This window comes from Humulus lupulus, chromosome 4, assembly GCF_963169125.1.
Source record: "Humulus lupulus chromosome 4, drHumLupu1.1, whole genome shotgun sequence".
In the NCBI taxonomy this organism is placed as follows: domain Eukaryota; kingdom Viridiplantae; phylum Streptophyta; class Magnoliopsida; order Rosales; family Cannabaceae; genus Humulus; species Humulus lupulus.
In genome coordinates this window covers 196,590,995-196,663,083 of record NC_084796.1, presented here as the reverse complement: position 1 = coordinate 196,663,083, position 72,089 = coordinate 196,590,995, and the positions used below count along the sequence as shown (strand labels likewise).

Sequence of the window (72,089 nt, the reverse complement as noted above, 5' to 3'; positions counted from 1 at the left end):
ATTCAACACCCCATGCCTGTTCTCTAGAGTGGTTTCCAGCCTTACCCCAAAATTACCTAATAAGTCTTAGGGCCTTGGTTAGGGGTTCAGGATGAAAATATATGGAATTATGTGCTTATTTGTTATATTTAATTGTAATTATGTTGATTATATGATTATATAGTTAGTTGAGCATGTTTAAAAATATTAAATATGCATGTGGGCCTCTTTCTTATTAGAAGGGAAATTCTAATAATTTGGCCCGTTGCGGGCATAATTGTATATTTATGTGATATATGTGAGAGACCACATTATTATGTGGGTTTATTTGAGTTACTCAGCACGAGGCCATCCTAGGGAGCGAGAAAGTCACAACTGGGCTCAATACCTGTCTCGGGGTGAGTCAAGGGGTATTTTCGTTATTAGACATTAATTGGGTTATGGGGTAATACAAATTAATAATTTGAGATATATATGAAGTAAGTGAGTTTAGGAGGAGATATTGGGAAATTTGACCATTTTTCCCTCAGGGATGTTTTTGGTACCCCGAGCCTCGGGGTTAGCTTAAGTCATTTAAGCCTAAGAAAAAAAAAAGGAAACACTTAGAAGCTACAACTAAACCGACTCTCTCTCCTTCTCTTTCACTTTTGTGCTCCCAAAGTTTTCCCAAGCAAACCATTGAGGAACTAAGGAATTTTTGGGCTAGAAATCCGAGAATTGAAGCTTAAACATGGGGGATTAATTATGTTGCTGTTTGCGGGATTAATCATCAGTGGAGGTAAGCTCTAAATAATGTTTTAACCATTGAAATTTTGTGTTTCGATGGCTGTTTCAGTGTGTTCTTGAGGTGTTTTTGAACCATCTAGCTTATGAATTTAATTGGTGATTTAATGATTTTTAGGGCTTAATTTTTATTAGGTTTTGCTGCTGGGAACATGTTAGAACTATTGTGGTAATTGAATTATAGGTTTGGAGTGAATTTGGGTTAGTATGGAGTGGATTTGGCAGATGAAAATGGGTTAATTCTTGGGTTCGAGGGGCCAAGTCGCGGCTATGTTCTTGTGAAGTCGCAACTGAGCTTGAGCCTAGGGCCTTGGGGAAGCCTCTGCCTTGGAAGGGGGGGGGGGGGGGGGGCGCTGTGACTAGTTAGGGCAAGTCGCGGCCCGTGCAACCCATAGGGCCAAGTCACGGCCCGCCTGGGCATTTTTTCCTTGGAGAGTTTTATTTAAAGGGAACCTTTTTCTTAGGGTTCGGGATCGATTCCACTACCCAGTTTAGTGGAACTGAAGGCCACGAAGGCTAGGACTCGGTCTGGAAGCCTTTATTCGATCGTTGTTGATGGAATTCTATTTTATGGTAGTGACTAGGTTACCGCTAGGGGCTCGAAACTGGGATCGTGCTCGAGGGTCATTCTTATTTACGCTTACTCGGACCCGAGGTAAGAAAACTGCACCCAATACGTGTTATATGTGATTAGGGCTTGACCCAATTGTTATCAATTATCATGTTAGGGCTTGGGCCTCAAGAACTTTTGTATTTAAGCAAATTATTCATACGTTGGTCGATACTTGCTTAAGTGTTCCATAATTGTTGTATGCATTCCATGGTTAGGGCATGAGGCCTCGTTAAATAAGTATGACTAGTATTGCGAGAATGGTTATTCGATGGTGTTATGTGATTAACATGTATACGTGCTTATTCTATTGGGATATGCCTATCCATGTATGTTTCTGTATTGAAGTATGTATTCCTGGTTCAAGACCTGACTTAATAGGCAAGGACAGCAATAGTGCGTTGCGCGCTGGTCGAAAGGCTTAGGCCTAAACGAACAACGTATTATTACGTTGGCCGACCCTATAGTCGATGTAACATTAAAGCGTCAGGTACACTGGACTTGCTCTATGGCTAGTTACTCAAGGATAAGGGCAAAGGCCCCAGGTGACTCTATGGTCACGTAGCTTGAGCATATGGCCCCGGGATTGACTCTATGGTCAATTGTTTAGGGAAGTGTCCCCAAAATGGTCCAATGACCACTTGTTTGTAACTGAATGATGTTATTTGTAGGTTATTACTGCTGGACATGCTAGATAAGTATCTGGAAGTTTCTATTGTGTATTTATGCACTTGTTGAGTTTTCTTGCTAAGCCTTGGCTCACGAGTGCTTTGTGGTGAAAGTAAAGGGAAAGGGAAAGCTTGACTAGTCATGAGTTGGAGAGCTTCAGTGGTGGCAAGCTCATATGCGACTACTCAACCGCCACGGCCAGGAATATCTCATAGGAACTAGGGTTAGAGCCCTGTTTTTGCCACTTAGGCTGGCTGAATGTAATTTTCATGAATATTCACTTTTTTTTAAAAGTTGGTTGTAATGTTTTGGGATTCCATGTGTGTATGAAAATTTTTATATAAAAGTCGACAGTTCTTTTGACCAAAATTTTTAACTCTAACCCTTGACATTAACCTTAGTTACACATTTTAAACCAAATGACTTGGTTAGCAAGTCTGACACAATTTTAAAGTACACAGTGTAACGGTTCTAGATTAGGAAGACATTACAACTTGGTATCAGAGCTGCCAAGGTTTAAGGGTTCCTGAAGACTGGTCGGGCATGTACACTCTCCACTAAAGACAAGCTCGACTCAAGGTTTGGTAACTAATATGTGTTTATATGTTTAAATTCTTAAACATGATATGAATGCCTTATCTGCATGCCTGTTTAGGAAGCATGAGATGATTTGATAGTGCCTAGCCCTTGGCTGTTGTATGAAAGATAAAGAACGTGCTTATTAGCACCGTTATTGTTAGTGAGTGCAAAGGAACCGCTTATTAGAGCTATTTTTTGTATATAGGCCAGGAAATGCTTATTAGCACCGTTAACACTAGTAGGGAATAAAAGAACATGCTTATAAGCTATGTTAGACTTGTGAAAATACTTGGATATCTTTATGTGCATTGTTAATTGCTAATGGATATCAGGATGTTCTTATTAGCACCATGAATGAATATATTGTGTGATGGCATGCTTATTGGCATTGAACTTGTTTGTTATCTGATGATCTTGGACCGTCAGGTGGCAAGAGGTATAGTTGTTACTTACCTAATGGCTGATTTAATCTCTGAGGGTGGATTTGGTAACCGTATGAATCCTCAAAGGTTAGAGAGATTGGCTGGCCAAGAGTTACAGGCCAGTTATGGGAGTGACCAGTGCTAGGCCCCACTGCCAGCTCCTAAAAACTGGCAAAAGGTGCTTAGAGAGGCAGGAAGAAGAGATATGCCTCATGAGATAGCAGCAGGTTCCATCAGGGAACCTACAGGCCGCGGTACGGGCAGAGGTACAGCCAGAGGTACTAGTGGTTGTACCGCCCCAAGCAGGGGAGATAGGTGGGAACCCCTTTATGAGAGGTTCAGAAAGCAACACCCTCTAGTCTCTGAGGGTGATTCATACCCACTGAAGGTTGAGCAGTGGATGACTATGATAACCACTATCCTGGATTTTATGAGGGTAAGTGGTAATGAGAGAGTGGACAGCGTCACTTATATGTTTCGGGATGATGCCTGAATATGGTGGGAGATGGTATCCCAGACTAGAGCAGTTACCACCATGGAATGGGAAGAGTTTAGAACCATATTCAACGAGAAATACTACAACAATGCAGTTAAAGATGCAAAGGCTGAAGAGTTCAACATGTTACTTCAGGGTAATATGACAGTGATTGATTACGCCATGAAGTTCGACAGGTTGGTAATGTTTGTCGTGGATCTAGTGCCCACTGATGGGGCCAGAAGACAGATTTCATGAGGGGCTACAGCCTATGTGTAATGCCACAACTAATTCTAAGACCTCGGACCAATAAAAACTACTAAGACATAGCTACTATTTTGAAATACATGCATAAAATAGTAGAACTCTATTATAAATATCCAAAATAAGGGATCCCATTGTTATTTTAAAAAAAACATAATGAAAACACAAACCTTTAATTATTTGTTCAAATACTAAATGCAAAAAATAAATACATAAATTAAAAAGACTCAAAATAACTTCATCCTCAATACTCCAGGAGTCAATCCATTTAGTCCATCCCCAATACACATGTCAAATCTACCAAGAATCCATCCCGCCTTCCAAGCTTATTTTCATGTACCATCTAAAATAAAAGGAATGAGCCTAATGCCCAGCAAGGAAAATCTACTAAAAACATAAATCATAACACCATATTATAAAACATATACTATAAAACATATGACGTAAAACATATATCATATAAAACATAGGACTACAATATTAATGGTCATTTACTCATTACCGTAGTATGTGAAAAAACTATCTAGGTCATCAATCTACTAATCGAGGTATGTTAGATTACAAAATAGTATATGATAACCCATCTAGGTCCTCTGTCTACTAATTGAGATAGGCTAAATCATAACTCTAATCTACGACAATGATAAAAAGTCTTGGGATTTGATTTGCTATCTAAGAACCTATAATACCAAGTGACTATAACATAAAACATGTTCATATACATATATATCATAGCACTATAACATATCATATCATATCATATAAACATGTCATAACACATATAATCTAACCTATTTTCCTTACCAAAAATTGGGATATTGGAGACAAGAACAGGATTGGAAAACTCCTAAACCAACAAGAAGAATCATGAGTTTCTAAAGATTTGGAGATGAAAAGGAGATCTAAAGCATCAAGATAGAAACTTACTGAAAATCCTTAAGTTTCAAGAAACTTAAACACCTAACCAAAAGCCATAAAATCAAGTTAGGATCTAAAAGAAAATAAAAGAACTATAATGAACTAAATTTGAGGATAAGAATACGTTGGATAGTCTAGGACTTTGATCTACACCACAATACTGAAATTTCACTCTATCTTACTTCCCAAGTGTTTAAAAAAGCTTAGATTGGAAAAGATTTAAAATCCCAAAACCCTAGTGTTTTCTCTCTAGAATAAACTTAGCAGCTTGGAGCTTCTGAAGAATGCTTGAATAATGAATGAAATGGCTGAGTACTAGATCCTATATAAAAACTTCAAGGAGTGAAACTAACCCCTTTTAAAAAGAATAAATAAATGAATATTAATTGAATAAAATTTGAATTTTTTTAAAAAGATGCCCAGAACTTGGTATAAAATGTTTAGGAGTAAGTCCAAGTTGTTGACGGCTGTTTTAAGCTCGGATTCCACGGATTTCCAAACTACACTGAAGGAGCTAATATATCGCCTCCCCCTTAGTCCCGAGTCTCCGCGTTTTCGTTCATATGTAGTCGACGTATTTTTCGTATCAATCATAGGCTAAATATCAGTCCCTAATATTGTAAACATGTTTTTGCACACTTTCAGCATATTTTGAATTTTATTAAAACAACTTTGACTACTACTTCTACTACTACTACTACTACTACTACTACAACTACAAGTACTACTACTACTACTACTACTACTACTACTGCTACTACTACTACTGCTACTACTACTCCTGCTACTACTACTGCTACTTCTACTTCTACTTCTACTTCTACTGCTACTACTACTGCTACTGCTACTGCTACTACTACTGCTACTCCTACTCCTACTGCTACTGATGCTACTACTGCTACAACTGCTACTCCTACTACTGCTGCTACTGCTGCTACTCCTACTACTGCTGCTACTGCTGCTACTCCTACTACTGCTAATACTGATGCCACTACTACTGTTACTACTACTACTACTACTACTGCTACTACTGCTACTACTGCTACTACTACTACTACTACTACTACTACTACTACAACTACTACTACTACAACTACTACTACTACTACAACTACTACTACTACTACTACTACTCCTGCTGCTACTGCTCCTGCTGCTATTGTTGCTGCTGCTCCTGCTGTTGCTGCTGCTGCTGCCACAACCACTACAACCACCACCACTCCTACTACTACTGATACTGCTACTGCTACTACTGCCACCACCACTACTACTGGTACTACAACTGCAACTACTACTACTACTACTACAACTACTACTGCCACAACAACTACTACTGCTACTACTACTGCTACTACCACTGCTACTACCACCACCACAACCACCACCACTACCACCACCACTACTACCACCACTACTACTAAGACTACTATACTACTACAAATACTACTACTACTACTACTACTACTACTACTACTACTACTACTACTACTACTACTACAACCACCACTGCAACTACCACCACCACTACCACCACCACTACTACTAAGACTACTACTACTACTACTACTACTACTACTACTACTACTACTACTACTACTACTACTACTACTACTACTACTACTACTACTACTATCACAACCACCACCACCACCACCACCACCACTACTACTACTACTACCACCACTACGACTACTACTACTACTGCTACTGCTACTGCTACTGCTACGGCTTCTGCTACTACTACTGCTACTGCTGCTATTGCTACTACTACTACTACTGCTACTGCCGCTGCTACTCCTACTACTGGTGCTACTACTACTTCTGCTACTGCTATTGCTGCTGCCACTGCCACTTCTACTGCTACTGCTACAGTTACTGCTACTTCTACTACTACTGCTACTCCTACTTCAACTGCTACTGCTACTACTGCCACCACCACTACTACTGCTACTACTACTACTACTACTACTACTACTACTACTACTACTACTACTGCCACCACCACTACTACTGCTACCACTACTGCTACTATTATTGCTACAACCACTACTACTACCACCACCACTACAACCCCCACCACCACCACCACTACTACTAAGACTACAACTACTACTACTACTACTACTACTACTACTACTACTGCTACTACTACTACTACTACTACTACTACCACCACCACTACCACCACCACTACTACCACCACTACTACAAAGACTACTACTACTACTACTATACTACTAAGACTACTACTACTACTACTATACTACTACTACTACTACTACTACTACTGCTACTGCTACTGCTACTGCTACTGCTACTGCTACTGCTACTGCTACTGCTACTGCTACTGCTACTGCTACTGCTACTGCTACTGCTACTGCTACTGCTACTGCTACTGCTACTGCTACTGCTACTGCTACTGCTACTGCTACTGCTACTGCTACAGCTACTGCTACTGCTACTACTGCTACTACTGCTACTGCTACTACTGCTACTGCTACTGCTATTGCTACTGCTACTGCTGCTACTACTACTTCTGCTGTTGCTGCTGCTGCTGCTGCTACTGCTACTTCTACTACTCCTGCTACTACTGCTGTTGCGGCTGCAATTAATACTACTACTGCTACTGCTACTGCTGCTGCTACTGCTACTGCTGCTGCTACTGCTACTGCTGCTGCTGCTACTGCTACTGCTACTACTGCTGCTACTGCTGCTACTGCTCCTGCTACTGCTACTTCTACTACTGCTGCTACTGCTACTACTCCTGCTACTGCTACTGCTACTACTACTGCTACTGCTCCTGCTGCTGCTACTGCTCCTGCTTCTACTCCTGCTACTGCTACTGCTGCTGCAGCTACTACTCCTACTGCAGCTGCTGCTTCTGCTGCTACTACTACTGCTACTGCTACTACAACTGCTACTGCTGCTGCTGCTACTGCTACTTCTACTTCTACTGCTACTACTACTGCTACCACTACTACTGCTACTTCTGCTACTCCTACTACTGCTACTCCTACAGCTACTTCTATTGCTACTACAACCACCACTACTACCACCACTACTACTGAGACTACTACTTCTACTAATATGCTACTGCTTCTACTACTACTACTACCACCACCACTACCACCACCACTACCACTACCACTACCACTACCGCTACTACTATCTAGCGAAGTAAAATTCTGAGACGCTACAATTGTTCCCTACTTAAAATAATTTTGTCCCTGAAATTTACTTACTAAACAATTCCGGATATCGTGCTCGAATGTCTCCCTCCAACTCCCACGTTCCCTCGCGTTTTGAATTATTACTCCATAAGACCTTGACTATCGAAATACCCTTAGGCCATAATTCCTTCATCTCAATCTCTAGGACGCTAACTAGTCGTTCCTCGTAACTCAGGTCTTTCTGGAGTGATAACGTATCGTACTTAATGATGTGAGATGGGTCTGACATATATCTACACAGCATCAAGATGTGAAACACATTGTGGCTATCTATTAGAGCTAGCGATAGGGCTAATCAATATGCTATTGTTCCCACTTTGCCCAATATCTCAAAAGGACCTATAAACCGGGGACTAAGTGTGCCTTTGTTTCCAAACCGCTTCATTCCCTTAATAGGAGTCATATTTAAAAATACTTGATCTTTGACTTTGTATTCCACATCTCGCTACTTGGCATCTGCGTAACTCTTTTGCCAACTCTGAGCATCGAGCATATGCTTTCTAATCAGCGCCACTGCATCCTGAGCCTCTCTAACAACTTCGGGTCCAAGAAGTTGTCTTTTTCCTACTTCATCCCAATGTAACAGCGATCGACATTTCCTTCCATAAAGTAACTAATAGGGTGCCATACCGATCATTACCTGGTAGCTATTATTGTAGGAGAATTCTATAAGTTGAAAATACTTACTCCACGGTCCTTCAAAGTCTAGTACACAAGCCTGCAATATATCTTCTAAAATCTATATGATATGCTCAGACTGACCATCGGTATGAGGATGAAATTTCGTACTGAGACTTAGCTTAGTACCCATGGCTAGTTGTAAGCTTCCCCAAAATCTTGACGTAAACATCGATCCTCTATGAGATGCTATGGTCTTAGGGATTCAATGCAAACATACTATTTCTTGAAAATAAATTTTTGCGCACTGATCTACAATATACGTAGTCTTGACAGGTAGGAAGTGAGCTGACTTGGTGAGTCTATCTACAACAACCCAAGCCAAGTCATGTTGCTTATTTTTTCGTGGTAATCGAGTCACAAAATCCATGGCTATGTCTTCCCACTTCCATTCTAGAAGTCTAAGCGGTTGCAATAAGCCTGCGGGTGGTTGATGTTCCGCCTTCACTTGCTGGCATATATACATATTCAGCTATGTCTTTCTTCATTCTCGGCAACCAATATAGTGCCTTAAGTTCATGAGTCATCTTGGTCGACCCCGGGTGAACCGAATATGGGGTAGTGTGTGCGTCTTCTAAAATCTTCATCTTTATCCCATAGTCATTTGACACGCACACCCGTCCTTCATATCTCAAGAACCTCTGTCCTGAAATAGAGAAATATGTATTCTTGCTTTCTTTGATTGTAGCCATATGCGATACTAATGGACAAGTTAGCCAGTTGACCCCTGACTAGTTCTATTTCGGCATTAATCAGCTCTTACTGAAGAAACTTTTCTACTCCGGATAATGCTGCTAGATTTCCGTAACTCTTCCGTCATAACGCATCTGCAACTACATTTTCCTTTCCTAGATGGTATAGGATTTCGCAGTCATAATCCTTTACTAGTTCTAACCACCTGCGCTACCTCATGTTAAGCTCTTTCTGCGTAAAGAAATATTTTATGCTCTTGTGGTCCGTATAAATCTCACACCATTATCCATAAAGCTAGTGGCGCCATATTTTCAATGCGAAGACAACCACTGCCAACTCCATACCATGTGTTGGATAGCTCTACTCGTATTCCTTTAGCTGCCTTAAGGCGTAGGCTATTACTTTATCATTTTGCATCAACACACAACCCAAACCTTGCCTCGGTGCATCACAATATACTACAAATTTTTCATTGGGTGTTGGTACACAAAGTACTGGAAGCTCTCTTGACATCTATTCATCCAGTTGAACCTTTGTTGTTTCTAGGTCAGGTTGGTAAGTGGAGTGGCTTTCTTAGAAAAACCTTCTACAAATATCCGATAATAGCCTGCTAGCCCGAGAAAACTTCTAACTTCTGACACATTCTTAGGTCTTGGCAAATCCTTCACAGCCTCTACCTTAGCTAGGTCAACTACAACTCTGTCTTCAAAGACTATGTTGTCAAGGAACCCTACTTGCGATAACCAAAATTCACATTTCTTGAACTTGGTGTAAAGTTGATGCTCCTTTAGTCGCAGCATGGCCAATCTTAAATGTTCCTCGCACTTGACTTCGTCCTTGGAGTACACCAAAATATCGTCAATGAACACTACGATGAATTTTTCCAAGTAATCCTTGAAGACTCGATTCATTAAGTCCATAAATGATTTTGGAGCATTTGTAAGACCAAAAGGCATAACTAGAAACTCGTAATGTCCATATCCAGTTCTAAAAGTTGTCTTTGGTATATCCTCTTCCCGTACCTTGAGCTCATGATATCTGGACCGTAGATCAGTCGCTCCTCGGAGTTGATCAAATAAGTCATCAATTCGGGGTAGCGAATACATATTCTTAATTGTCACCTTGTTCAGCTAGCGATAATCGTTACACATCTGCATGCTTCCATCCTTCTTCTTCACAAATAGAATCGGTGCTTCCCATGTCGAATGGCTTGGTCTGATGAAATCCATGTCTAAGAGTTCTTACAACTACGTTTTCAAATCCTTGAGTTCTATAGGTGCCATCCGGTATGGTGCCTTTGAGAAAGGCACGGTTCCTAGTACTAGTTCGATTGTGAAGTCAATTTCCCTAGTAAGTGGTAACCTTGGTAAGTCGTGAGGAAATATTTCTGGAAATTCCTTTATAATGCGAACATTTCCAACCTTTAATGGGGTTTCTTATGCCACATCCGTGATGCTTGCTAAGAATGCGGGACATCCTTTCTATATCATCCTCTGAGCTTTGAGAGATAAGATAAGTGGTATCCGTAATCCTGAAACCTTTCTCCATAAAATATAGTTTCTGCCCATCATGAGTTTTGAACGTCACTTGCTTACATCTACAATCGATGGTTGCACCATGCCTTGCTAGCCAATCCATGCCCAGTATTACATTGAATTCCTTGATCTCTAGCACTATCAGATCTCCTTCTAGTTTCGTGCCCTCAACTTTGATCGGTACTCCTCGTACTATTTGTGATGATATAGTTTCGTGCCCTCAACTTTGATCGGTACTCCTCGTACTATTCGTGATGATAGAACTACTTCGCCCGAAGGCAGTTTCGTAACAAACCTAGTTCTAAATCTATCACAAGGTTTGTCTAATTTTTCTATCATTTCTAACAAGACATATGAATGTGTTGCTCCCGAATCAAACAATACTGAACATATACTATTGAGGAAAGGAAGCTGACCTGTGACCACTTTGTTACTAGCTTCGGCTTCTCCCTGGGTCAAGGAAAAGACTCTAGCTCGAACCATCTTGTTGTCCCTCTTTTCTTCTTGCTTGAGCTATGGACACTCCTTTTCCGATGAACTTCCTGGCCACAATTGTCCCTCTTCTCTTCCCCTGTAGCTTATCAAACAAGTCATCGATCCTAGGTAAGAGCTGATGACCTTCCTGGCCACAACTTTCCCTCTGGTCTCTCTCCTTCTCTTTCACTTTTGTGCTCTATAAGCTTTCCTAATCAAACCATTGATGAACTAAGGAATTTTTGGGCTAGAAATCCAAGAATTGAAGCTTAAACTTGGGGGATTAATTATGTTGCTGTTTGCGAGATTAATCATCAGCGGAGGTAAGCTCTAGACCATGTATTTACCATTGAAATTTTGTGTTTCCATGGCTGTTTCAGTCTGTTCTTGAGGTGTTCTTGAACCATCTAGCTTATGAATTTAATTGGTGATTTAATGAGTTTTAAGGCTTAATTTTTATTAGGTTTTGCTGCTGGGAACATGTTATAACTATTGTGGTAATTGAATTATAGCTTTGGAGTTAATTTAGGTTAGTATGGAGTGGATTTGGCAGATGAAAATGGGTTAATTCTTGGGTTTGAGGGGCCAAGTCACGGCTATGTTCTTGTGAAGTCACGACTGAGCTTGAGCCTAGGGCCTTGGGGAAGCCTCTGCTTGAGGGGGGGTGCGGGGCGTCGTGGCTAGTTAGGGTAAGTCGCGTCCCTTGCCCCTTGACAGAGGGGAGGAGGTTGCTTATAGGAGGGGCGCGCCGTAACCCATAGGGCCAGGTCGTGGCCCGCCTGGGCATTTTGGCCTTGGCGAGTTTATTTTAAAAGGGAACCTTTTTTTTAGGGTTCGGGATCGATTCCAATACCCAGTTTAGTGGAACTAGAGACCCCGGAGGCTAGGACTCGGTCTAGAATCCTTTATTCGATCGTTGTTGATGGAATTCTATTTTATAGTTGTGACTAGGTTACCGCTAGGGGCTCGGAACTGGGATCGTGCTCGAGGGTCGTTGTTATTTACACTTACTCGGACCTGAAGTAAGAAAACTGCACCCAATACATGTTCTATGTGATTAGGGCTTGGCCCAATTGTTATCAATTATCATGATTAGTGCTTGGGCCCCAAGAACATTTATATTTAAGCTACTACTTCATACGTTGGTCGATACATGCTTAAGTGTTCTATAATTTTTTTATGCATTCTGTGGTTAGGGCATGAGGCCCCGTTAAATAAGTATGACTAGTATCGCGAGAATGGTTATTCGATGATGTTATGTGATTAACATGCATACGTGCTTATTCTGTTGGGATATGCCTATCCATGTCTATTTATGTATTGAAGTATGTATTCCTGGATCAAGGCTTGACTTATTAGTCAAGGACGGCAATAGCTCGTTGCGCGCTAGTCGAAAGGTTTAGGCCTAAACCAACAATGTATTATTGTGTTGACCGACCCTATGGTTGATGAAACATTAAAGCACCAGGTACGCTGGACTAGCTCTACAACTAGTTACTCAAGGCTAAGGGAAAAGGCCCCAGGTGACTCTATGGTGATGTAGCTTGGGCATAGGGCCCCGAGATTGACTCCATGGTCAATTTTTTAGGGCAGTGGCCCCAAATTGGTCCAATGACCACTTTTTTGTAACTGAATGACGTTATGTGTAGGTTCTTACTGCTAGACGTGCAAGATAAGTATCTGGAAATTTATATTGTCTTTTTATGCACTTGTTGAGTTTTCTTGCTGAACCTTAGCTCATGGGTGCTTTGTGGTGCAGGTAACAGAAAGGGAATGCTTGACCAGCCATGAGTTGGAGAACTTCGGTGGCGGCGTGTACATATGCGGCTGCTCGACCACCACTGCCGGGAATATCTCAGAGGAACTAGGGTTATAGCCTGGTTTTGCCGCTTAGGCTGGCTGAAGGTAATTTTGATGAATATTCACTTTTTTTAAAACGTTGGTTGTAATGTTTTGGGATCCCATGTTTGTATGAAAATTTTATGTAAAATTCAACGGTTCTTTTGGCCAAAAATTTTAACCATAACCGATGACATTAACCTTAGTTACACATTTTATACCAAATGACTTAATTAGCACATCTGACACAATTTTAAAGTACACAATGTAACGCACCTGGATTAGGTGGACGTCACGAATCTAGTAATGCCACTACTTGTCTATCACGCACACCATATATGTGATTTGTCTTCTTTTAGTTAATACGTATGTTCCATACCCTTACGTGTTCCATGTGCCCCGTAGATGTTTTCACCTTTCCAAGATGTGCCCATGCCTCAAGCCACTTTATATTCTGCAATGTACCAGACGACTTGTGGCCTCCGTGGATATACAAATGGGAGGCGTGAGGGGCACCTCGCGAGAACTTGAGCACAAAGGGTGTGTGTGTTGCACGAGGCATTGGTCAGGCGTGTGCCACGCAGATCCAGGCGGCTAGAGCCTCTGTGCAAGGCATGACATCAAGTCGGAGGGGTACCCCGCGAGTCCTTAGGCACGAGGCAGTCGTGTAAGGTAAGTGGGCCTCATAGAGGTTCGAGGCAAGGTGGCCTCGCAGTGGCACGGGTCGAGATGGTCTCATCCTTAGATGCGAGTTGGGTCTTGCATAGTGAGGCCCTCATCCTTAGATGCTTCTCTTCTTCGGCGCAAGAGACTCGACTCGTAGAAGACTGGACACATGGTTGGCATACAACAGGTTGGGCCTCGCTATGTGAGGCCCTCTTCTTTAGGTGTCATGCGCCTTCAGTGACTTTAGCCCTCTACGTGTCAGGCCTCGCATAGCGAGGCCCTCTTCTCAGGTTCCTTGCATCTTTAAAGATTTTCCTACATTCACAGGTATATAAAATTGATTTTATCTTGTAAGTCTGTCAAAGATGCTTGGGAAATCCTTCAAACTCAGTTAGAAATAACTATTAATGTTAAGAGGTCTAGGCTTGTAATGTTAACCACAAGGTTTGAAAATCTTCGGATGTTTTAAACTGAGATCCTCATTGAATTTTATGAAAAGTTGTGTGATATTGTTAATGATTATATTGCATTGGGAGAAAAGTTGTCTGACTCTGTTTTGGTTAGAAAAATTGTTTGAGTACAATCTGACAAGCTTCAATCCAAGATCACAACCATCGGGGAGATAAAGAACCTGGACACTACAAAGTGGAGAATTGATGGGAACTTATCAAACTTTTGAACTTAATCAAAAACATGCCAATGAGAGAGACTATTATTGTAAAGGAATAGTTGATTGCCTTAAAATCTTTCTAGGAAAAAACGATAAGCTCAGTTGAGGAAGAGACTGATGAATGGGTGTCGTTATCAAATAATTTTAAAATATATATATACATATATATAATGTTGTTAACAAGAAAGCCATGTCTAAATCCAACAAAGGTAACAATATTTCCAAACCCTTTGAAGATAACAATGAAGAAGGTGTCCAATGCAATGAATGTGAAGGTCTTGGACATATTCAATATGAATGTGCCAATACGTCAAAGAAAAATAACAAAGTCATGGCTGCCACTTGGAGTGATCATGACTCTAAGAGCAGTCATGATAAGGAAATAAGCAATGTTGCTTAAACTTCTATATTTTCTTTTTTTTTTACCAATTTTTGTGCATGTAACACCCCAAAATCTTAGACTGTGGAAGCCCCTATGGTTCAAAATACTTTAAATAACAACTTAGTTGTTTTGAGTCAGAAAACTAAACCTTTACATTAAAACGTTGTTCAAAACTTGCATTTATTGAATATATTGAGTATTTTAAAAAAATAATACCTTAATGAACTTTACAGTAAAAAGGTTTGAAACTAAATATAATGATCTAAACATAAGTTACTACTGGTCAAAGTTCAAACTGAAACTTAGGCATTCTTTCTCTCAATCGTCCATTTGTCATAATGTCATCACCACATACATATAACTCCCAGTCCAAGCTAAGCTCATCGCCTTCTCAATTACTAACTATGACACCCTCATTTATTACCTACAGCATTAAGTAACTGTAATGAGCTAACGCTTAGTAAGGAAGGAAACAAACACACTTCAACATACATCCAATCACACAATCATACTATAATTGAAGCTATAACTAATTATTACAACTGAATATTGCAACTAAATACTTTACCTCAACTGAACTTTACCTGCTAACATGCATGTTATAGGGAAAAGGTTAACTTATGTAGGAACAACATCCTCTTTTACCAGTTTGGTCAACCGGAGACCTTATGGTTCTTTTTGCATGTCTGCAACTTACCTTTCCCTCATAATTGTACCAGTGTATTAATATCTTGCATACAACAACACAACCCTAATCTCTACAACTAACAACCTACATTCCCAAAGCATGTATCTCACTAAACACAATCTTAACTCATACAAATATCAAACAAGTATTTTCCACATATCCTAAATTACTCTGAATGCAGAAGAACTTCCTTACTTTAAATCCTTGCAATAAAATAACGTGAATAATCATGACACCACTAAGTCATATAATCATCAAGATAATAATCTTAACCATAACATCACAAAAACAAAATTAGAGTTTCAAAACTGTATAGAAATCCTAGCCTTAATCTTACATGCAAAACCTAGGTTCACCTAAGAACCCACATGGATGCATGGTCATGCACACGTATCCATGGCATGCTCACTCTCCCACGAAGAAGAGTACTAGGGTTTGAATGTGTGGAGAAGCCTAGGCTCATAGTTTTTCCATAGGATCTTGACTAAAGGAATTTTCTTTGTCCTTAATTCCTTGACTCCTCTTCAACTCCAATGGTTCACAACTCAAAATGTGAGAGGAATTGCATACATACTTTCTCAACATAGAGATATGAAAAACATTATGCGTATCCACCAATGCTGGTGGTAAAGTTAAACAACAAGCCACTTGACCAATCCTTTCGAGATTTTGAAGGGACTTATGAATCTTGGACTAAGTTTTCCCATCTTTCCAAATCTCATGATAACTTTCATAGAAGAGAACTTCAAAAATACATGATCACCCACAGCAAATTCTATATCTCCATGCTTGGGCTCTGCATAACTCTTTTGTCTACTTTACGCAGCTAGCATTCTTTTATAATCCTATATATGTTGGGGTTTTATGCCCTAATTAAAATCCAATTTCTTTGTAATCTCATTTATTATAAATAAAAGAATAGAAATCATTCTTTTACGTGGTCCATCACATTGCTCACATGTTTTATTTTCATGATTATTTGTTTAGTAAAAACTGTGGATGCCAAAAATCCACCAAGGAAAAAATCTCTAATCCCTAGTTGAAATACGTGGCTAATGGTCATTTAGTCATGATATCGAGCTTGGGCCTATAGGTCTCACAAGACCATGTTCTAGCCAACACTCCCAGGTGCCCCATAGGTCTCTGCCTTGTTTAAGATTAGAACCCATCTTGCCCAGGTGCAATGAACCCTAACGCCTCGGGCCAGGTCTCGTGGACCCCACCTCGACCGCGCAGCAGCGCCTCTCTCCAAGTCCCACAGACCCAACACCTTGGCCGCGGAGCAGCACCTCTCTCGTGGTCCCACAGACCCAACACCTCGGCCGTGGAGCAGCGCCTCGCGCCAGGTCCCGCGGACCCAACACCTCGGCTGTGCAATTGTGCCTCGTGCCAGGTCCTGTGGACCCACCACCTCGACAGCGCAGCAACGCCCCGTGCTAGGTCTTGCAGACACTACCTCGACCGTGCAGTAGCGCCCTGTGCTAGGTCCCACGAACCCACCACCTCGACCGCGTAACAGCGCCCTGCGCCAGGTCTCGCGTACACCACCTCAGCTGCGCAGCAGCGCTTCACGGTAGGTCCCGTGGATCCACCACCTCGACCACGCAGCAATGCCTCGCACCAGGTCCCACAGACCCACCACCTAACCACGTAGCAACACCAGGTCCCGCGAACCGACCACCTCGGCCTCACACTAGCACTTGAAGAAATCCTGGCGGAGAGGATAGTCACCATTGATCGTAAAAAGCATAAGGAATATCTGGTAAAATGGAAGAGGCTTGAAAATGATGAGATAAGATGGGAGAGGGCGGAAGACTGGAGGAAGCTCATGCAGAAGATTGAAGATCTACAAGCTACTTCGTCGAGGACGTCGAAGAATTGAGTGGGGGAGAGTGTGGTGTGCTACCCCTTTGGCACACTTACATGGGGCCATTTTCTAAGTGAGCATGCCTTGGTGCTTGATCATTAGTCAAGTCTTGCACCAAGTAACCTCATGGGGTAGGGTAGTGGAAATTTTGTAATTATGCATGTCTCCCAGACAAATATCATATATGTTACTGGTAAGACCTTGTATCCCTAGAAGGCTCCTTAGGGGGAGGTGACCTAGTGACATAAGGAAACACCATGGTCAACAACAGATAGGGGCCAAAGCTGTGTACTCCCTTGCCCTATCAAGGCTATATATCAATAAAATGATGTTTATCCATACTTGCCCTTGTATGCTTCCTTATTGCCAATGTGTTACTTGTTTGTCGTCTTCGTTGGGCCATCGTGTGCCACTTGCCTTATTGTGTGCTCTTTTTTGTGTGGACGTTCCAAGGAATAACTTGCTTTGTGCTTGCTCATACTTTGTTATTTCCCGTTGCATGTCCGAGATGTGTTTGTTGCAAACCACTAAGTTTTTTTGCTCGAAGGTGTGTGTTGTAGGCTGACTTGCTAGCTTGGAGTGTCCGCAAGTTCCCCACGTTCCGACTACATGGAGTACCCAAATAGTCGACCTGTGAAACATAGCATTGCCTCACGCCAGGTCTTCTGGACACACCACCTCAGTTGCACAGCAGCGCCTCGCGCTAGGTCCCACGGACCCACCACCTCAGCCGCGCAACAGCGCCTCACACCAGGTCCCATGAACCCACAACCTCGACCTCATAGCAGCGCCTCGTGCCAGGTCCCACGGACCCACCACCTCAGTTGCTCAGTAGATCCTTGTGCCAGGTCCTGCGGACACACCACCTCGGCCGCGCAGCAGCGCCCAGTGCCAAGTGCCACAGACACCACCTCGGACGTGCAGCAGCGCCTCACGCCAAGTCCCGCGAACCAACCACCTTAGCCGCGCAGCAGCGCTCGGCGCCAGGTCTCTAGGATCCACCACCTCGGCCGCGAAGAAGCACCCCGCGCCAGGTTCTGCCGAGACCACCTTGGCCGCACAGTAGCGCCTCGTGCCAGGTCCCATGGACATCTCGCCGCGCAGCAGTGCCTCGCACCAGGTCCCGCGGACCCAACACCTCGGCCGCGCAATAGTGCCTCACGCCAAGTCCTGTGGACCCACCACCTGGGCCGTGCAGCAGTTCCCTGCGCTAGGTCCCGCGGACACCACCTTGGCCGCGCAGCAATGCTTCATGCCAGGTACCTGGGAACCACCACCTCGGCCGCACAGCTGCGCCAGGTCTCGCAGACCCACCACCTCGAACGCACAGCAGGACCTCCCACAAGATCCCATGGATCCACCACCTCGGACGCACAGCAGCGCCTCTGGCCAGTTCCAACGAACCCAATACCTTGGCCGCACAGTATTGCCTCGTGCCAAGTCCTGCGAACCCACCACATCGAATGCGCAGCTGCGCCCCGCACAAAGTCCCACGGGCTCACCTCTTCGACCCCATAACAGTGCCCTGCGCCAGGTTCCGCGGATACCACCTCGGTTGCGCAGCAGCACTTCGCACTAGGTCCCGCGAACCCACCACCTTAACCACGCAGCAATGCCTCACGCCAGGTCCCGCAGACCCACCACTTTAGCTGCGCAGCAGCACCAGGTCCCGTGAACCGACCACCTCGGCCTCGCTGCAGTGCCTCGCGCTAGGTCTAGCGGACCCACCACCTTGCGCCAGGTCTCGCGGACACCACCTCGGTCATGCAGTAGAACCTCACGCTAGGTCCCGCGGACCCACCACCTCGACCGTGCAGCAGTGCCTCACGCTAGGTCCCGCGGACCCACCACCTCAGCCACACAGCAACGCCTCGTACCAGGTTTCGCGGACCCACCACCTCGGCCGCAGAGCAGTGCCTTGAGCCAGGTCCCATGGACCCACCACCTCGGCATCGAAGCAGCGCCTCCCGCTAGGTCCCGCGAAGCCACCACCTCGGCTGCACAACAGTGCCTTGTGCTAGGTCCCACGGACCCACCACCTCGGTCGTGCAGCAGCGCCTTGTGCCAGGTCCCGCGGACATGCCTTGCCATAGGCTCACAAGCCTTGTCATGCGAGATGCCATACCTTGTGCTAAAGGGTCCATGCGTGACCCCACATCTTACCGAGAGAAAGACCCGTGAAAGGCCCCTTTCCTAACCATTTCTTCCATGACAACCCATAAGTTCTACAACACTTAACCAAATGTAAGAAAGCCTGGTGAAAAGGTGTATCTTTGAAATAGGAAAAAGAACCATCAGGTACAAGGCATGCCCACAAGTACGGGAAGTTTGACATTGAGGAGGACAGAGGCGCGACTCTGACATCTATACCCAACAAGTAGTGGAGGTACGACATGGTACCATGGCAAGAGTTGTTTTGTAAACCCCTGACATATAAACTGTGGAGTGCCCTAGAACATTATTAGTGACCGAGATGGGAGATTCACTAGGACCTTTTGGTCTGAACTATTTAGCCGCTTAGGGTCACAATTGAACATATCCTCGAGCTACCATCCACAGACAGATGGGAAAACAAAAAGATTCAACAGGATGTTGGAGGAGTACTTGCACCACTTTTTCAATGCCAATCAGAAGAACTGGCTGCAACTACTCGATGTAGCTCAATTTTTCTTCAACTCTCAAAAGAGTTCTTCATCGAATAAGAGCCATTTTGAAGTTGTTAATGGACACCAACCACTAATGCCACACACAGTGGATGAATACCGCGGTCGGAACCAGCGAGCTTTTCACTGCACAAAAGGCTGGAAGAAAACGACAGAGATTGCCCAAGCATATTTAGAAAAAGCATAAAAAAGATTGAAAAAGTGGGCATATTAGAAGAGCAGACCACTGGAGTTTTAAGCAGGTGACTTAGTGCTAATCAAGTTGAGGCCCGAACAGTTAAGATTCCAAGGGGACAGAGACATCAAACTCATTCGCAACTGCGAGGGTCCAGTCTCAATCATCTCAAAAGTTGGCCTAACTTCCTACAAAGTCGACCTGCCAGCATGGATGAAGATACACCTGGTCATTTACTTTAGCAACTTGAAGTTGTATCATGAAGATCCAACAAATCTACAGCACAACCAGTTAACCAGAGGAGGAATCATCATTCAGCCAAGGAGCAAGCGTCAAACTGAAGAAATCCTGACGGAGAGGATGGTGACCACTGAACGTAAAAAGCATAAGGAAAATCTGGTAAAATGGAAGGGGCGTGCAAATGACGAGATAAGCTGGGAGAGGGCGGAAGACTTCAGGAAGCTCACGCAGAAGATTGAAGATCTTCAAGCTACTTCGTCGAGGAAGTCGAAGAATTGAGTGGGGGAGAGTGTGGCGTGTTGCCCCTTTGGCACACTCACATGGGGCCATTTTTTAAGTGAGCATGCCTTGGTGCTTGATCATTAGTCAAGTCTTGCACCAAGAAACCTCATGGGGAAGGGTAGTGGAAATTTTGTAATTACGCATGTCTCCCAGGAAAAAATCATATATGTTACTGGTAAGACCTTGTATCCCTAGAAGGCTCCTTAGGGGGAGGTGACCTGGTGACTTAGGGAAGCACCATGGCCAACAGCAGATAGGGGCCAAAGCTGTGTACTCCCTTGCCCTATCAAGTCTATATATCAATAAAACGATGTTTATCCATACTTGCCCTTGTATGCTTCCTTATTGCCAATGTGTTACTTGTTACTTCCTGTGGACACACCACCTCAATCGCACAGCAGCGCCTCACACTGGGTCCCACGGACCCATCACCTCGGCCACGTGGCAGCGCCTCGCACCAGATCCCACGAACCCACCACCTCAACCTCACAGTAGCGCCTCGTGGCAGGCATTACGGACCCACCACCTCGGTCGCGCAGTAGCTCCTCGTGCCAGTTCTTATGGACCCACCACCTTAGTCGCGCAGCAGCACCCCGCGCCGGGTCCCGCAGACACTGCCTCGGCCGTGCAACAGCGCCTCGCGCTAGGTCCCGCGGACCCACCTCCTCAGCCGCACAGCAGCGCCTTGCGCCAAGTCCCGCAAACCAACCACCTTAGTCGTGCAGCAATGCCCCGCGCCAAGTTCCACGGAAACCACCTGGGCCCTGCAGTAGCGCCTCGCGCTAGGTCCCACGGACACCACCTCGGTCGTACAGCAGCGCCTCATGCCTCGTGGACATGCCTCACCATAGACCTGCAAGCCTTGTCACATGAGACGCCATGCCTTGTGTTCAAGGGTCCATGCGAGACCCCACATGTATCCGGGATAAAGACCCGCGAAAGGCGCCTTGCCTCGCCATATCTTCCATGACCACCCATAAGTTATACAACACTTAACAAAATGTACGAAAGCCTGGTGAAAAGGTGTATCTTTGAAATAGGAAAAAGAACCATCAGGTATAATGCATGTCCACGAGTATGGGATGTACGACATTGAGGAGGACATAGGTACGACTTTGACATCTGTACCCAACAAGCAGTGGAGGTACGATACGGTACCATGGCAGGAGTACTTTTGCAGACCCCTGACATATACTACAGCCCCATCACCACTCCTCCAACACCACTACCACCTACAACCTGAATATGCAGCTCCTTGCCTCTTCGAGACCATAATGTACCAAGAGCCATTAGAGCTCACCTATAAATACAGCCTCATTTCATCATTGAAGGGGGTTGGAAAATTCATTGTATACAGAGGTTATTAAACAATATACGGGTTTTTACTCCATTGTTGATCTGCATCTATCCTTCCTCAAGTCTATTATAAAATCTCATTTAGTTATTATCTTACTAAACTTTGTGTTTTCTAACCTAACATCGTTGATGAAATCTTATCGTCAACAGTTTGGTGTCTTCTGTGGGAAGGATGACTATAAAACTGTTGTTCTTCCATCAATTTTGACAAGAAAAAATGTGAAGGCATTCAAAACGCCTACGGGGATCTCAGGATGCTGAGATCAACCTTGACGGAGGCCAACCGAAAGCCTCCAGAAGAGACCTTCCACCACCTAAGAATGGAGAGATGCCAGCGGAACATTCAACCCCTAGAGAGGAGGAGGCAACACTCCTAACAGTCCAACCTAGGGGAGGTCATCGTGAACCATCTACAACCTGTGTGTGTGGCCTGAGTACGCTCCCTCCTCCTCAACCACCGATTGCACCATGCTCTAGCCAGCGGGACCCATGCCTCTCTTTGCACAGGCCTGGCAATAGTTTGCGGGTGCACTATGTGAGTCCGAGCTCCAGAACTCGCTTTTATGAGGATGAGATACGCAAATTGGACATAAAAAATAAAAGATTGGAAGCTGCAATAAAGAACATTCAGGAGGTGTTGAATGACCTGCTATAAGAAAGGTCGAGCATACCCCTTCCCGAGCATAGGAGGGAAATCATGCACGAGGAGAAACAACCATACCCGTGGATGGTGACAAAATTCAGCTCTCCACTTGTTATACCCCTTGCCCTAGAACGCAAGAAATATTATACACCAGTGGCGAAACATGGCGCGAACCCCACCTACGGGAGGTGCAGACCCAAGATTACCCCCAGAAAAGCCTCACCTGACTTAAGGGGGAAATTTAACCAGAGAGGGTCTGGGATAAAAACCACATCCCCCGCGGCTCCTCCGAGGGACACAATCAAAGCAAGGGTTCAATCTGAGAACCCACAAGATTCCTTAACCAAAAAGAAGAATGAACTAGACCCCGAAATTCAAAGCCCTCAAGGCAAGACTATCACTGCACTTGGGGGGCACAGAGATGACGAAGAATTTGACCGTGATTCGCCCTTCACAAGGGAGATCCAGTTTGAGCAACTCCTCACCAGCTTCAAAGAGCCTCGCATGGCTCCATATGAGGGCACGATGGATCCTAAGTATCACTTAGACTCCTTCAATAACTTGATGAGGTTAAGAGGGGTCGACAGCAGAGCAATGTGCCATTGCTTTGTCGTTACACTTAATTGAGTTGGTTCAAGAGGTTAAGGCCAGGAACCATCAAGTCGTGGCAGGAATTCTCTGGCAAATTTCTTCAGCAACACCATGCAGTCTGTGATTATGTTATGCTAATTACCAGCCTCACTAACATAAAATAAGGTGAGAATGAAGTCTATGGAGCTATATCCATAGGTTTAATATGGAAGCAAAAAAGTTGGGAAGTTCAACTAGAGAGGAGCTCAAGATGGCTATTACAGCTGAAGTTCATCCAGGAAGCAGGTTATGGGGTAACATGCTCAAGAGAGAGGTTACAAACTTAGATGACTTCTTCGAAAAAGCACAGAAGTATATACGTGTGGAAGAGGGCAATAGGAACTTGCATGTTGAAGAAAGCGAATTTTCCTCCGATCACCCTTCTACCAATATGTCTGAAGATTCTGTGTAGAAGAGAACATAGTGATAGAGGAGTCGCTGATCAAGTTGAAAATTGGAGGAGGATTACAAAAAGGCTTCAAAGAAGAAGCTAGTAGGATTCATAAAATCATCGCAATCGACCCCAATAAAGATCCAAAGGAGTCGCCTAGCTGATTCCAGAGATCTGGAATCGTTAAAGCATATCAGAGAGAATGAAAAACAAACTACTTGGCAAGAAAGATCCAATAAACCACTTACAAGGTATTGAACCCGACCTCAACATGCACCTAGCCGTGTGCAAAATAGGTTCCTAGCCTCGCAATCCTCAACAGGCATCTCGCCTTGCGCAAATTAGGTGTCCAACCTCGCAAACCTCCATAGGCACTTGTGTAACGCCCTACTACCTTAGAGTCGTTACTTAGTGAGTTTAAAATAGAAATCAAGCTTTTGACTGACTCTAAGTGGTTTCTAAAACCAAAAGTGTGAATAAACCAGAGTTTAAGGCTGTACTCTTTGAAAATGTTTAGTTTCATTGAAAACGTTAAGTATAAAACATCTGGGATCCCAAAATAAGGTTTACAAAATATTTACAACTCAAAAATAGATTTACACTTGATCAACTATCAAAAGAATGGTTTAATATAGCCATATACAAAATGCCCCCAACCAAAGCAGTCGGGCAGGCCGAACATGTACGCGCCGCCCCCACGCTCTCCATACTCATGGCCGGTTGACTGACTCCTTGCTTTTACCTGCCACACGGAGCACCCGTGAGCCGAAGCCCAGCAAGAAAACCCAAATAGTACATAACATATGCAGATAATATAGCTGGCATAATTCACTGATAAATAGGAAAACCATCAGATTAAACAAGCACGGCCATGCCGCCCCAGAGGCCTTACCAAAGCTTAGGATCTCGGTCCTCACTGTAGGATAACTCATGTATCCCTTGGGGTCCCACCCTGGCTATAGCATCCCATGTGCTGAGCGTTACTTCCGGCCCCAAGGCCGTACCCGGCCTTCGCCGCTCTCGGCCTTAGTCGTTCATTTCATTATAATCACACATATAATACATTCAGAAATAACCATTCAAACATATAATAGTTCATCTAAGATTACACATTTGCACATAATACAATCTAGGGCCATGCCCTGCAATCACACAGTGGGCCCATGCCCTATTCTCGGGTGTTACGGTCTTCTTACCTTTAGATTCGGTAGCCTTGATCACCTGACTCCTTGAGCACAATCCTATTCGAGCCCTAGCGCTTACCTAAGCAAAATCCATAAGTCAAAGTCATTACCAAACCTCGAGTTCAAAACCTAGCCTCGGGACCAATCCCGAGCCCCCATGGAGTCCAAGATCCCCAAAACAAAGTGGTGGAATCGAGCCCCGAACCCTAGGTCAAAATCCCTTCACAAAAGCCCAAAAATCCCCTCTGTGAACAGTGCAACGCTATAGCGCTCTAAAGAGGGCGCTGTAGCGCTACAAGCAGAACCACCCCACCATAACAGGGGCTAGCGCTACAGTGCTCCCTGACTAGCGCTGTAGCGCTAGTTGTAGCCAGACCAAAACCAAAAATAGCTTCTTGCGATTTTCTTCTCCCATTTCAACCCCAAACTTGGCCAAACCTTTTCCAAACCCAAAAACACACATAACCACACCACACACTCATCCCAAGCATCCCAAGAACTCAATCCCAAGCTCAAGCAACCCAAAACTCAAAATCTAACACAATGAACCCAAAAACCAGAAATTCATTCAAACAACAAAGATAGGGTCTTAGAAATCATACCGTGGGTGGAATTTCGACCTTGAATTGAACCCTAGACCTCCTTAGCTTGCACCTTCACAACCTTGACCTGTTTTCCCAAAAACCCCATCCATTAGCTCAAAAACACAATCCAAACCAGTCAAGCCCTAAAGCAGAAATCCCCAAGAACTTACCTCAAATTTCTGGTGTGATCTTGCTAACCCCTTGCCAATCCTTAGGTCTAGCTTAGGATCCTTGATGCTCAGCCTATCCTAGCTCTCCACTGAGCTTGACACCAAGAAAAATGAAGGAATTTGGTTGGGAGAGCCACAAACCGATCTTGGACAAACCCTTTCAACTTTTCTCTTTCTTTTTCCCTTTCTCTTCGTTCTTCTTTCTTTTCAGCCTATAACTCCTTTTTCTACAAAATCCACTAAGTAAAAAGCCCTCCTTTAATTCATCTCTTACAAGCCTAAAGACCAAAATGCCCCCCCTTACTAATTCTAAACCTTTATGTCCATAAAGGGGCATTTTAGTCATATTACCCAAATTCCCACTAATTCCTCAAGTGTTCCTAATAATTCCCGCTCGCTACCCAATACCTGATTAATCATCAAATAAACATTCCTCATCATTAAGATTAACCTCAATATATTTCCAAATTCTCAATTAAACTCCCCAGGCTTAACCCAAGCCGGGTACAAATTCCCGCTTTGACTTTTCCGCTAACCTGCTCATTCTAGGATCGTCTCGAGTCATAGATCACAGATATCAACACAGTCATGCCCAAAATGGCCAAATTACAAATATGCTCAATCAGGTCTACATGCGTACTAATTCACATAGTCATGCATCACAAATAATCAAATAGTCATATAACGTGCATTAAATCATAATCATGCATTAAACTCATTAAAGTCTCACACACAGAATCCCATTATGCCCTCCAGGCACACTACTCAAGGCCCTTAAGCCTTAACAGCTAATTTGGGTCGTTACAACTTAGCCATGTGCAAAGCAAGCGCCTAGCCTCACGAGCCCCAATAGGTGCTTGGCCAAGTTTGAAACAGGCATTTATCCTTGCAAAATACATATATATAAAAGTATTTATAATACATATATGTGAGAGCAGTGAACCATATGAGACAAAATTTGAATCTATAAGGACTAGCTACCCATATAGAATCTAAAAAGGTCAAAAGATCCCTCAAAAGTGACCTCGTCACGGAAAAACTCATCCTGTAAAAGGACAACGTCGCAGAAGATGAAAGAGGAACCCAAAGAGATCCCCAAGTCTAGATCGACTGAGTCGCCTTGCCAAGGGAAAAAAGCCCTTGAAAATAGGTGTTCGCAAGATTTTTTTAACGACAATCTCCCTACAAGGGTCCCGACTCAAGGAAAGATCACCTTAAAATCCAAAAAAGGGTCTCAAAGAAGAAGCTTATGAAAAGGGTTTCAAAGAAGATGCTTGTGAAAAGGGTCTCAAAGAAGATGCTTGTGAAAAGGGTCTCAAAGAAGACGCTTGCAAAAATAGTACTATGCATAATGACGAGAAGGACGCTTCTTGCACAAAAAAAAAACTCACACAAAAATATATAAAAGGATAGCAAGAACCCAAAGGGTCAACATATCCTTACGAGTAATCAAGGAGCACCAACAGACACGAATCACACGCAGTAGAGGGGTCCCAAAGGGAACCCTTTCAAAATAAAGCTATTGACCATGAGAACTTGCGAAAGTCCCTCACAAAAAAAAAAAAAAAGAGAATGGCTTGTCAGACTCCTAGACTAAGGAAAATAAGGCGACGAGACACCTCACACCTTGCAAGAGGATCTCGCATAGCAAGGGCACCCTCCCTCAGCAAGACTACCCTCAACTTTATAGCTCAATCGAGCTCCATTCCTTCATTGGACATCTTTATAAATGCCACCTTCAGACATAAATGAAGAATGAAGTCACGGAAACACAAAAGATGGTTAAAAGGACTCGCACAATGAGAGGGCCCTCGCAAAGCAATACAACCTATAGCCTAGTGCTTCCAAACACTCTTGTCTAAATGTTTAACGTACCCCTAAGCCTCGTATAAGACTTATGCATGGAAGGAAGGTCGATGAAGGCCCCAAGATGTCAACGGATGAAGCATGAAGAAAATTAGTCAAGCCTCACCATGTGAGAGGATCTCGATGTGCAAGACTATCTTGCATAGCAAGGTCCTCATCACCCAATAGTGTTGAATGACATCCTTCACTGCTTTATATGCCTCCAAGAATAATGCAAGTATCGCACTCATGAAAAATAAGTATAACATCATAATAAGTCTACAAGGAAGTCTAAAGACATCCGCGTAGACTGGGGGGAAAGTGTGGTTGCCAAAAATCAACCAAGGAAAAAATCTCTAATCCCTGGTTGAAATACATGGCTAATGGTCACTTAGTCATGCTATCGGACTCGGGCCTATAGGTCTCATGAGACCATGTTCTAACCAACACTCCCAAGTGCCTCGCAGGTCTCTACCTTGCTGAAGATTAGAACCCCTCGCGCCAGGTCCCGTGGACTCCACCTCGGCCGCGCAGCAGTGCCTCGCACCAGGTCCCGCGGACCCACCACCTCAGACACCTCCCACCGAGTCTCGCGAACACACCACCTCGAACGCGCAGCAGTACCTCACGCCAGGTCCTGTCAACCCACCACCTCGGCCGCACAGCAGCGTCACGTGCCAGGTGTCGCGAACCCACCACCTCGGTCGCACATTGTGGCATGCTGCCCCTTTGGCACACTCACATGGGGCCATTTTGTAAGTGAGCATGCCTTAATGCTTGATCATTAGTTAAATCTTGCACTAAGCAACCTCATGGAGTAGGGTAGTGGAAATTTTTTAATTATGCATATGTCTCCTAGACAAAAATCATATATGTTACTAGGAAGACCTTGTATCCCTATAAGGCTCCTTATGGGGAGGTGACCAGGTGACTTAGGGAAGAACCCTGGCCACCAGCAGATACAGGCCAAATTTGTGTACTCCCTTGCCCTATCAAGGCTATTGATCGCAAAAATGTAACATGCAAGTATACGTGGTCTAATCAAGTAATATGTGATAAGTTAAGTGTCGATCCCACGAAGACTGATATTAATCACCAACAATTAATTCCTAATTCTAATTGATTTGCTTAATAATTTCAGATTACAATTAAAATACTTACTACTAAAAATTAGGAAACTACTAACACTTAAATAAATGCAGTAATAAGAGTTGATTTAATTTAATAGATGCAAGAGTTAGGGCTTTAGTTTCATCAACTTTCCACTTATGATTTCTACTCAATTCTCAAGATTTCTTAATTCTATTGTAGTAGCAGATTATAATTATATATTATAGTCTTGTTAGGATCTATAATTCTCTACAATATACTATTCCCTACATCTCTGTGGCAAATCAATATATTGCAGGCTTTAAACACATAATCCCTAAACTACACAACTCATAAAAGTACTTTCGTCTAACATGAAATTGTGATTATTTATCTCTAGCATAATTATCCTTTTCTTTTCAGAGTTTAGGTTAAAATCATATGGACATGTAAATGACGATCAAACATTCACAAGCATTAAGTGTACGATAAATAATCCACAGCAGAAGAAAGAAATTCAGAAAAATTTCATTAAGAAATCATAGTTTCAAGAAGAATCCACTAAAACCCTAATAACAAGATTAGTTCAAAGCAGACATAATGACATCAACCAAATTAAATATAAACAATAACATCAGTAAAGAGATTACAGAAGAGAAGAAGAATTCAAACTTTTAGATCCTCCATGTTTTTCTTCTGCCTCCAAAGATTTATCTCTTTCTAATTCTGCCTTCTCCCTAAAATTAACTCTAAAAACATATTTAAACCAAAACCCTAAAAAAAACTAACAAATTCGAAAATTCACGTGCAGCCACACGCGCCGCGGCGCGTGTCAATGCTTCAGCAAGCGCTGCGGCGCGTCCCCCAGGCGTCGCGGCCCTTCAAAATTCCAGAATTTAGGCAACTTTCTGTTTCTCCCTTGCGCCGCAGCTCTCCATTCAAGCGTCGCAGCCCCTAAAATTCTTCCAAAATCTCGATTCCAAACTGCAAATCTACCAATTATCTCCGCGAATGAGTCTTCAGCTTCCTTCTTATTAACTTTTAGCACGAATTGCTCAATTTCAACTGATGTTCCAGTCATTTGCCAAACTTCACGATTTCCTCTCCTATTTCCTGAAAACATACCAAAACAAGCATAATACCGCAACACACTCCACCAAAAATGACTCAAACTGATCCTAAACACATGTTAAAACTATGCTAAAAACAGACTCATCAAATTCCCCCAAACTTGACTTTTACTCGTCCTCGAGTAAACCAAAACAAACACAACACAAACAAACAAATACTCACACATTTTTGAATCAAGCCAACAACAATACTAAGCCTTAAGCTATGACAAATAACTTACTTATATAATCTTCAAAGAACTCAACTCAAAATCCAGAATTTCAGTTGAAACAATTATTCCATTCAATCAAACAACAAAAATAATAGCTCTCAAAATCATGATTAACAAATAATATGTAATGTAATTCCTTTATGCTCACTGAGTTTCCATTCCAATCCACAACCAAATAAAATCCCATAAGCTTGCTATACTTGCTAATCTCCACTAATGTAGACAAAACATGCTCAGAAATCAGTAGGTCTTTTTAAGTTTATAACTGAATGACTTAGGCAAAGGTGGATGAGAAAGTCATTTAAGCTCAACATATACCATGAACACTAACCAACCAACGCTACATTAAATACAAATCACAAATCCAATCCCACTGTTCCCAATATCTTATCATTTTGAGAGAACTTACATAAACAAAGATTTTCTTCTTTTTTTTTTCTTATATTTAACACTACACTCCCCCAAACTTATTCCTTGATAATACTATTTGGAGTGTAATGTTATCTCATCATTGAAATATATCTTTTTTTTTTTTCTCCTTTTTTTTTTTTTTTTCTTAAATTCTCTCAAAATGTATTTATTTATTTATTTTTCATTGTTAACAACCCTCGCCATACATAACCCCCCATTACAAATCAATCCCAATTATCATTCATATGTTCATGGTATACACAAGGGAAAGACAAAATAATAGTTTGGTTTTCAATTAATTAGCTCAAAGCAAATGTCAATCAATAAAAGGTCACTTCAGGCTCAAAAATGGGTAACTAAGGATTAAACATATCAGGGTTGGCTAGAACGGCTCAAACGGTCCAAAAAATTTCCTAAATCATTTTTCCAAGCATGCATGACCTAAGATTTTGCCTCAAAAAATAAGCAAACAAGTTCTAGGATAAACCAATCCAATCTTCCTTTCCTATTTCAAACTTAGCAAGCATAAATTTTATTCCGTCACATACAATTTATTAAAATCATGATTAAGCTCTCAATTATTTAAGTGTTTGATAAAACTAGAACAAAATATTCAACCAAGCACACGGATTTGTTTAGCTTTATTCTCATTCAATTTACACAGTTCATCATTCAATCATAGTATCATTGGCTAATCATTGGTAACTTGTTTCAACTCACACCCTAAACAAAACATGACTAACACGATTAAAACCAAAACAAAACTACACAAAAACCAAAACAACACAAACACGACTCAGACAACAATAAATCTCTTCCCCCAAACTTAACCTAAACATTGTCCCCAATGATTGCAAACAAAATAAAATAAAACAAAAGTGTAAGGAACAGAGACTTACCATAAACATTTAAAATGGTGGAGGCGACGGTGGCGGTGGATACGGTAAAAACGGAGATGGAACAGGAAATGGAGCCACATCTTCCTCGCTTCGGATAGACCACCGATTGACCAAAGCATTTAACTGGTCCACGTGAGCAATTTGATACTCACTGTGCTGCGCCATGTATTGCTGCATATGTTGCTGCTGTGCAATCTGATAGTTGTTCTGCTGAACCAAATACTATAACTGATTCTGTATCAGATGCATGTAAGGATCAAAATTACCCGCCCCCGGTTGAATAGGCGGCTTTTCAACCGGTACTTCTTGCGCAAACTCCTCCGGAATTGTACCCTCCATACCCGCTTCATTATCCTCTTCGTCAACTTCATCTACTCGGGGCCGTTTATCAATAGCACGCTGCCGAGGTGGTGGTGCTTCTAAGGTCGGTAGTTCATACCCCATCACCCTATTCGCAGAAATTGCCGACATGGGTTTCCGAACTACATCACTTCCAAACATAACCACTCCATAAGTTCGGCATAAATCGGTGATTAAGGAAGCATGACCTAATCCTCCCGTAGTGGTCAACATACTGATATCCTTCATACTCTTCCGAATCACTCGGCCTACATCAATTTTCATACCAGTCATAATGGCATAAACCAACAACAGCCTCTCCTTGTTGATATCTGACATGTGAGTTGTCGGCATTAGCCTTGCACTCACAAAGTGCACATGATTTAATTGATGGCGCCACATGATTTAATTGATAGCGCCACAGGTATTTTGGCACACCACCAACAACAGTAAACTGAGCTCCCGGTAAACTCAACGTTTACGCCACATGGACCCAATCAATATCATCTCCATGAGCCCATTGATGATATTCATCATCCTCCCGTTCATATGTCGGCATATCATATAATTCAGTAATAGTATCTATACCAACCGGAACTTGAACACCTCTAACAAATACGTCTACATTCTTCATCTCCAAATAGTTTGCATAAAATTCCAAAACCACTGACAAATTGGCATGGCTAACATCCTCTGAAGCAAACATAGCCCAACCCCTTCTTTGAATTTCCCCTCTAATTTCTGCATAAGTTGAGAGTTCATTTGGTGATTCCGTATACTCAAAACCCCGATCACTGATGACCTTCCTCTTACGAATCCTTGTATAACGCTCAAAAGCGGCTTTACTTACGAATTTGGTAACATCATAATCTGGGGCTGGTTCGGGTTCCTTAGTAGTGGATGGCCTAGACGAAGATGGTCTATTGGTGTTCCTAGAAGAGGATGCCCTAGAGGGGTTTCTCTTAGGTCCCATAATATGCTATGAAAATTTGGACAGCACCTCCCCTGTTTTTGCAATATTCCTCAATTCCAAATAACTTTCAAACAGATTCAAATCAATGCACTACCAAACTACACAATCCTCACTATACTCTTCAATCAAAAATCCCTTCTTTCCCTTCTTTATAAAGAAATTACCAACAAAAATCTGAATATTGGGAGAAACACTTACTTGATAGTGATAATCTCCTCTTGAACTCTCCAATTGCACCAAATAAGCATGAAATCACCACTCCAATTGATAGAAATTGAAAAATTAGGGCTTGAAGAAAATTTGGGGGTTTAGGGATTTCAGATTATGAAGTGAGAAGGAGAAGACATATGTGGATTCAAGAGATAATAAGGGGAAATGGGAAAAATTTCTGGGTAGAATGAAGAAATTTAGAGAGAAAATGAGTAGAAAGGAGTTGTGGAATTTTTTCAAAATGGGAAGAATGGAAAAAAGAATAAGAGGGAAACCTCTTTTAATTTTCGGAAGCGCGTGCGCGCCGCGGCGCGCACCTCCAAGCGCTGCGGCGCGTATGCCTTCTGGACTCTCTGGAATTCGCCAAGCGCCGCGACACTTCCTATAGGCGCCGCGGCGCTCTTCTCAGAACCGAGCCCCCTTTCTCTGACTTCGTCAAGGGCCGCGGCTCTTATTGCAGGCGCCGTGGCCCTCTCTCCAAAATCCCAAATCTTAAAAAAAAATTATTTTTATTATTTTTCTAAATTATTATTTTTTTTTTATATATAGTTTCACGATTTCCACAGTTCTATTACATTAAAAGGAAAACTAAAAACTAAACAAAATAATAAGTACAACCACAACTAAACTAAAAATTGTTCATGATTTTTACATACTAACTGAACTAAAAATTAAAAACAAACATAGGAATGCCTCCTATGAGCGCTGTCGTTAACGTCATTTAGCCGGACGCTGCTTTAGTCTTCAGATCAAATCAATTCCAACTCGACCACGGTCCTACATGTCTCCACCAGTCCCTCCAAGTAATGCTTCAATCTCTGTCCGTTCACCTTAAAATCTCCTGTCTTTTCACTATGATCTTGTACTGCTCCATAAGGAAGTGAAAATACTACCGTATATGGTCCAGACCATCTTGACTTCAGTTTTCCAGGAAAAAGTTTAAGCCTAGAATTAAAAAGCAAAACTTTATCCCCTGGTTGAAAATCTTTCCTCAATATTTTCTTATCATGAAAAGCCTTCGATTTCTCCTTATATATCTTCGCATTCTCATAGGCTTCATTTCGGAATTCCTCCAGTTCATTTAACTCCATAAGCCTATTCTGCCCCGCCATGAAGAGATCAACATTCAACTTTTTCACAGCCCAAAAGGCTCTATGCTCCAATTCCACCGGTAGATGACAAGCCTTACCAAACACCAATCGATATGGTGACATTCCAATCGGAGTTTTAAATGCCGTGCGATAAGCCCAAAGTGAATCATCGAGCTTCTTCGACCAATCCTTCCTCGAAGTATTTACTGTCTTTTCCAAGATACATTTTATTTCTCTATTCGATACTTCAGCTTGGCCATTTGCAATTGGGTGATAAAATAATGCCTTGCGATGATGAACACCATAACGCGCACAAAGAGCGGTGAACCACTTATTGCAAAAATGACTTCCCCGATCACTAATAATAGCTCTTGGAGTACCAAATCGAGTGAAGATATTTTTATGAAGGAATTTAATAACTTCCTTCCCCTCACAAGTAGGAGTTGCTGCAGCTTCTACCCATTTAGAAACATAATCTACCGCAAGCAAAATATACTTGTTATTATACGATGATGGGAAGGGACCCATAAAGTCGATCCCCCATACGTCAAATAGCTCGACTTCCAAAATACCGGTCATCGACATTTGATCTCTTCTCGATATGTTCCCAGTTCGTTGACAACGGTCACAACTTTTGACAAAATCATTAGCATCCTTAAATAATGTAGGCCAGTAAAACCCACTTTGCAAAACTTTCGCAGCTGTTCTTGTTCCGCCAAAATGACCACCGCAATGCAAACTATGACAGTGAGTTAAGATTGACAACATCTCCTCCTCAGGAACACATCTACGATTAACTTGATCCAGGCAATGCTTGTACAGAATAGGCTCCTCCCAATAATAATGCTTCACCTCCGAATAAAACTTCTTTAATTGTTGCCTTGTCATTTCAGGGGGTATAACCTTGGCAGCCAAATAATTTACATAGTCCGCAAACCATGGAACCTCCTTACCAACATTCAATTCGAACAACTGCTCATCAGGGAAAGCATCATTAATCTGAACTCCTTTATTAAGACAATTTACCCCAACTTCTAAATGAGACAGATGATCAGCTACCAAGTTCTCAGTACCCTTCTTATCCTTAATTTCCACATCAAATTCTTGTAATAGCAAAATCCACCGAATAAGACGAGGCTTGGAATCTTTCTTAGTCATGAGATACTTTATTGCCGAATGATCCGTATAGACTACCACCTTGTTTCCAATCAAATATGGACGGAACTTGTCGAAGGCATAAACTATGGCTAGAAGTTCTTTTTCCGTTGTTGCATAATTCAGTTGAGCATCATTTAAAGTCCGACTAGCATAATATATAGTTCGAAATACCTTATCCACTCACTGCCCAAGAACCGCTCCAACCTCATAATCACTAGCATCGCACATAAGCTCAAATGGAAGTTCCCAATTAGGAGTACATACTATCGGCGCTGAAATGAGCTTCTCCTTGAGAGTCTTGAAAGCATCCAAACAATCATCATTAAAATCAAACGGAACCCCATTCATCAACAAGTTAGGCAGCGGCTTTGAGATCTTAGAGAAGTCTTTGATAAATCTTCGATAAAATCCTGCATGGCCCAAAAAACTCCTCACTCCTTTAACTGAAATTGGCGGTGGCAAATTCTCTATGGTAGAAATCTTAGCACGATCCACTTCAATTCCTTTCTTAGAAATTTTGTGCCCCAATACAATGCCTTCACTAACCATAAAGTGGCACTTTTCCCAATTAAGCACCAAATGCGACTCCTCACACCTTCTCAACACCATCTCCAAATTCATCAAACACATGTCAAAAGAGGACCCATAAACTGAAAAATCATCCATAAAAATTTCAATCCCTTTTTCAACCAAGTCAGAGAATATTGCCATCATGCACTGTTGAAACGTGGCTGGTGCATTACACAACCCGAATGGCATCCTCCAAAAAGAAAAAGTCCCATAAGGACACGTAAAAGTTGTCTTTTCTTGGTCCTCCGGTGCAATTACGATCTGATGATAGCCCGAGTACCCATCTAAAAAACAATAGTAATTATGCCCCGCCAATCTATCCAACATTTGATCAATGAAAGGCAAAGGAAAATGATCTTTCCTCGTTGCCTTATTCAACTTCCGATAATCAATACATATCCTCCACCCCGTCACTGTCCTAGTTGGAATCAATTCATTGCTTGCATTCTTTATCACCGTCATACCCCCTTTTTTCGGTACCACTTGCACTGGGCTTACCCAAGCACTATCAGAAATTGGGTAAATCACCCCAGCATCCAACCACTTCAAAATCTCTTTCCTCACCACTTCTTTCATTGTTGGATTAAGCCTTCTTTGAGCGTCGATATTCGGTTTCGCCTCATCTTCCATCAGAATTCTATGCATGACTGTTGATGGACTAATTCCTCTTATATCAGCCAAAGTCCACCCTATAGCAGTTTTATGCGCCCGTAACACCCTCAACAATTTCTCCTCCTCTACCTCCGAAAGAAATGATGAGACTATAACTGGAAGAGTCTCTTTCTCCCCAAGATAAGCATAACGAAGGTGGTCTGGTAAAACCTTTAACTCTAAAACAGGTGGCTTCTGAATCGATTGTAATGGTATGTCTGGTCCTGTCCCCAACTCTTCAAATTTCTTATGTTTCCAAGGCTCAGCTGATTTTATCCAATTTAAGTAACTCATCACCTCTTCATTCTCCTCACCATCTACATCATCAACTATAAGACTCAACTCAAGAGGATCCTCCCTTAATGTTCTCCTTTCCACTACTTCTTCGACCACATCAACAGAGAAACAACTATCACTTGTTTTAGGATAAGTCATAGCCTTAAACACATTAAATACTACTTCCTCCCCTTGAACTCTCAGCTTCAACTCTCCCTTTTTCACATCAATCAATGCTTGCCCAGTTGCTAAAAATGGTCTCCCCAAAATAATTGGAACATTCTCATCCTCCTCCATATCAAGTACTATAAAATCAGCCGGAAAAATAAACTTATCCACCTTTACCAACACATCTTCTATAATACCACGAGGATACTTCACAGATCTATCAGCCAGCTGTAATGTTACTGTAGTTGGCCTAGCTTCCCCCAAACCAAGCCTTCGGAATAAAGGCAAAGGCATTATATTAATACTCGCCCCCAAATCACATAAAGCATGCTTACATTCGAACTCCCCAATAGTGCATGGAATGGTAAAACTCCCAGGATCTCTCAACTTTTGAGGAAGCTTCCGTTGCAAAATTGCGCTGCATTCTTCTGTTAATGCCACTGTTTCATAATCACCCATTTTTCTCTTATTTGAGAGAATCTCCTTCATGAACTTTACATAGCTTGTCATTTGTTCTAATGCTTCCGCAAATGGTATATTTATGTGTAACTTCTTGAACACCTCTAAAAACTTTGCAAACTGCTTATCCAAATTATGCTTGCGAAGTCTTTGTGGATATGGAACTCTAACATGATGCTCAATAGTTACAGGTGGGGTCTCCTCTTCTTCCTTAAGGTCTTCAGTAACCTTCTTATCATCCAACTTCTTCTCTCCTTCAACTGACTGACTCTTCTTTGGCCCTTCATATTTCTCTCCACTCCTCAAGGTAATAGCTTGCACTGCTCTTTAGGATTAACTTCTGTAGTGCTAGGCAAATTTCCTTGAGCTCTATTAGTCATTAAAGTAGCCAATTGCCCTATTTGAGTCTCCAAACTTCTTATGGATGCCCTAGTCTCAGTCATGAATTGGTTAAGCACATCAGATTGGGATTCAGCTGGTTTCATTGGCATGGGTGGGGGTGGTCTATTTTGTGGTTGATAGTAGCCCGGTGGAGGATTTTGGTGTGCATATTGTTGTGGATAGGGTGGCCTATTTTGGGTAGGTATATAAGGTGGCTGAGGTTGAGGATAAGGTTGGAGAGTGTTTTGGTTGTTAGACCAGGAAAAATTGGGATGGTTCTTCCAAGCTGGGTTGTAAGCCATGGAATTGGGATTGTTTGGCTGTCTTGGGTAATTTCCTATGGCTTGAACTTCTTCCATGGGCATATTATTCATGTCTGTAGCAGGGCATTGGTTTGGTTGATGGGCTGTACCACACACTTCACATGAGTTTTGAACTTGCATAGCTTGAGAGGGTAGGGTAGTCTTTTGCAATTGCTTCGTCAAAGCTGCTACTTGAGCGGTAAGCATGGTTATGGCATCCACTTCCATCATTCCAGCCACCTTCTTTGGCTGCCCCCTTTCATTTGGCCATTGGTAATTGTTCATCGCCATCTCCTCTAATAGCTCATATGCCTCATTAGCACTTTTGCTCATAAAAGCACCTCCCACCGCAGCTTCTATAATTGTTCTTGTCGTCCCATTCAAACCATTATAAAAATTATGCACCAACATCCACTTTTCTATTCCATGGTGCGGACACTTCCTTAGAAACTCCTTAAAGCGCTCCCAAGAATCATACAATGACTCTCCATCCAACTGATAAAAATTATTAATCTCACCCCTTAACTTTGCAGCCTTCGCTGGAGGAATGAACTTGGCAAGGAATTTCTGAGCTAACTCCTCCCATGTAGTGATTGAATTCTCTTGTAAGGAAATCAGCCAACTTTTCGCCCTATCCCTCAATGAAAATGGGAATAGCCTCAGTCTTATAACATCATCACTCACCCCATTCATCCTGAACGTAGCACATAACTCCAGGAATTTAGCTATGTGTAAATTAGGGTCCTCCGTCGGCATACCTCCAAACTGAACAGTTGTTTGAACCATCTGAAGAATGGCTGGCTTAATCTCAAAGTAGTTTGCAGCAATGGTTGGAGGTCTGAAATGCACTCCTGTAACAGTAGAAAGTACATAATCTCTCAGTGTTCGTTCTCCTTGCTCCCTTGGACCCTCCGTAGCCCCTTGACCATTATTAGCGCCATTTCCTAGATTATCAGCCATGGTGAATTCCAATTTCCTTTTTATTTTCCGGTTCTGCCTGCACGTTCTTTCAATTTCCCGGTCTATTGGTATAACCTGTTTTTTTCTATTACTTCGCATATACCAACTAGTCCTGAAATACAAGAGAACCTTGATCCGGATTAAATGTAAAAAAAAATTCAATTTAGAAAAAAAATTAACTTATTGGTATTAACAAAAACAGTCCCCGGCAACGGCGCCAAAAACTTGATCGCAAAAATGTAACACACAAGTATACGTGGTCTAATCAAGTAATATATGATAAGTTAAGTGTCGATCCCACGAAGACTGATATTAATCACCAACAATTAATTCCTAATTCTAATTGATTTGCTTAATAATTTCAGATTACAATTAAAATACTTACTACTAAAAATTAGGAAACTACTAACACTTAAATAAATGCAGTAATAAGAGTTGATTTAATTTAATAGATGCAAGAGTTAGGGCTTTAGTTTCATCAACTTTCCACTTATGATTTCTACTCAATTCTCAAGATTTCTTAATTCTGTTGTAGTAGTCTTGTTAGGATCTATAATTCTCTACAATATACTATTCCCTACATCTCTGTGGTAAATCAATATATTGCAGGCTTTAAACACACAATCCCTAAACTACACAACTCATAAAAGTACTTTCGTCTAACATGAAATTGTGATTATTTATCTTTAGCATAATTATCCTTTTCTTTTCAGAGTTTAGGTTAAAATCATATGGACATGTAAATGACGATCAAACATTCACAAGCATTAAGTGTACGATAAATAATCCACAGCAGAAGAAAGAAATTCAGAAAAATTTCATTAAGAAATCATAGTTTCAAGAAGAATCCACTAAAACCCTAATAATAAGATTAGTTCAAAGCAGACATAATGACATCAACCAAATTAAATATAAACAATAACATCAGTAGAGAGATTACAGAAGAGAAGAAGAATTCAAACTTTTAGATCCTCCATGTTTTTCTTCTGCCTCCAAAGACTTATCTCTTTCTAATTCTGCCTTCTCCCTAAAATTAACTCTAAAAACGTATTTAAACCAAAATCCTAAAAAAAACTAACAAATTCGAAAATTCACGTGCAGCCACACGCGCCGTGGCGCGTGTCAATGCTTCAGCAAGCGCCCTCTCTGACTTCAGCAAGCGTCGCGGTGCGTCCCCCAGGCGCCGCAGCCCTTCAAAATTCCAGAATTTAGGCAACTTTCTGTTTCTCCCTTGGGCCGCAGCTCTCCATTCAAGCGTCGCGGCCCCTAAAATTCTTCCAAAATCTCGATTCCAAACTGCAAATCTACCAATTATCTCCGCGAATGAGTCTTCAGCTTCCTTCTTATCAACTTTTAGCACAAATTGCTCAATTTCAACTGATTTTCCAGTCATTTGCCAAACTTCACGATTTCCTCTCCTATTTCCTGAAAACATACCAAAACAAGCATAATACCGCAACACACTCCACCAAAAATGACTCAAACTGATCCTAAACACATGTTAAAACTATGCTAAAAACGGACTCATCAGCTATATATTAATAAAATGATGTTTATCCATACTTGCCCTTGTATGCCTCCTTATTGCCTATTTGTTACTTGTTTGTTGTCTTCGTTGGGCCATCGCGTGCCACTTGCCTTGTTGTGTGCTTTGTGTTGTGTGGATGTTCCAAGGAATGACTTGCTTTGTGCTTGCTCATACTTCGTTATTGCATGTTGCATGTTCGAGATGTGTTTGTGGCTAACCACTGAGTTTGTTTACCCGCAGGTGTGTGTTGTAGGCTGACTTGCTAGCTTGGAGTGTCCTTTAGTGTCGCACGTTCTGTCTCCTTGGAGTACCCAAATAGCCGACCCATGACAGTTGGTATCAAAGACAGGTTAGAGAAAGCTTGGCATAACACACAAATGGTGAGCAACACTCAGAGGATCGAAGCGCTTGAGAAGCCCGTGGAGGAACTAGATGGCTTGGATGAGAGGGTCAGGGATCTTTCCTCTACAAGCCGTAACTCTGGATCGTCAGATGGAAGCAACGCATAGCTGTGCTAGTGAAGGAAAATGATGTTCTGCTATCCAGAATAATTGCGTTGGAGTAAAGAAACACTCCAACAAGTACTTCTGTTAACCCTCGATGGGAAGAGTGCATTGCAATAGTGGAGCGCATGTTGAAGGAACAACAAGTATCCAAAAATGACATCACAGAAGACTGCAGGGAGTCAGTTGGCGCGCTCAGAGAAGAAACGACTGAGCTAACGGTGAAGGTGAACCTAACCATGCGAGTTGTTGGGATTGCTCCTGCAACAGGACTGATAGGTATGGAATATGGCCGAGTTAAAGTGCCTGAGCCGAGGCCCTATAATGGGACTAGAGATGTAAAAGACTTGGAAAATTTTCTCTTCAACATGGAACACTATTTTAGAGTCGTACGAGCCGATTCTGAAGAAGGAAAGATTTTTATGGCTAACATGTACTTGTCCAGGGATGCCAAGGTGTGGTGGAAGACAAAGTATGATGACATTGAGAATGGTAGTTGCACCATCACATCATGGGGAGACTTGAAGAGAGAAATGAAGACACGATTTCTACCAGATTATGTCGCCTACATGGCTCGATGCCAGTTGAGAGAGCTTAAACAAGTCGGGACAGTTCGAGAATATGTGAAGAAGTTTTTGGGACTAATGCTCGATATAAAGGCCATGTCTGAAGTAGAAAGGCTCTTCTTCTTCCTCGAGGGATTGAAACCGTGGGCCAAACAAGAACTTCAGAGACAGCGTGTCTGACCTATCCACCGCTCAAGCTGCTGCTAAATGCTTGACAGACTACACTCTGGAGATCAGCCTGCTGAAGAGGGCTACCCCTCCAACCAGCTCAAGTAGCACTGGGAGTAAGAAGTCTAGGAAGTCATGGCAGGGTAAGAGTGGGGGAGAGAAGAGGACAGTAGAGTCCAGTTCTTCCAGCGGTACAGATGCTGCTGCAGGGAAGAAGCCGCTAGCTTGTTGGCTCTGAAAGGGACATCATAAGTCGGTAGTTTTCCCTTACAGGGGCAAGTTGAATGCCCTCATTGGTCAAGAAGAACAGAGTGAAGAAGATGAGGAGGATGAAGAGTATGCGCACATGGGCGCTGTCCGCCTGTTGAATGCTTTCAAGAAGCATGGTGAAAAAGGGAAGAAGACCCTAGGGAAAGGGCTAATGTTTGTGGATGCCACCATCAATGACAAGTCGGCCAAGAGCGTGATGATTGATACTGGCACCACCCACAACTTCATCTCAGAACTCGAAGCCAAGCGACTGGGACTAAAACTAGAGAAAGATGCAGATCGCATGAAAGCGATCAACTCAAAGGCCTTAGCCACAACTGGAGTGGTTAAAGGCGTAAAAGATAAGATCGACATGTGGGAGGGGCAGACTGGCTTAGTGGTGGTCTATGTGGATGAATTTCATGTAGTTTTGGGAATGGACTTCCTAATCAAGAAAGGTGCCATCCCGATTCCTTCTACTGGGAGTTTGCTCAAAATGGGAGAGACTCCTACAATGGTGCTTACAAAGGTGATACCACCCCCTGGTGTGAAGCTGCTATCAGCTTTACAGTTTAAGAAGGGTGTGAAGAAACAGGAGCCCACTTATGTATTGGTACCCACCGTGTTCGAAGAAACAGTGGAAGAGATTGTTCCACTTGAAATTACGAGGGTCTCGAAGATGTATGGGGACATGATGCTAGATAAACTCCCCAAAGCCGTTAGCCAGGAAGTCACAACGGGGTTGAATATCCGACTCGGGGCAAGTCGAGGGGTATTTTGGGTATTAGATGTTTCATGGGGTTATCGGGTTATGGAAATAAATATTTGGAGATATATTTGAGGTTAGAATGTTTAAGAGGGAATATTGGGGAAATTTACCATTTTACCCTCGGGGATGTTTTTGGCACCCCGGGCCTTGAGGTAACCTTAAAGACCTAAGTTAAATAAAACAAAATTCAAGAAAAACTCAGACACTTGTAGAAATCGACCCAAGCATTTTCTCTTTATCTCTTTCTTGAAGTTTTCTCTCCATTGGAAGTTTGGAGAACTCTTGATGAAATTTGATCAAAGACTAAGGAACTTCAGTTGGGATTTTGGGAGCTAGAGGCTTGGACCTTAGTGAACTGATTTGAGGACTCACTTCTGCTTAAGGTAAGCTTTGATCTCAGTGAATTGCTTTGAGTAGCTGCTGGTTTTCTTAGAGTTTGCATGTGTGATGGATGATGGATCATTCTTGAGTTTGATGAGGTTTTGAGCAAGAATTATTGTTAGGCTTTGCTGCTTTGTTCATGGTATAAATTCTGTGATGATTAGCTTAAGTTTTTGGGTTGATTTTGGGGTTAATTGGATGGGTTTTCGTGACAAAAATGGAGGATTTTTCTGGGTTCGAAGGGTCAGGCCGCGACATTGGTCTTGCTGAGCCGCGGCCCTCCAAAGCATTTTGGTGGCCTGGAAGAAGGGCGGGCCGCGACATGCCCTGGCTAGGGCCGCGGTGCGCCTACCCTAATTTGGGGTTGCTCTCTGTTTTGGGGGCGGGCCGTGGCATGGCCTTATGGGGTCGCGGCTCTTAGTGCATTTTAAGACTTTAAAGTGTGTTTAGGCTTGGGGACTCAATGGTTAAGGCTCGGGATGGATTTTATCACCTGGATTGATAGAATTCAAGGTCTCAGATCAGATCCACTGCGGGCAGAGCAGTGGATGAATATGATTTCCTCAATTCTGGATTTTATGAGGGTTGAGGGGAATGAGGGGGTAGCTTGTGCTAGCTACATGTTTAGAGAGGATGCCCGCATCTAGTGGGATGTGGTAGTTCAGAGAAGGAATGTGGCTGCTATGACTTGGGAAGAGTTCAGAAATATCTTTAATGAGAAGTATCACAATGTTGTAGTTCGAGCTGCGAAGGTTGACGAGTTCATCAACCTAACTCAGAACCGGTTGACAATTACTAAGTATGCTCTGAGATTTGATCGGTTGGCGATGTTTGCACCAGATTTAGTGCCAACTGATACGGCAAGAAGAGACAGATTTGTACTGGGATTGAACGTTATGATCACCCGTGATGCTCAGGTTGTAGACAAGGCCATTACAGCTGAGGGGGTCGAGGACCAGATTTGGAGAGAAAGCGCAGTTAGGTGCGATGCCAGGAGGATGGTGCCTCTTTTTATTGGATCCAGTGAAGGTAGTGGCTCTAATGAGCAGAAGAGAAAGGCCCCAGATTCTTTTGTTCGTCCTAGCTCAGATTGGAGGGCACGGGGTGCTTTTGGTGGCCGTCAAGGCAGAGGTGACAACTGGAGGAGCTTTCCAGTGTGTCCATGGTGCAGACGATGACACCAGGGTGAGTGCAGGATTAACGCCTGCTTTGTCTGTGGGAGTGCCAATCATCTAAAGAGGGACTGCCCATAAGTCAGGAAAGAGGAGTCGTAGCAGAGCGACAGTCTCGCTCCTACCAAAGTATTTAGTTTGACTCAGACTGAGGTGGAGGCTAGCCCCTCGGTTGTGACAGGTCAGATTTCTAGTGCTAGTTCTCCTTATACTGCATTGTTTGATTCGGGAGCTACTTATTTGTTTATGTCTGCTAGAGTGATAGATCAGCTGTGTAGACCTAGTGTTTTGTATGCTAGGGGTTTTCAGACTTTGTTGCTGACTGGAGAACTAGTAGTCTCTAGGAGGTGGATTAGAGCTTTAGCAGTAAAGGTAGATGGTAAGGAATTGTTTGCTGATCTAATTGAGCTTGTGATGGATGACTTCGATATGATCCTGGGGATGGATTGGCTATCAAAGTATGGGGCGACAATTGACTGTAAGCGAGGATGGTGACCTTTGAACCAGAAGGGGAGGTAACCTTTGTATTTGTGGGAGCATTTGGTGGACCGCGGATACCTATGATTTCAGCACTGAAGGCAAGAGACCTGATGCAGGGAGGTTGCATAGGATTCCTAACGAATGTTGTGGATACCTCTAGGGTTATGTCGGTTGGACCGGATGAGACTAGATTAGTGTGTGAGTTTCCAGATTTATTTCCAGAAGATCCGCTAGGGTTTCCACCGCAACGGGAGATTAATTTTGTTTTAGAGTTGGCGCCAGGGGTAGAGCCAGTAGGATACCTTACAGAATGGCTCCAGCAGAATTAAAAGAGTTGAAGATTCAGGTGCAGGAGTTACTTGATTTGGGGTTCATTAGACCGAGTTTCTCCCCATGGGGTGCTCCTGTGTTGTTCGTCAAGAAGAAGGATGGATCTCTTAGGATGTGTATTGACTACAGGGAGCTGAATAAGTTAACCATTAAGAACAAGTATCCACTACCTAGGATCGACGATTTATTTGATCAGTTACAGGGAAGAACAATGTTTTCCAAGATAGACCTCTGATCAGGTTACCATCAGTTAAGGATTAAAGGGGAGGACATACCAAAGACCACTTTTCCGAACGAGGTATGGACACCATGAATTCCTAGTTATGTCCTTTGGATTAACCAATGCCCCAGCAGATTTTTTGGATATGATGAATAGAGTTTTCAAGGATTATTTGGATATTTTTGTGATTGTGTTCATCAACGACATTTTGGTGTACTCTCGGTCAGATTCAGAGCATGAGAAGCATCTATGATTGGTATTGCAGCAGTTAAGAGAGCATAGCTTATATGCTAAGTTCAGCAAGTGCGAGTTCTGGTTATCGTAAGTTACATTTCTGGGCCATATCATCAGTAAGGAGGGGATTCTGGGTGACCCAAGTAAGATTGAGGCAGTGAGATTGGCCTGGACCGAGCAATGTTCCTGAAGTGAGGAGTTTTCTGGGATTGGCAGGATATTATCGGCGGTTCGTGGAGGGATTCTCCAGGATAGCTACGCCATTGACAGAATTGACAAAGAAGAAGACAAAGTATGTTTGGACAGATAAATGTGAGAACAGTTTTAAAGAGTTGAAGCGGCGACTGATCACCGCTCCAGTGTTGAGTCTGCCGACAGATAATGAGAAGTTTGTTGTTTATTGTGATGCTTCCTGACAGGGTTTAGGGTGTGTGTTGATGCAAGCTAATAAGGTGATAGCATATGCATCGAGACAGTTAAAGGAGTATGAGCAGAGATATCCCATGCATGATCTGGAGTTGGCAGTGATGGTATTCGCACTTAAGATTTGGAGACATTATCTATATGGTGAGAAGTGTGAGATATACACTGATCATAAGAGCTTGAAGTGCTTCTTTACTCAGAAGGATCTGAATATGTGCCAGAGACGGTGGTTAGAGTTCGTTAAGGATTATGATTGTGATATCCTATACCATCCTAGGAAGGCTAATGTAGTGGCTGATGCATTGAGTCGGAAAGGCCCAGGACAGTTGTTTAGTTCGAGATAGATATCTGATAAGCTAGCTGAGGAGATGACTAAAGCGGGTATAGAGTTGGTGGTTGGTCGGTTAGCCAACATCACTCTTCAGTCTACACTCCTTAAGAGGATCAAGGAGGCACAGGGGAAAGATTTCCAGTTGAGAGGTCACAGAGAGAACGTCTTAGTCGGAGCGGCTCAGGACTTTTCTATTTCAAAGATAGGGTTACTAAAGTACAAGGGTCGAATCTGTGTTCTGATGGATTCTGATATCCGGCGAGAGATCTTAGATGAATCGCATACCACTCCCTATTCCTTGCATCCGTATACGACGAAGATGTACCGGGATTTGAGAGTTTTGTATTGGTGGTCGGGCATGAAGAGGGATGTGGTGGATTATGTGACCAAGTGCTTAACTTGTCAGCAGGTCAAGGCTGAACATCAGAGGCTAGCAGGGTTGCTGCAACCTCTGGGGATTCCAGAATGGAAGTGGGATGATATCACCATGGACTTCATGGTTGGTTTGTTGAGGACCGTGGGACAGCATGACTCGGTGTGGGTGATTGTGGATAAGTATACCAAGTCTGCCCGCTTTTTACCTGTAAAGACGACTTATATTGTGGAGCAGTATGCTGAGTTATATATGAAGGAAATTGTTTGACTTCATGGGGCTCCGAGGTCGATAGTATCCGACAGGGACCCCACCTTCACTTCCAAGTTTTGGGAGAGTCTGCAGAAGGCTATGGGCATGTAGTTACGATTTAATACCGCTTATCATCCTCAGATAGATGGACAGTCTGAGAGGACGATTCAGATATTGGAGGATATATTGCGATCCTGCGTGCTAGATTTTGGGGGATCTTGGAGTAAGCATCTCCCTTTGATCGAGTTCTTGTACAATAACAGTTATCAGGCGACTATCGGAGTGGCTCCATATGAGATGCTTTATGGAAGGAAGTGTAGATCACCTATCCATTGGGATGAGACAGGTGAGAAGAGTTATTAGGGTCCTGAGATGGTTCAGAGGACCAATGAAGAGATTGAGAAGATTAGAGCGTGAATGCTCGCCTCCCAGAGTCGCCAGAAGAGTTATGCAGACCTGAAAAACAGGAGTGTGAAATTTCAGGTTGGTGACCATGTGTTTCTTAGGGTTTCACCTTTGAGGGGAATGAAACGGTTTGGTGTTCGGGGCAAGCTGAGCCCTAGGTTTTTTGGCCCCTTCGAGATTCTGAAACTCGTTGGAGAGGTAGCTTATAGACTGGCGATGCCTCCAGCTTTGTCAGGGGATCATGATGTTTTTCGTGTATCCATGCTCTAAAAGTATGTATCAGATTCGACGTACGCTTTGAGTTATGAGAATTTGGAGCTGGACCAGGATTTGTCTTATGAGGAGAAGTCGGTTCAGATTCTTGACCGGAAGGATAAAGTCTTGCGAAGCAAGACCATCGCCTTGGTGAAAGTGTTGTGGAAGAACAGGAAGATTGAGGAGGCAACATGGGAACTTGATTCAGAAATGCGGGAGCGGTATTTCGAGTTGTTCAGGTAATTTTGAGGATGAAATTTCTGTGTGGGGATAGTTGTAGTAACCCAAATTTGCTAATAAGGCTTAGGGCCTTGATTAGCGTGCCTGGAAGGCAATAACTGAATTATGGTTATAATATGTGAATTTATGTGAATATGTGATTAGAGATGCATGTTTAGTTGAATTAAATATGCATGTGGGCCCCGTTTGGATATTAAGGGCATGTTTTTAATTTTAGCCCGTTGAGGGCATAAATTTGATAAATGAGATAAATGTGACATGCTTGTGATATATCTATGTAGCACGATCTGGGACAGTCTTAGGGAGTCGTTAGCCAGGAAGTCACAATGGGGTTGAATATCCGACTCGAGGCGAGTCGAGGGGTATTTTGGGTATTAGATATTTCATGGGGTTATCGGGTTACGGAAATAAATATTTGGAGATATATTTGAGGTTAGAATGTTTAAGAGGGAATATTGGGGAAATTTACCATTTTACCCTCGGGGACGTTTTTGGCACCCCGAACCTTGAGGTAACCTTAAAGACCTAAGTTAAATATAACAGAATTCAAGAAACACTCAGAAACGTGTAGAAACCGACCCAAGCATTTTCTCTCTATCTCTCTCTCGAAGTTTTCTCTCCTTTTGAAGTTTGGAGAACTCTTGGCGAAATTTGATCAAAGACTAAGGAACTTCAGCTGGGATTTTGGGAGCTAGAGGCTTGGAGCTTAGGGAACTGATTTGGGGACTCACTTCAGCTTAAGGTAAGCTTTAATCTTAGTGAATTGCTTTGAGTAGCTGCTGGTTTTCTTAGAGTTTGCATGTGTGATGGGTGATGGATCATTCTTGAGTTTGATGAGGTTTTGAGTTAGAATTATTGTTAGGCTTTCCTGCTGAGTTCATGGTATAACTTCTGTGATGATTAGCTTGAGTTGTTGGGTTGATTTTGGGGTTAATGGGATGCGTTTTCGTGACAAAAATGAAGGATTTTTCTGGGTTCGAAGGGTCGGGCCACTACATTGTTCTTGCTGAGCTGTGGCCCTCCGAAGCATTTTGGTGACCTGGAAGAAGGGCGGGTCGTGGCGCGCTTGCCCTGATTTGGGGTTGCTCTATGTTTTGGGGACGGGCAGCAGCATGGCCTTATGGGGTCGCGGCTCTTAGTGCATTTTAAGGCTTTAAAGTGTGTTTAGGCTTGGGAACTCAAAGGTTAAGGCTCGGGATGGATTTTTATCACCCCGATTGATAGAATTCAAGGTCCCAAAGATTAGAGTTATGGCTCGAAGTTATTTAATGGATTAGAACTTGATGGATGAATCTTGTTAATGCGTTGTGACTAGGGTTTCAGCGAGGCTCAGACTAGGGGACTATGCTCAGGACATCGGTGCTTGAAAAGCTTGGGACACAGGTAAGAAAACTGTTGTTCCCGTAGAGCTTGTATGCAGGGCAGGGCCCTATATGATTGTGTTGTAGGGCGTAGCCCTTTGATTGAGTTTGTTCATGTTAGTATTTGCTTTATTATGCTATGCATGCATATGTGTAAATGTTCGACAAGAGCCGGGAACGGCGCAGGCCGAGATCGGCAAGGCTGGGAACGGTGTTAATCACGTGGAGTGTAAGGTCGAGTGCGGCAAGGGGCCGAGAGCAGCGTTTAGCACGCAGAGTGCGAGTTGCCAAGGCGAGACCCTAAAGGATACCTGGGATATCCTCACAGTGTGGACTGCGAACCCAGGGCCTGGTAAAGCACCTAGGACGGGATGGCCGTATGTGTATAGCCTATTGATGGCCTGTTTATATGCTAAGTGTTTGATATACATATGTTATCTACTTGTGAGGGTTTTCTTGCTGGGATTTCGCTCACGGGTGCTCTATGGTGCAGGTAAGGGCAAGGGAAAGGTCAACCAACCATGAGTATGGAGAGCGCGAAGCGGCTCGTACATGTTTGGCCTGCCTCGCTGCCACGTCCAGGGGTATTTGGGAGATGATTGTACTAAACTTAGATTTTTTCGTCTAGTCGACTCTGCTTGTATTCATGTGTTGTAAACATTTCTAAATAGTGTTTTGGGATCCCAAATGTTAAACACTTTATGATTTTCAGTAAATGGAATTATTTTCAAAGTTTATGACCTTGTTTATGGTTTAATTACACGTTTGTCTTAAAACCTCGATTAGCGAGTTAAATGCACATTTTAAAATCACTTAGTAATGGCTCTAAGGAAGTAAGGCGTAACGACAAGGCAGGATGCTTGAACCAGGCAGCTGATGCCTTGAGTCGCAAAGCAGAATTAGCAACTCTATAGATCTTGGCTAGTTTTTCGACTAGCGTGGTGAACACTCCACTCAAGGAGCGCATCAAGGAAAACCTGGAGAAAGACCCAGTTGTCAAAACCATCCTGAAGCTCGTGAGAGAAGGCAAGAATCGACAGTTCTGGGTGAAGAATGATCTTCTGTGGGCCAAAGGGGATCGCTTGTATGTTCAGAAAGCTAGAGATTTGTGGAAGACATTACTAAGCGAGTGTCATGACACCCTGTGGGCATGTCATCCAGGGTGGCAGAGAACGCATGCTCTTTTGAAGCAGGGATACTACTGGCCACAGATGCGAGATGATGTAGTGGAGTACACCAAGACCTGCCTCGTTTATCAGCAAGACAAGGTCGAGAGGAACAAGACACCTGGGTTCTTGGAGCTATTGTGAGTCCCAAGCCAACCATGGGAGAGTGTGTCGCTTGACTTTATAACTAGCCTACCGAAGACAGAGGATTTAAGTGCGATCTTGGTGGTCATGGATAGATTCTCGAAGTATGAAACATTCATCCCGGTGTCGAAGTACTTTTCGGTAGAGGAGACAGCACGACAATTCTTCAAGCTTATTGTCAAATATTTGGGAGTGCCCCAGAACATTGTTAGTGATCGAGATGGGAGATTCACTGGGACCTTTTGGTCCAAACTATTCAGCCTCTTGGGTTCACAATTGAACATATCCTCGAGCTACCATCCATAGACAGATGGGCAAACATAAGGATTCAACGAGATGTTGGAGGAGTACTTGCGCCACTTTTTCAATGCCAATCATAAGAACTGGCTGTAACTACTCGATGTAGCTCAATTTTTCTTCAACTCTCAAAAGAGTTCTTCATCGAATAAGAGCCCTTTTGAAGTTGTTAATGGACAGCAGCCACTGTTGCCCCACATAGTGGACGAACATCATGGTCGAAACCAGCGAGCCTTTCACTTCACAAAAGACTGGAAGAAAACGACAGAGATTGCCCAAGCTTATTTAGAAAAAACATAAAAAAGAATGAAGAAGTGGGCAGTTCAGAAACGCAGACCACTGGAGTTTAAAGAAGGTGACTTAGTGTTAATCAAGTTGAGGCCTGGACAATTGAGATTCCAAGGGGACAAAGACATCAGACTCGTTCGCAAGTACGAGGGTCCAGTCTCAATCATCTCAAAACTTGGCCTAACTTCCAACAAGTCAACCTACCAGCATGGATGAAGATACACCCGGTCCTTCGCATTAGCAACTTGAAGTCATATCATGAAGATCAAACAAATCCAGAGCGCAACAAGTCAATCAGAGGAGGAATCATCATTCAGCCAAGGAGCAGGCGTCAACCTGAAGAAATCTTGGTAGAGAGGATGGTCACCACCGATCGTAAAAATCATAAGGAATATCTGGTAAAATGGAAGGGGCTCGCAGATAACGAGATAAGCTGGGAGAGGGCGGAAGACTTGAAGAAGATCACATAGACGATTGAAGATCTACAAGCAACTTCGTCGAGGATGTCGAAGAATTGAGTGGGGGAGAGTGTGGCGATCTGCCCCTTTGGCACACTCACGTGGGGCCATTTTGTAAGTGAGCATTCCTTGGTGCTTGATCATTAGTCAAGTCTTGCACCAAGCAACCTCATGGGGTAGGGTAGTGGAAATTTTGTAATTATGCATATGTCTCCCACACAAAAATCATATATGTTACTGGGAAGACCTTGTATCCCTAGACGGCTCCTTAGGGGGAGGTGACCTGGTGACTTAGGGAAGCACCATGGCCACCAGCAGGTGGGGGCCAAAGCTGTGTACTCCCTTGCCCTAACAAGGCTATATATTAATAAAATGATGTTTACCCATACTTGCCCTTGTATGCTTCCTTATTGCCTATGTGTTACTTGTTTGTCGTCTTCGTTGGGCCATCGCGTGCCACTTGCCTTTTTGTGTGCTTTGTGTTGTGTGGATGTTCCAAGGAATGACTTGCTTTGTGCTTGCTCATACTTCCTTATTGCCCGTTGCATGTCTGAGATGTGTTTGTGACTAACCACTGAGTTTGTTTGCCCGCAGGTGTGTGTTGTAGGCTGACTTGCTAGCTTGGAGTGTCTGCAAGTGTCGCACGTTCTGTCTACTTGGAGTACCCAAATAGTTAGCCCGTGACACATAGCAGCGCCAAGTCCTGCGGACCCACCACCTCAACTGCGCAGCAGCGCCCTGCGCCAGGTCCCGCGAACACCACCTCGGCCGCGCAGCAGCGCCCTGCGCCAGGTCCCGCGGACACCACCTTGGCTGCGCAGTAGTGCCTCACGCTAGGTCCCGCAGACACCACCTTGGCTGCGCAGCAGCGCCTCGCGCCAGGTCCCGTGGACCCACCACCTCAACCACGCAGCAGGGCCTTGCACCAGGTCCCACGGACCCACCACCTTGGCCTAACAGTAGCACCTAGCGCCAGGTCCCATGGACCCACCACCTCGGCCACGCAGTAGCGCCTCGTGCCAGGTCCCGTAAACCCACCACCTCGGCTGCACAGCAGCACCCTGCGCCAGGTCTTGCGGACACTACCTCGGTTGTAAAGTAGCGCCTCATGCCAAGTCCCACGGACCCACCACCTCGGTCGTGCAACAGCGCCCTGTTCCAGGTCCTGCGGACCAACCACCTCGGCCACACAGCAGTGCCCCGTGCCAAGTCTCGAGGGCCCACCACCTCGATTGCGCAGCAGCGCCCCACACCAGGCCCGTGAAGACCACCTCAGCCGTGCAGTAGCACCAGGTCCCGTGGACACCACCTCGGTCGTGCAGCAACGCCTCGCGCCAGGTCCCACGGACATGCCTCGCCATTTGCCTGCTAGCCTTGTCATGCGAGATGCCATGGCTTGTGCTCAAGGGTCCATGCGAGTCCCAACATCTTGCCGGGATAAAGACCCGCGAAAGGCATCTTGCCTCGCCATATCTTCCATGACAACCCATAAGTTCTACATCACTTAACCAAATGTAAGAAAGCTTGGTGAAAAGGTGTATCTTTGAAATAGGAAAAAGAACCATCAGGTACAAGGCATGCCCACGAGTATGGGATGTAAGTAATTGAGGAGGACAGAGGCGCGACTCTGACATCTGTACCCAACAAGTAGTGGAGGTACGACACGGTACCATGGCAGGAGTACTTTTGCAGACCTCTGACATATACCGGAGCTGACTACCACTCCTCCTACACCACTACCACCTACAGCCTGAATATACAGCTCCTTTTCTCTTCGGGACCACAATGTACCAAGAGCCATTAGAGCTCACATATAAATAGGGCCTCACTTCATCATTGAAGGGGGTTGGAAAATTCATTGTATATAGAGGTTATTAAACAATATACAGGTTTTTACTCCATTATTGATATGCATTTATCATTCCTTAAGTCTATTCTATATTCTCATTTAGTTATTATCTTACTAAACTTTGTGTTTTCCGATCTAACATCGTTGACGAGTTCTCACTGCCAACATAAACTTCTATTAAATCCTGAGCATATAGCTAATCGTATTTATAGTGACGTAATCAAAGTGGAATATAAATAAGATTATATGTTCAAATATAAGTTAGTCCTAAGATTAGTCAATGCACAGGATTTACACTGACTTGCCAATCTACTATATGATCTACTTACACATCGCAATGTTATGTTCTTTCTTGAACACTAGCAAAGTAGATAAGATCGGATGTGTTTGTTACATCGGATTGGACCGATATTGACAGTAGATAGGATGAGTAAACATACTATTATTATCTATTCTAGTCATATCATATAGTTGACCATAGCTGAATTAAATCTTAATTCTGAGTGGTTAGTATTCTAACTGATTTTATTATTTGAGTTCTTTGACTTGTTCGTTACCAGCTTACCCTACGGACTAGCTCATACTTACATCTTGGGAACTCGATAGTATAATTGACTGGGAGTGTTAATCATAGATATGAACATCTATGGCTTTTGATGAAGAAGTTAAATGATGGTTTTGTTTTAGTTTGGTTCAAGGTGCTAAATTATAGAGATCTCATTTCAGTAATTAATATTAGTTTACTGAAATATCATTTACAAGGAACTAAGTGTTTTAAGGATAAAATACAATGAGGGGTAAAACTATATTTTAGTCTCATCTCATTGTAGATTGTCTATAGAGAATTGAGTGATAATTATGGTTATAACAATTGATAATTAATAACGTATCTATATTGCTTATAGAGCATTCTATAAATTCAAGAGTGCAATTCTAAGTCTTTACTGGAGTCACGAGGAATTAACAAGTTAGTAAATTTAATTGTTAAATTTATGATAACTTATTAGAGCTTGATTTCATATGCCCATGGTCCCCACTATACCTTGGATAAAATCATCTAGATAGTCTCAATTAATTGATTAATTTATCAATTATAATATCAAAGTTGACCAGGTCAATTTTGGATAGTTTCACAGAGTTATGTAATTTAGAGAAGAAAAAAGAAATTATGGCAGATTAAACACACATGACATATGGTTTTTGAGAAGATCTGAAGATCTAGTCTTGATGCTCTAGGTTTTAGATTCTCTCTACAGCATAAGTCATTTTCTAAGCCTCAATTTTTCTCTTCTATTCTTCTTCTTTTTGTATTTATCTCATGTGTTGTGAATTTCCCACTCTAGTCTAGGTGATTCTAAGGATACTTTGGAAGGCTATGAAAAAAATTGAAGATCTATTAAGTTTCTTGGTGATACCCTGCAACAAAAAGGATACAAGGGTTAGAGAAACTGAAGGAAGGACTCATTCATTCCGATGTATATGATGTAAGTGTTCTTATCATTATCTCTATATGAATTCAATTTTAGAAACATGTTCTAGGTTGTCTTATACTTATATGTTAATATGAGATTTACATGAAAATAAACAAGAACCTGAATAAGTTTTCCCAACAATATATTGATTGGCTAGCTACCTAGAATATTTATGGGCCTAAGAACTTCCTTTCACCTACCTCATCCCAATGCACAGGCACTCTACACTTTCATCCATACAACATTTCATAGGGAGTCATCCCAATATTTGATTGGTAAATATTGTGTACGAAAATTCTATTAATGGTAAGTGTCGACTCCATGACCCTGAGAAGTTGAACACGCACTTAATAGATCTTTCGGGGTCTGAAATGTCCATTCTGACTGCCCATCTGTTTGATGGTGAAACACAATGCTGAACTTCAATTACATCCTAATTTCCTTGTCAAAACTAGCCCAAAACTTTGATGTAAACCATGGGTCTCTATCTAACAATATCATCACAGGTACACCACGCAATCTAACAATTTCTTGCCCGTATAACTCAACTAATTGGTCCATATAATAAGTCATACATCTCGCCAAGAAATGAGTTGACTTAGTACAACAATCCACAATTACCCAAATTGTGGAAGGTTGTTTAGGTATTCGAGGTAGCCCTATCATAAAATTCATAACAATGTCTTGAGATTGGTAAAAGGTTGTAGGCATCCTCTAAGTTTTTAGTGCTATGATTTAATCTGCTAACGTGTTAGACACTTAGTATGGCAGAGAAAAACTATCGTGTTATCATAATTAGAAAGACAAGAGATTTTTTTTTCAAGGGGGGGGGGGGGGGGGGGGGGGGGGTCAAGTATCATCTATGCAATTAAATGTTAGGTACCCTATTTCATTGTAGGTGGGTGCACTTTGGTAATTGATGTATATACATAAAAACTAGGGGTGTGAAAATATTATCCAATCCAATTGGAACCGACAGATCCAATTACAACCAATCGCAAAAATTTGGATATTCAATTATGATTGGGTTTGATTAAATAAGACTTTATTGATCCAAATTAGATTGATTTGGTTGTTGGATGATATATGTAAATGTACAATACAACCAAATCGATCCAATTGTATATATATTTCAAAAATATATTTATTTAAAAGAATATATATTTATTTAGGATTTTGCTTATAATTTATGTTGTATTTGTATGGAGTTGTATCATTTTTAAAAAATTAGTCTTTCTATTTATAATACTATGAATTATTTGAGCAAATTTAGCTAAACAAAGGCAAAAAATCATCGGATGGATCCAATCCAACCAAATACATAAGCAGGGGGACACATCCAATGGATAAAACCTATCCAATCCAATGAATAATTGGATCAGATCAGATCGGTTGAGATAAGTTAATTGGACTGGATAGGTTGTAAAAATCAAACATCCAATGAATAATTTGATCGGATCAGATAAGCCTAAAAACATTGGATGAGATCCAACGAACACCCATAATAAAAACCTTTTATAAGGATAGCAAATGGCTAAAGTTTTTTTCTTTTAAAAATTTACTTCAAGCCTTAAAATGTATCATAGATTCGATGGTCATGTAGTTTGATTACCAATTTTGAGTGGAATAATTTCCTATTTTAAATTCCATACAATACCATTCTACAATATGCTTGCATTAGTTGCCTATTTCAAGTCGAATCACTAATTCTTTTTCAGTTCAAAATAATTTGTTCTGTTCAAACTACATGTTCAACATCTATGAAAATGGTTTGTGTATTTCTTTATGATGAAGTGATAGCGTTTTCTTTTCTGTTGCAGCATTGATGAATTTATAGTTGATGTAGTAGATTAGTTGCTTTATTGGATATATATAAAGAATAGTCTTCTGCACATACAAAGTTTGATTGCATTAATATGTTAGAAGTTTCTGTTAGAAATAATATAGTGGAGAAGAACAAAATATATATTAATATATTTAATTGAAGAACAAAAATGAAAAACAATACAATAGAAAGAATAAACCAAAGCCGAGGCACGCAAAAAACACTTTCCTTAAAGCAGATTTGCCCCCTCTACCTGAACGGTGCTAGAGGATTCGTGAGCAACCACTTCCCATGATACAACAGCTATCAAGCAAGACGAATGCACCACTGCATCTGCTTAGGCGAACTCAAAATAAACCTTCCCTCTATCACCATAAATTACTATACTGACTGAAGAGAAAAAGAAAAAAAAACTAAGTGTGTGATGCTCTGTATCTGTGTGCCTAGAATGAAAGGAGAAGCCTCTTTTTATAGGTTTCATGGAGAGTTGAAAAATGTGTGAATCAAATGCATTAATGCCCAAATATCCAACAAATCTTGTATCTTAATATCTGAAAATCAATCAGAATTAAATACCCTTATACTGGTAATATCAGCAATTACCCAAAGTGATTTTATGATAATCAATTAGAATTAATCACACAATATTTTGATATCTTAAATTTGACTAAAGTGATTTGCTAAAATCAATCAAAATAAATCACATAATATTCATATAATATCATCTTTAATCATGGTGATTTGCTGAATCATTTCCATTTTAGGCATCAATTTCTCATTCACTCAATTTTTTCCAACAATCCCCCACATGAATGAAATTGATCAACATTAAGAAACAAAGACTCGACACGACTCGACACAACAAGGTGATAGAGTTCTCTAATTGATACCTGCATAGGATAGGTGGGTGTTAGCCTTTGAACCTTCCCTTGTGAGAATATATTTACTTTATTAACTGATCAGTAGACGCAATATCTTTGAACTGTTCTGTCATTTGTGTAAATGATGATATATCTCACACAGATATCTTTTCGGCATAGTTTCGGTTCTCATGGTTATGTTCATTTTGGCCGTGAACATCTGCCTGGTTCTGTGAGAGGTTTTAGAGAATTGAGCCCCCAAAATTCTCCTTCGAAGCGGTCCCACTTCTCTCTCACATAGGTGACCTCTTATCTAAGAGAAATCTCGCATTACTCTACTTGGACTACCAATGTGTAAGGGTCATTAAAAGCTTGAGCTTAACCTTTTTTACAATGGGCATCATTGTTTCAGCTTTGGGATGGGTAGGGGTAATCCCCCACAGTGATCCTACTCGGTCTCAATAACTAGGTTGTCCCATTGAACCTAGATCTTGGGATCTCCAGTCAACTAGGTTGGGTTTCCTTTATATCAACCTTAATTTCCTTTGGGCTTAAGCCTCATTCCTTCTCATGTCTTTTCAACTTGATCTCTGTTTAACCCTTTGGTTAGTGGATCCGCAATGTTATCTTTTGATTTCAGATAATCAATTGAGATAACTCCAGTTGAGATTAGTTGTCTAACAGTATTATGTCTTCGACGTATGTGTTTAGACTTACCGTTATACAAAACATTTTGTGCCCAACCAATTGTTGCTTGGTTATCACAATATATACATATTGCAGGCACAGGTTTAGGCCATTCTGGAATATCCTCCAAGAAATTACGCAGCCATTCTGCTTCTTCACTACATTTATCTAGAGCTACAAACTCAGATTCCATCGTGGATCTAGTGATTACAGTTTGTTTCGATGATTTCCATGAAACAGCTACGCCACCCAGAGTGAACACATATCCACTAGTACCTTTCGAATCTTGGATGTTAGATATCCAGCTTGCATCAGTATATCCTTCAAGAACAACTGGTTCTCTGGCATAGTTCAATCCATAGTTTTGAGTATACCGCAGGTACCTTAGTACTCTTGTAATTGCCTTCTAGTGTTCAATACCGTGATTACTCGTGAATTGACTTAAAGTACTTACAGTGTAAGCAATATCTAGTCTTGTACAACTCATCAATTACATTAGACTACCTATCACTCTAGCATACTCTACTTGAGAGACACTGTCGCCTTTATTCTTGGATAGATGATGACTTATGTCAATCGGTGTTCTGGACACACCAGAATCATTTTTACCAAATTTGTCAAGAATCTTGTCCACATAGTGTGACTGACTCAAACTAAGTCCAACTGGCGTCCTTGTAATCTTTATTCCTAGAATTACATCAGCCAGTCCCATATCCTTCATGTCAAACCTTAAGTTCAACATATCTTTGGTAGATTTTACCAATCGTTGGTTGCTTTCGACAATGAGTATATCATCTACATACAAACAAAGAATAATATATCCATCATTTGTATTTTTGACATAAACACATTTGTCACACTCATTGATTTTGAAGCTACTGGTCATCATGACACTGTCAAATTTTTTATGCCATTTTTTTGGAGCTTGCTTAAGTCCATATAAGGATTTTACCAATTTGCACACTTTCCTTTCTTTTCCTGAAACTACAAAACCCTCGGGTTGTTCCATGTAGATTTCTTCATCAAGATCCCCATTTAGAAAGGCAGTTTTTACGTCCATTTGGTGGACTTCAAGATTTCTCAATGCACCAATTGTCAAAATCATCTTAATGGAATTTATTCTCGTCACAGGAGAATACGTGTCAAAGTAGTCATGGCCTTCTTTTTGTTTGTAACCTTTTATTACAAGTCTAGCCTTATACTTATCAATTGTTCCATCTGTTTTCATTTTCCGTTTGAAAATCCACTTGGACCCTAGAGGTTTACATCCGGGAGGGAGGTCAACAAGTTCCCAAGTATGATTTTGCATGATGGAATCAATTTCGCTTCTTATGGCTTCCTTCCATAAAGGACCCTCAGTAGAGCTCACAACTTCTTCATATGTACGAGGTTCTGCCTCTACCATATAAGTTAGAAAATTTGGTCCAAAAGAATTTTCTATCCTTGCCTTTTTACTCTGTCTTGGCTCTACTTGGACTTCTTCACTCTCCTCTTCTATTTCTTTCTCATGGATATTCTCATCCATGATCTCAAATGTTCGTTTAGACGAGCTTGGTTCATCCCCATTAGGTTTACAAGGAAATATATGTTCAAAGAACGATGCATTTTTTGATTCCATTATCGTATTCTTGTGGATGTCAGGGTTTTTAGACTCGTGTACAAAGAATCGATATGCATTGCTATTTTGCGCATAGCCAATGAAAATACAGTCAACTGTTTTAGGGCCTATTTTCATCTTCTTTGGCAATGGTACTACAACCTTTGCAAGACACCCCCACACTTTTAAGTACTTGTAAGAAGGTAGCCTACCTTTCCAAAGTTCATCGGGCGTCTTTTGTTCTTTCCTTTTGGGAATCTTATTTAAAAGATAGTTAGCCGACAAAATGGCTTCACCCCACATGTTTTGTGGCAATCCCGAACTTATTAACATAGGATTCATCATGTCCTTTAGAGTGCTATATTTTCATTCTGCCACTCCATTGGATTGAGGAGAATAAGGTGGTGTGACCTCGTGAATAATTCCGTGTTGTGCAGAGAATTCACCAAAAGGCTGTATGTATTCACCACCATGGTCACTTCTTATCATCTTAATTTTCTTATTAAGTTGATTTTCAACCTCTTGCTTATAGAGAGTAAATTTCTCTATAGTTTCACCCTTGCTTTTTAGCAAGTATACATAACAATACTTTGTACTATCATCAATGAAAGTAATAAAGTACTTGTTACCTCCTCTTGTTTGAGCAAACTTTAAATCACAAATGTCACTATGAATTAAATCAAGGGGTTCAGTGTTTCTTTCAACCGTTTGGAATGATGATCTGATTAGTTTTGCCTCTACACAAGTTTCACACTTAAGTTTGGAATTAATATTAAACGTGGGTATGTGATTCAAGTTAATCAACCTACGCAAAGTATCATAATTAACATGACCTAGTCTACCATGCCATAAATTTGAAGACTCAAGCAAGTAAACAGAAGAAGTAATAGTGTTATTATTACTAATAGTCTTTGGCTTAACAACCATTACATTCATCTTCCACATTCCCTCTTTCACATAACCCTTCCCAATAGGAACACCAGCTTTAGTCAGTACAATTTTATGGGACTCAAAAAACCATCTTGAACCCATGTACACTCAGCAGTGCTCCAGAGATCAGATTCCTGCGAATGTCAGACACATATAACACATTCTATAGCTTGACACTCTTTCCAGACGTCATCTTCAAGTACACAGTACCCTGCCCCTTTATCTCAGAGGTTGCCGAGTTTCCCATGTAGATCTTATCCCCATTTTCCACCAAAGTAAGGTCGGAGAAGGCAGACTTGTTTGCACAGACATGACAAGTAGCTCCAGTATCGAGCCACCATTCCTTTGGATTAGCATCCACCAGGTTTATTTCAGAGACCACAACACATAGGTCTAGGTCAGCGATCTCTTGGGACATTGCTTCCACAGCATTAGCCTCATTTCCTTTCTTTTTCAGAAGTCTACAATCTGATGATTTATGTCCCGACTTGTTGTAGTTAAAGCACTTCCCTTGGAATTTCGACCCTTGGAATTTCAGCTTCTTTGAAACTCCACCTTTTGGTCCTAGTTTGGACCATGGCTTGGCCTTATTAGCCTTCTTCCCCTTGGATCCTTTGTCATGCTCCACCATATTAGCCTTGGCAGCATTTGGGATTTGAGGATCGCCTCTCAGCACTTGTGTTATCCTCTTTAATGCAAAGTCAGGGAATGAGATCCTCAACACTCATTTCCTTTCGCTTGTGCTTGAGATAATTTTTGAAGTCTATCCATGCAGGGGTAGCTTCTCTATAATTGCAGCTACTTGGAAAGACTCACTCAAGACTATCCCTTCAGCATGTATTCCATGGATAATCAATTGAAGATCTTGCACTTGGCTTATCACATTTTTGGAATCCACCATCTTGAAGTTCAAGAATTGGCCAACCAAGAATTTCTTAGCTCTAGCATCTTCGGCTTTGTACTTGTGGTCCAAAGACTCCCACAGTTCCTTAGCCGTTTTCTTCACACTGTACACACTATACAGCGAGTCAAACAAGCCATTCAGAATGTAATTCCTACAAAGGAATTCAGCATGCTTCCATGCCTCAACTACATGTTGAGTTTGCACATCTACTTCATCCTCTCCAACAGTGGGAGGATCATCTTTCAAGAATCTCACAAGATTCAATGTTGTTAAGTAGAATAACATTTTCTGCTGTCAGGTCTTAAAATTCACACCAGTGAATTTTTCTGGTTTCTCATTATGGTTCACAGGAACCGTTGGAACCGAAACTTGCACAGGCTGGTCCTTTGAGGATTGGTTCTTTGTGGTCGAAGCCGGAGTTCGGGGAGATCCACCAGTGCTTTCAGTAGGAATAACATCCATATTTTCAGTCATATCTGAACGGTTACATAATACGTAAATAATTAGGCAATAATGCAACTTTAGAAAGATAATATATGTGAACCAAAAAATTATATAATTACCTACTGATATGTGGCGTTAAATTATATATATAAATAAATAAATAGTTGTAATGACAATACCAATTAAGGTAAGTAAATATGCATATACATTTCCCTATTTATTATAAGAATGTGTGGAACATTTCATCAATGTGCATATACATAGTTAAATTAGACAATATGCCCAAACTATAAATATATGATATATTTAAAATTCTAGAATATACATTAAACATATATGACATATATATACGTGTTTCATGCATATAAACACAAAGAATATATTTCATATGGAAAGATAGCAGAATATGAAAGTACTGGAAAAAAAAATCAGTGCATATAACTATGCACATATATATAAATATATTGCTACCACCGAAATGATATAGGAAGAAAAATAGATATATGCCCATATGTGCTTGAATATAATAGCTCAATATAAAAAAAAAAAAATTGGAATAGCAACACGTGATTTTCCCTAGAAATAATCCAACTAGTCACATGTAGACTATTTTATGTGATAACTTGATAAAACATGCATTAAAAGGAATCACGTGTATATGTAAAATATGACTAACATATATATGTTAATAATTGAGACAAGAAAATTATGCATATAAAATATATGCAAAACTTTCATATTAATACATATATATATATATATATCTTAAAGAAAATTAAGAGCATAGAAAGATAATAAAATTATTATCAGCAGTGATTAAACACAAAAAATTCAGAAATGGTTTTCGCCCTTCAATCTGATAGACTTCTCTGAAGGAGTCTAAAATCTGCTTTAACATTATTAGAAATTATAAAGTGGAGAAGAACAAAATATATATTAATATATTTAATTGAAGAACAGAAATGAAAAACAATACAAGAGAAAGAATAAATCAAAGCCGAGGCACGCGAAACACGTTTTCCTTAAAGCAGATTTGCCCCCTCTACCTGAACGGTGCTAGAGGATTCGTGAGCAACCACTTCCCAGGATACAACAGCTATCAAGCAGGACGAATGCACCTCTGCGTCTGCTTAGGCGAACTCGAAATAAACCTTCCATCTATCACCAGAAATTACTATACAGACTGAAGAGAAAAAGAAAAAAAAAACTAAGTGTGTGATGCTCTGTATCTGTGTGCCTAGAATGAAAGGAGAAGCCTCTTTTTATAAGCTTCATAGAGAGTTGAAAAATGTGTGAATCAAATGCATTAATGCCCAAATATCCAACAAATCTGGTATCTTAATATCTGAAAATCAATCAGAATTAAATACCTTTATACTGGTAATATCAGCAATTACCCAAAGTGATTTTCTGATAATCAATTAGAATTAATCACACAATATTTTGATATCTTAAATTTGACCAAAGTGATTTGCCAAAATCAATCAGAATAAATCACATAATATTCATATAATATCACCTTTAATCAATGTTATTTGCTGGATCATTTTCATTTTAGGCATTAATTTCTCATTCACTCAATTTTTTCCAACAATTTCTAACCCTAGTTATAAATAATTGTCATCTCCCCTACTATTCATTTATGTATATTTCTCTTATGCTTTCAGGCTTACCCACACATGTCTTAGCCATTCATAATTTATTCTGAATTATTTTCGGGCAACGAGTTTGATTTTCTCTGTGGGTTTTTTCGTTGTTATTCTTTTTGATAAGTGGAATATAAATAATTGTTATTAATTTATTTATATACATATATTGAATCGTATATAATAACTCATTTATCCTTTTATTTCATTGAGAATCTAAACCAAAAACCATGATAAGATTTATTTCTTTGCTTTGAGAATTGGAGAATTTAAGCATTGTATCTCATACTTGCTACTAATATTTTTGTTGGTGCTATGTTTTAACTTTTTACTGGGATGAACTCTTACATATTAATTGTGTGTTTAGGCATATTAGATTTCAGGAACTCATTCTCTCTGTTAATTGGAGATTGGAGATTTGGAGATTCTGAATGAATTTGAAGCTTTTCAGGCTTATCAATTGGAGATTTTTTTTTTTAGAATAATTTGGAGATTCTTTTATATATTATGTTTTTGGTCATTTTTGTGCCACTACCACATCACGTTGGTGGAAACAGTGTAGTTGTGAGAAACTTAAAAAAAATTTCTGAAATTCTCATTTTTAATGTATTACCAAGTATTCAAGTAGTTAACTTTTTTTGTCAGATTCCAATCTGTCAGATGTCTTATGTGCTACATTTGATTGCTGATTGAATGTTAAATACACAAAACTTAAATGATTGAAATAATTAAATGACATACATAAATTTTATACCGTTTCCCTAGTCTATGAGCCACACCCTGAGATTACTGGTACAAAATACAATTATCTTATGCAAGATAAGCTTGAGTACTGCCTTCCAAGTTTGTTTAACACTTGAATTTCTTTCAATGTTCTGGTGATTGATCTTCTCCTAAAGATGTAGCTTTCTTCCTTCCAAAGAAAAGCTTGTAAGAGTCTTCTCTTAAAGACACAATTACTAGATTAAGAAAATCACCTCACATAAAAAAAAACACTCCTCTAGAAATAAAATAAGATATAGAGACAAGGAACTGGAGGGGTAAATATTTCTGGTCCTTGAAGTTTTATTTATAACAAAATGGTTGATCAATGACTGATTCATGAAATCTTCAAACCCTTGTTAAGAAATATGCAACATTCCTTAAATAGGCTCGAAACGTCTGACTAATGGGTCAATTCTAAGAATTAACCTGGACTGAAATCCATCTACGTTTCTTAGCTAGATATAATTATGACCAAAGCTACAATTAATGTCAATGGGTGGTCCACATAAATATATCAATAAATAAAAATATTCCAATCAATCACATGTATTCAAATGAAAATATAATTTACAATAAAGAATATAATTCTTTATAATACAATATTCTTTGACAAAAATATATTTATGATTGGAACCATCTAGGTGCCTGGTTGGTAATACTTCAAAAATTAATTTTTTATTTAATTAATTAAAAATATGACAATTAAACATAAAATATGTTTGGTAATTTTATTTTTATTTATTAATTTTTTAAATTTTAATTAAAATTCATTAAATTTTGAAGATAGAATTTTTTCACTTTAAAAATTTTTTAAATTGTTTTTGACTTCTTCTTTCTTTTTTTTCTTCTCTTCTTCAAATCAACACCTCATATTGTTAAACAAAAAATAAAAATAAAAATTATCAAAAACATTTATTATTTTTTCTTTTTTTAAAAAAAAAAAAATAGTTATCAAACATATTTTTATTTTTTAAAAATAAAGAAATAAAAATAAAATTACACTTCCATTTTTATGTTTAAAAAATTCAAAACGAAAATTTTATCAAACATAACTTTAATATCAAAATATACAGTACTATAAATAAGGTAAAAAAAAAATTACTTGGTGTGAAAACAAGAATTTCTAATAACTCATATAAGACAACAAAGATATTTACATAATAAAGAATAAAATTCTTTAGTTAAAAAATATATTTTTCTAAAACAAGTCTGCATAAGAGACAGATACATAAGAAAAACCTTCAATTTCAGAATTGATTTGGTCAGGTTGAGAAAAACGATCGGCTCGGCCAGATCAGCTTGAGCAGCTCACTAAGCAGATTATGCATGAACCTTGTACAAAAGTCCATCCAGGTTTGTTTTTTATCTACAAATAAGTTTATTAGTGCGCAGAATAAATCACTGAATAGAATCTCAAAATTGTCCCAAATAATACACAATATGCTAAAATTAAAGGAAACAAAATATCACAAAATAATTAAAGGAATCATCATATAATATGGAGGTGTAACAATATGTGCATAGAGTTTTTACACCAAAACATTACAGACCTATGTAGCAAGTTATTTAGTTTAGTGGAATCCATCTAAACTAAACATAATTGGTTAACAAGTTTGGAAACTGGTATATATGTATATCGTACCAAATTATATATATATATTTTTTTTAGTTTTACCTATATTTCATTATAACCCTAAATAAAGATCAAACCCACATGGGCTATTATTCAATTTATTATTCAAATTTAAAAATAAAAATTAAAAAGGGATTTAGACTTTGAATAAAAAATAACATACAACATTTAACAAAACAATTATACTTATAATACAGATTTAAAAAAACAATTTTAGAATTGTTCTTCACCATTAAATATTATTCAAGCATATTTAATTACAACATTACCTGCACCAAACACCTATTTCCATAACATATCATTATAAGACTATAGAAAAGTATTATAATAAATATTAAAAAAAGCGCTTAAGTAAACTAAGTGAAAATAAATGGCAGTCTTTGAAATTTTTAAGCAGCAAAGTTATAATTTTCCATTATCTAGTTTTCCTTTTTCAGAAAAAAAAAATACTTCAACTAATGCTTGTTCTCTACATATCCTTCTATGCCTCTCTTTCTCTTGGTGTTGGTGAAGCCTTCCACGCTTATGTTTCTTACTGGCGAAGCTCTTATAGACGTTTTCTTTAAGATCCAAGGGAAGAGCACCTCTCTATTCAAGGCTCTTCTGTACACCTTGTTGAAATTCAGGGCTTTGTGGAATCTCAAGATATGTCTTCACTTTCAAGTTTTCTTTGATTGTTATTTCTATAATGTTTTCTTCTCTTCTCATTTCTGATAATAAATTTTGCATCTACTTTTGATATATATATATAACACAGCTTCCTCTCACATGGCAGTTTTGCCTCTCCGAATCGGTCCCAATCAATCTCTGCATCACAACTATTTTGTCCAGGAGTGACATTGTCATCTTATTATGTGGTGTTTGTCACCTCTTCCGAAGGAGATTGTTGTTTTTGTAAGATTTTTCATATACCCATATATATATTTATATAAACTCAATTTATATACATATATTTTTTAGAAGATATTCGTGTTACTCTGTCTTCCTTGTCAAATTCTTGGTTTTCTATAATTTTACTTCAAGAGTGGAAAATCAGAGGTTGTTATGTTTAATATTAAGTTTAGTTTATGTTTGGGTACCAAATTAGCCAGTCTTCGACTATAGATGCACATTTGGTGGTAAGTATTGGAGTATGATGCACTTCTACATTTTGAGACTAACAGTATTGCTTGTGTTAGCCCAACCCAAATAGAAGGCCCAATAGTTTTAGACCCGAAGGATATGCAAGGGAAGATAAGAGGCTGGATAGAAAAAGCTAGCCATGTGGGAGAGCCAACCCAGGTCCCAGAGAAAGGAAGCTGCTACGAGAATGAAGAGAACCAACCGACTAGTGATGGCAAGAGAGTGCGGGCGCGTGGAGCACGAGTGCGTGTGCGACCCTGATGGCTCAAGGAGTTCGTTAGGCTGGAGCAATGCTGAGGGGCACGGCTGGGAGAATATTTTCTGTTACCTGTTATTACTATCTTTGTATTTCCTAAATTGCTGGGTATATAAGGACCCTTTGTAACAGAATGGTTTTTGTTGAATGAAATTGCAATTGACTTGCTGGGAGATTGACCTTGTCTCGAAGAAGGCTCTTTGCCAACACTGGTGCTTTCATTGATTCTTCATCCCAAGCATGAAGAACAAAGAACTTGCCGCTATGATTCACGCTCTGGAGCTCAATTTCCATAAACATTCGGAGGAAAAATTCGCCCGATTCACTGCTAAACTGGATGAACAGGTCTCTCGACTCGATGACCGAGTCAATCAACTGCAATCGCCATTGGTGACACCGCAAGGAGGGAAAGGGAGCATGATGCACAGTCTGCATTCTCCTGCTGGGCAGACTTCCGAGGTGTTGTCGGAAACCCGGGACATGAATCACATCCTCAAGATTATGAGAGTGAAGGTTCCTCGGTTCGAAGGAACAAATGTGGAAGACTGGGTCTAGAAAATTAACAAGTTTTTTTATCTGCACGGGGTTTCTCCAGACATCCGATTATCCATGATAGCTTTTCACCTTGATGGACCTCCATCAACCTGGTTTCAATGGATGGAAAAAGGGGGTGGGTTCTCGGACTGGGAGTCCTTTCTTCGGGCCTTACGTCTGCGTTTTGGAGTCTCCATTTATGAGGATCCACTGGGGAGGATCGCTAAACTGACTCAGACTGGGCGTGTGTCGGCTTTTCGAGCTGAATTTGAAGAACTAATGACTCGTATTTCAGGTGTGTCGGAGCAATTTTTCTTGAATTTTTTTGTTTCGGGCTTGAAAAATGAAATTCGAAGAGAGTTGTTGCTGGCCAAACCAGTGGACTTAGCTGATACCATGGCCAAGGCTCAACTGTTTGAAGATAGGCACGATGATCTGTTGGGTCGTGTACGGGGTGAGGGGGCTCGCTCGGGATGGTCTTCGACTTCTAGTGCATCCAATACCAATGTAACAGTAGCTGCCAAATTTCAAAAACCCAGTCCCTCTGCTTTACCAGTGAAACGTTTGTCACCTGCCGAGCTCAAGGAGAAAAGGGATAAAGGACTGTGTTTCACTTGCGATGAGAAATACAGTTTTGGGCATAAATGTAAGAATCATGTTCTCATTCTTTGTGCCCAAGGAGATGAGGAGGAAGATGACGAGGCGACACTCACTGAACAAGAGGAAATCTACGACTTAGAGGATGGGCTCACAGAGGAGGTGAGTTTGAATTCCTTGTCTAATTCGACCAACCCGAGGATATTTCGAATCGCTGCTCAACATGGATTCGAGACTCTGGAAGTTTTAATTGACACCGGAAGCAATAACAACTTTATTCAAGAGGCCCTAGCAGCTCGTTTGGGGTTGGCTTGTGAAGAGACTAAACGGTTCAAAGTTTACATGGGGAATGGCAACTCTCTTTGGTGTTCCCAACTATGTAAAGAGGTGGAATTATCACTGCAGGGGCATAAGTTTTTGGTTGATTTGTATGTCTTGCCGATATGGGGTCTTGACGTGGTCTTGGGGATGCAGTGGCTTCAGACTTTGGGACCTTGCATCCATGATCATAAGGCATTGACGATGGAATTTAAATGGAAGGGTAATGTTGTCAAACTCGCTGGGTCCTCAAATGCAGAAAATCATCAATTGTCCTCGGCTCACTTACAGACTATGTGTAGAGAGGGTGATATAAAAGATGTCTTTATGTTGGCCACGGTTTCACAGCCAAAGTCAGGGGTTATTGCAGAGGTCGCTGACTTGGAAAAACAATTACCATTGGAGGGACAAGGCATTCTGTTAGAGTTTCAGGATGTGTTCGCTGAACCAACACAACTACCACCGCCTCGCCAGACCGATCACCGAATTTTCTTGCAACCGGGTTCGAAACCAGTCAACGTACGACCATATCGTTATCCTTATTTTCAGAAGGATATTATTGAACAGTTAGTTCGGGAGATGGAGCATTGATAACTCTAGAAATTATAGTTATTTTACCACATTTTTAAGCTAAAAGTGATTTAGTTCTTAAGTTTTTAATTAAATTATTAAGTGTTAATTACTTTTTTTGAATTTATTAGCTTTATTTTAATTTTATAGATTTTTGTGTGTTTTTATAGTTATTTTGTTGTAATATATTGTAGTTGAATTATTTAAATTATTGTAGTTTAATTTGTGGTAAAAAAATGTTATATTATTAAGCGTAGGTGTTAAATATAAATTAAGTTATAATTAATATTTTCAAAGAATTAAATTGATTTATTTTATAGTTGAAAATATTTTATTATAATTTATTTTATATTTATTTTGTAGGGATTTCATTGTATTTTTGTGTGGAAAAAAATGATAAAAAAGTTGAAAAAGAAGTGGAAAGTGGCATTTTTGAAACACATTCAGCAGGCCCAAGTCACCAGCCCATTGCTCCACCCAGCTACAAGCCTTCTCCACGCCAGCCTCAACTTCCTTCAGCATATAGCATCAACACCAAAGTCATCACTCCAGCATCTCACAATTCAGCTCCTTCAGCAAATCACCCACGTGAGCTCCATATAGCATCAACCTCAATCCAGCCACACGGGCCCGAATCCTTCAGCAAAAGGCCCAACTCCAAGCAGCTCCAGCTCTCTACCGAAACAGCTTCAAGGCCCACCAGCTGCCCCATTTCAGCCCGCCTGGCCCAATTCCACACGGCCCAAAATAGCCTCACAAAACAGCCACAATCTTTTGCCTAAACCAGCTGCCAAATAGCCACCAAAATACCAAAAATCATGTTTTTCATTCCCAATATTTTTCTCTCAAATATCAATTCACTCTTCCCTATTTTTCTTACCTAAATAAACATTCCTAATTAATTTTTTTACCCTAGCTTTTCACTAATCTTTTACCCAACCAAACATTTTATATTTCCAATATTCTTACACTTACTCTATTTATCCTACCACTTCCCAACACAATTAAATTAATCAATTTATTTATTTTAATTTGATTAATTTAATATCCATATTTTGCCTATAAATAGAGTCTTGTAAGACCATTTGGAGGCTCTTCTTCTTCATCTTTTCAACATCTTCTACACATATTTTTCTCTCTTCTTTTCACTATTTTCTCTCTACCATTTTCATCTATTGAAGAGCATGTGAAGTATGTTATTTTGTAATTTTTATTTCAATCTAGTTATGTAACGACCCAAATTCACTAATAAGGCCTAAGGGCCTTGATTAGTGTGCCAGGAGGGCATTACTGGAATAATTGTGATTTAATGAGTAATTATATGTTTAATGATGCTTTTATGATAATTGATTATATTACGTGGTAATATGATATGTGTTATATGTGAGAACCACATTATGATGTGGATAAATCTGCAACCGGCGACTCGAGGCGATCCTAGGGCTAGATAGCGGGAAAAGTCACAACGGGGTATTATAATTGACTTTGGGCAAGTCAGGGGTATTTTAGGTATCAGGTAGTGATATAGACTATCGGGTGATGAAAATAAATAATTGGAGATATATTTGAGGTTAGGATGTCTAGGCGGGAATATTGGGGGATTTTATCATTTTGGCCTCAGGGACGGTTCCGGTACCCCGAGCCTTGGGATTAACTTAATGGATAAGTTAGACTTAAGGAAGCCTTTAGAAGAAAAACACAAACCGACCTTAACTTAGCTTTATCTCTCTCTCTCTCTCTCACGCTTAAGGAGAAAAACCAAAGGAAGGGAAAAACACAGAAAATCAAAGGGGAAACAAGCTGGATTCTGTGATTTGAGGTGAGGAACTGAAGGTGTAGCTCAGCGATTTATCAAGCACTAGAACAGGATTAAGGTAAGCATTTAACTCTGTTTTCTGTGGTTGAATTATGAGTTTTAGCTGGGTTTTAGTTAAGTGCTGAAACATGTTTAGTTGTGATGTTCTAAGGCAGAATTAAGAAGGGAACTTGGGGACCTAGCTTGGCCACAGCTTGGTGAAGTGATTCTAAAGCAAAGGTGAGTTCTAACTCCAAGTTTAGAGGTTTTAGATTGTGTTTCAGTGACTGGTTTGGGTGTTTGTAGCATTTGGATTTCAGAAGTTGAAAGGAAGAGATTGAAGTGTGTTGGGCTGTGTAGTCTTGGGAATTATGTTGCTTAGATCATGTTAAAGAAGTTGGGAATTAATTGGTTTTGGTTTGGGGGCTTTGGGATAGCTTTAGGTGAGGTTTGGAGATTGAAAATGGTGGTTTTTTCTGGGTTCGAAGGGTCGGGCCGCGGCATGGTTCTTGGTGAGCTGCGGCCCTTCAAGGGTGTTGCATGCTGAGGAAGATGGGCGGGCCGCGGCATGGTCCAAGCAATGTCGCGGCCCTTACCTGTTTTTGTGCCTTGGATGGCTCTGTTTGGGGGCCATGTCGCGGCATGGGTGGCCTATGCCGCGGCGCTTAAGGGATTTTGGGATTTTGAGATTTTAGGCTTGGAAATTTAACCTAGGGTGCTCGGGGTTGAGTCTTTTACTATATTTGGTGAAATTCAATGTTTCGAGTACTAGAACTTGGCTTGGAAGCTCATTTAAGGTTGTTAATGGTGTCTTTCTTCATGGTTGTGA

At 41.1% G+C, this 72,089-nt stretch overlaps 1 protein-coding gene and 1 non-coding gene across 2 annotated transcripts; one reads left to right on the top strand and one right to left on the bottom strand.

Moving 5' to 3' along the window:
- Positions 1-38,324: 38,324 nt before the first annotated feature.
- On the top strand, positions 38,325-38,431 carry LOC133833732 (small nucleolar RNA R71). The gene has a single exon (XR_009893097.1). It is a non-coding gene; the product is annotated as a small nucleolar RNA R71 (small nucleolar RNA).
- Positions 38,432-60,839: 22,408 nt separating this feature from the next.
- On the bottom strand, positions 60,840-61,307 carry LOC133832776 (uncharacterized). The gene has a single exon (XM_062263077.1). It carries the CDS (start codon positions 61,305-61,307, stop codon positions 60,840-60,842), a length of 468 nt encoding a protein of 155 aa, XP_062119061.1.
- Positions 61,308-72,089: the final 10,782 nt, after the last annotated feature.

Bases quoted from the DNA above. Each gene is read 5' to 3' on its own strand.
- LOC133832776 (XM_062263077.1), bottom strand. From the start codon at position 61,307: ATGGTGGAGCATGACAAAGGATCCAAGGGGAAGAAGGCTAATAAGGCC.